Here is a 67936-nt window from a genome sequence, read left to right on the forward strand (position 1 = left end):
CTTGTAATTTAAAATTTGGATACAATAAATTGTATACGTAATTTAGAATATCAAAACATATTATAATTTACATTTATGCTCTTTTTATTAAATGTGATGTGAATTGACAGTTAAAACAATCAAATAGAATATATTGTGATTGAAAAGAGTAATATAATTATTTTATCAACTTTCAACAGCAACTAACAAACAATATCATGTGATTACAATACTTAAGTTAAATCAGTTCAACATAATTCAAACAGGTAAACTCTCAACACTTAAATTCAATGCTTAAACAATTTCAACAATTATAGTCTTTCAGCACTTATTTGCTTAGTTTAACAAACATCCCCTGAGATAATATATAAACATTGAATCAAGGTTAGGTAAATGTTCCGTTTCAATAGAATCAGAACAATGTCAATGTGGCACATTTTGGTTGGAGTTTAAAATACATCGACTCCTAACCAAACCATTTTCTACATGGCACGTAGTTTGTTGAATTTAATCTCCAACTAAAACACGCCAGGTATCGTGGATCGTGACTCATAAACATTTGCAAAGGTATCCTCTTTATTTGTATAGAAATTCAAGAACATTGCAACCTTGCCTGGGCCGATAGACAAAAATCTAATTCAGGTCCACTGACCGAGGTTAAAGTTTAGCCCACCATTTGAAGGACAGTGGACCAATGCACCATTATGATCGGTCATCTCCACCATTGTATTCAAGCTTTCTTCATCATGGTTGGGTCACAAACCCATAAACAAGGAGTAAACAGTTTACATATACTGGTAAGAGAGATTCGTAGAGCACAATAAGGGATTCATGAACCCAACACCCTGATGCACACCATGTGTTCAACATTACATTCGTAGATGGTAACTACAGCCCATAAAACTCATGAAGGGATAGAAACCATAGCACATTCCACTGCAAAATGAGGGGCAAAACAAGTCCCAATTGCATTTGTAACCATACAAAAGAATAGGAAAAAGAAATCACTCAATCAAACACAGTCCGTTTAATCAACCCGCCCGATCGTTTTCGACGGACACTGCACTTCCCCAGTGCTCGGATTCTTCTACTATACAAGTTTACTACACATGTTAGTCACCCACCTATTTACATGAAAACCGTAGAACGATGTGTCAGCACAAATCCAAAACCAAAACCTTCCCGTGACCACTCACCAGTCACTCGCACTAAAACAATGCTCTATCTTCATTTTTCACACACAATGTTAACAAGCGGTTTCCATCTGTTTGCCCACGCCTGGCGTATTGGGATTTTTTCAGATGACATTGTCGTGCTCTTCTTTCCCTAATCATTTTCCAGGCCAGCCCTTGTGTCTTTCTTAACTTTCCATGTATAAATACAATCCATTCTTTTCTTGACATGGACCAGTTAAACCCAAGAAGGGTTCGATAAATAATCAAAAGCTGCCACAAAAGAGGGACAAAGAGCTGAAAATTACCAACTGGTGCTCGTCATTAACCACCGTTACCCCTGATTAAATGAAGCCCTCAAGCTCTCATCCGGTAAAGTCCAAGAGAGAAGGTGCCCGGCAGAATCCCCACTCAATAACTGCTTGAGATTGCTTGTAAGATGAAGGGCCGTAACCGGGTGTTTATGGGACTTAAGTACCTTGTGAAGGACCAATCTGTATTCTGCCGCTTTACCGATTAACCCCACCCCTATTCCGTTGGTAGTAAACTTGCTGCGGCCACTAGCCTCATCAGAGCAATGGACCATGTGCCACACTTTGACAGCCCCACTCTGATGTCCCGTCACGTACCAATTTGTGTCCAGCCAATCCGAGAATATCGCACTTGTAACAGAAAGAATGAAATCGGATGGAAGTTGAGAAGTATTGACCGTAGCAAGGCAGTCACCGTTAATGCTCCAGACAGCTAGAAGAATCCCGGCTGCTGTCACAATCTCTCCAGTCAGATCATTAACATGGACTGCTGAAACTGGAGCCGGGAATTCAGGTAGTTGCTTCACAAAGATCAAGCTACTGAGATCCCATAAAATGACAGTGCAATCATCTGATCCACTCACGATCAGCATATAAGGCTGGCTGACATGGAGGCATGTAATCTTCGTTGTATGAGCACAGAGGGCCCGTTCCAAATGCAGATGACGTACACTCCGGGGTGTGTCCTTACTGATTTGCCAGACAGAAACCACTCCATCGTCAGCCCCAGTAACAAGGATATGACCATCATGGCTAACTCCAGCACACTGAATCTGGTTGCCCCCATGAAGACTCTCATGAGTGGAAAGGAGTTTGTCCTGATCATAACTAATAAATCTCAAGCTTCGGTCTGGAAAGCCCCACGCAACATATTTGTTATATGTTCTAGGTTTAAGCAAGTTATTTGCCCCAGCCACAAGGACCTTCTCATGGAAAGTGACAATTTGAGTTATTGAAGATGATGTCTTGCGGATTTCATGTGGAACAAGATGGTTACAGTGTCGGAGTGGATGAGGGGGAAGCTTCCTCTCAGAACGTCGCTTCACGTGGGGTTTGAGGAATAACTGCTTTGGTGTCTGCCCAAAGTGGTTAATTTGTGCTAGAATGGAGGCTTTCATAGCAGGATCTGTGACAGAGTCTATGTCCACGCTTCCTTCGTATGTGTAATGATAGAAGACATTTACAGCTTCTTCAGCCGCCTGTGCATTATTGAGGATAAATTAAAAAAATATAGCCAGGGCGATGCAATAAAAATAAATAAATAAATAGTTCTTCCATAAGAATCAGCACATAAAAATAAAAAATACAGACCTGCAAATGAGATATGCATGATGAAAAGACAATAAAAAGGAACAAAAGAAAACTTTTTTGTACTAATGAAAACTTTTTTGTACTCACGAAAACTTTTTTGTACTCATCAGGTGTCGGCCCATTATAAGAATACCAAAACATTTATTGCATAGCATGGCGAAGAGACCGATCAATTCATCGGTCCCACTTTAGGATATCTCCTCACTTAAAAGGTAAGGTAATCGCATCATCCAAACCAAATGATCTAAAATATATCAGAAACGGCTCATAACAACATCAATGGAACAGATGGTTCACTCAATTTGGTTGAGTTCGAGCTCATGAGATTGCCTTAGGTAGGATCCTTATAAGGGTGGGTCGCACCTTCAGATGACTTGGTATTAAAAAATACTAAAGAAGGGTGGTGCTAAATGTATTTTACGATATCAAGGATAACCCAGTTGTCTCCAAGCAGATACCAAAGGAAAACGATTTACAATGTTAAAACCCAATAACCTACCTTCCCTCTCTGTTTATATCCGAAGATGAGATCTATCCAGTGATGCAAATTTTCTGAAACATAATCAGATTCCAATGCTTCACGGTGCTTCCTGATGAACTCTCTAGCACTACCTCTGGCCCAAGGGGGAAAAACAACATCATCAACCTGTAAAAAAAAACACACCAAATATGATCTTAGTTAAACAATGTAGATTGTATGGTTTAAAAAGTAATGGAGAATTCTAAAAGAAAACACACATTGATGAACGAAGAATATGATATGAATATTAATTGAGCAATGATATAAGCAGACAAACCTTCTCTCCTGATTGTTTCTCACCCAAGTCGAGATTAAACCGGTTTTCCAGGAACTCAGGCATGTAGAAGAATTCTGGAATCAGTTCCTTCACATCTGATGTGTTACCTTTTCCAGCCGCACTTGACCACGTGTCTTTCACACTATTGAAAAGACGATCAGCATGGTCAAACTGGCCGCCTTGTAACTTTTGGTTCTCTGTACTAAATGGTGGGAGGCGTAAAAGATAGAAGAGAACTATTCCAGCACTGGAATAATGTGAACCATAGTGAAATTTAGGAACATCTGGATCATCCCAGCTTTCGTATCTGAGATAGAATGAGAGGACTGAATCAATTAAGTAACATTGAAAGAAGAAATTTACCAGCGACCGTGCTATTAAAAGGAAAAGCAAAACAGAAAACCAAATTAAATGGAAAGAAAACTTGGAGTGATAAAAGCACAAAATAGGAAAAATTAACCATCCAAGGGTTGGTGAGATGGCCAAGACCACACCTCAGAAAGTGGAGGTCTGGAGTTCAAATCCTCCCTTAGGGGGCCACCCTCAGGGATTTATCCCAGAAATTACCTGGTGAGTGTGAGGAGAGGGGAGGGGAGTGCATGTGCCCCGAGGATTAGTCGGGCGCTCTTAAGAGGCCAAGATACCTCGGTTCCCAAGAAAAGAAAAGAAAAGAAAAAGTACAGAATAGGGAATGGATCAAGAACAACTTCAAGAGAGAATAGCTTTAGAGGTTGGGTAGTCATCTTCTCTCGTACATTAAAGGGCATAAAAGGACCTCTTCAAGTGAATAGGGAATGGAGTGAAAAGCACAGAACAGGGAGTGGATCGAGCACAACTTCAAGAGACTAGCCCATGTTACAACCATGTTAAAGAACAGCTTTAGAGGTTGGGTTGTCATCTTCTCTCATACATTAAAGGGCGTAATTAGCTAAAAATGGTATATTTAAGGTAAAAAAAAGAGAGAATAAACAATAGGAAACTTTACCTGAGAAAAAAAAGAAAAATCAAATTAAATGGAAAGAAGACGAGGTTGGATGCGAATATACAACCTTTTCTTGAATTCTTCCTCCCCCTCTGCTGTTTGGCATCCCATTGGTTTGTCAAGCTTACGAAACGTGTTGGGATCTGCCAAGTCCAGAGTCTCACTATCATAATCTGCAAGAACCCATGGAAATACTGGATATTGGGTGAGATCACTATATCCACGTCCTGCAAGAGTGTTGAGGTGCATGAGGTACTGGAAATTGCTAATTTCTCCATTTTGCCACCTCTTTGAGAAAGACTTGGCCATAATTTTGAAGAGACGACTGCCCTCATTGCTTTCTTGTTTTGACGATCCTGAGATAGTTGTGTCTAACCTGTAGCAGGAATGCACCAAAAAAAAAACTAATGAAAAAAAGTCTTAATTCAAACTTTGAAGGATTTATCAGAAGCAGATGAAAAAGGAATTCAATAAGGAAACTAGTTGTCATAATGAACATCTCATACAATTATACTAATATTAAGCGACTGCCTAAACAACAAGGCTTTTTAGGTTTTGCCGTAAAATTAGTTTTATTCAGAAAACAAAAAAGGGAAAAAACTGCCATTGGATGGAGGCGAAATAAATAGTAGATTTGAAGCAATATAATGTAGATTTAATACAATTTAAAATTTTAAAATCTCTTTAAAGATGTGGACATTTGGAACCCCTTTGTTCATTAATATTTTCTATAATGACAACTTAATCTTTTCATAATTCAAATATTTATAAATAGAGAATATATTAAGAAAAGAGAAAAGGAGGAGGTCGTACAGACCCACCAAGTACTCGGAATCTTACAAACTCTCATTATACAAAAGCTCCCATTTGAACAAAAATTCCTTAAAAAATACCCTCTTAAATTCCTAAAATGCGCCAAAAGAAAATAAGCCCTAATATGCTAAGAACGACCTATGGGCTGATATCTTACTTCCCAATGAAAATGCATTCACTCCTAGATAATCCAACAATAAGCAAAAAAGAGCCAACAAACAACGAAAATCGTTTTCCTGCCAGTAGCACAAGTTTGCCAACTTTAAAAGAGAGAAGAAAAGGACCTAGAGACCATCTATCAAATAAAAGAGACGTGAAGTAGAATGAAATGCCTTGGAAGAAATTGCAATAAATCAAGAGATGACTGACCTATTCACGATTAGCTTCACATCTAAAACAAGAAATCAACAAGAACAAGATCCCAAGCGATGATGTGACTCATAGTCACAATCCTATCCAAAGTTGTCAATCAAATGAAAAATGCCACCCTGGATGAAACTTGGAGCCCCAAAATGGCCAAGACAGTGATGACAGAGCATGAGCTACTAATTGATAGAATGAATTAACCCAAAAAAAAAAAAAAAAGACCAACTCTGCTCACACACTCAACACTCTTGGGCTACAAGAGAGTTTGAAATAGAAAACAAGAGGCCAATAAGGCTAGAGGTAGATTGAACCATCCAATCATTCAAATTCCTCCGAAACTAGAAATCCCAAGAACTTCCTCCCCCAAACTGAATCATAAAATTCCAAACCAGTAAATTCTTCTTGGGAGACAATGTAAGTTAGAGAACTGCAATTTAAGAGAAGAGTTGCCCTCCAGCAATCCTCCCAGAATAAACCATGTCACCCTACCCGTCCTTAAAGATATTGAAATTTGAACTCTCTGATCCCCACATTTCCATCTCCATAACAAGCAATGATTACAAGAATTGAAAGATATCTCTCATTGAGGATTATGCAAACTGTAATCGAAATGCATTGGAGCAATTCTGAGAGTAGAGTTCGGAAATAAGGCTTGATGACAAAGATGACACCTGGAAGTATTTGGATATTCAGAAGGAATATTCATTTTGCGGTAATCACCTCTTGAATAACACTGAACATCCTCTTTCCACATGTAGTTGGACCAAGTTAAATATAGAAAGTAGCCAAAAGTATTATAGAAGTTTATACTCAAGCGATTCACTGAACTTGCAGCTGCAGAACCTTTCTCACTAATAAGATACCTAAAGCCACAAGTCACAGCCCCTCATGTGCCATGAAAAGAAAAGGTTTTTCTGATAGTTTATCCTTTATTCAGAAAAAAAATAAAAATAAAGGGAAAATAAGTGAATTAATGAGGACGTGGCACAATCTCACTCAAATGATACACTGCAATTGCAGCAGCAAAACCTTTCTCACTAATAAGAAGCCTAAAGCCACAAGTACAGCTCCTCATGTTCCATGAAAAGAATTTTCTGATACTTGATCTTTTACCCGGAGAAAATACAGAGAAAAGAAGTGAACTAATGAAGAGGTGGCACATTGTCTATAAATAAATAAACAGCATCATTAGCGACAGTCGAAGGACAAATAGCTTTCAAATACCCTAAAGCCTCAATGGCATAGGGAGGTTTACAAAACATCATGACAGTTCAGGGAGAAATTAAGTTTTATTAAGAGATATCACAAATGCTGTAATAAAAGTTATCAGGAACTCAAAACAAGAGTAACCATGTCATGTATATGCATATGCATGTCCACAGGGAATAAAAATTTGCTAAAAATTTTATGCAGCCTACAGATAGCAAAACTTCTGCCAAGGACGCACATACTCACACAAACACACTCTCCCTTATTATTATTTATAAAAATTTTGAGTTAAATATAGCAAAAATATATAATATTATAATTCATGTGTTCATGTATGTTGGCATTTCAAGCTTCTCAAAGTGCCATGTCATGCACCTAGTACCAGTATTGAACACTAACACATGTGCCCATGTCCTTTCTACAAAGGTTCAGAAGGTAGCTTGTGCTCCAATTTTGATATGGTTAATACTTTCAGATCAGGCAAGTTTTTGTAGGCTAATCACCAATAACAAGAAGATCATCCTAATAAATAAAAAATCAACCCTCAAGTCATCTCCACATTGGCTCACTAACCCTGTAAAAAGCATTGCATGCCAAAAATGTGAAAAAACATTGTTGTGTGCATTGATGTGTGTGTGTAATGTAGAGTTGAGATGCATACATGCTATTCCTTGGGAGATTCATGGAAACCAAATTTTTGAACACTTCCTCCCTCTCTCTTTTGTGGAAAACCAGGAGATCATTACATCCATCCATACTAAATATCTCAACAGCAACAGGACGCAGCTGGTAATCACGTTTCAGAATCTCATGAACGCTACCAAGCTTCCACATACGCCATGGATGAGGCAGATTACCACTAGTACACACTTTCTCCTTTCCCCATGCACCACCATTGTATGCCCATGCTCTTCCCCCAACACATGCCTTAACCATTGCACCCCATGAAGAAGGTGATTTTGACTGGAAATCCATACTGCTAGTCACATCTTTCTTCACACCCAAAGCTTGATCAATCATAGAGAGTTCATCTTCACATTCCTTTTCACATATACATCCAGAGTCGTCAATGTAGAAATTCTCAATAACATATAAACAAAGCTCCCCTATGAGAAATATACCATCATGCTTGTCGAGACCTATGACACGCTCACAGTTGTATCTGAACCTGATCTTTTCATGAGGTTCCAAATAAGGTCTAATTAGATATTCCCCACCATCTTGCATCTCCTTATCGAACTTATCCTCAGCCACTCTCATTTCATCAATTTTGACAGAAGAAGATTGCCTTGGAGAACCAACATCAGACCTCGTATGCATGCTATCTGTTATCGGGACACTAACAGCACTGGACTTGACACCGAATTCAAGAGCAGAATGAAGACTTGCTTCATTTATACTGCTAGCCCTGTCATCATTCCACACAATCCTAGCGGAGGATGTGTCCTCTTCTTTGGCATCATCCATTTCTAAGAAAAACGATTCATCGCAAACACCCCCATCAAAGCCCTTTCTTTTTACACCATCAGATAAAAGACGGAAAAATGAATCAGAATCAGCTTCAGAAGCATCCAGACCATTCTCATTTTTTCCTCTTGATATCTCAGTTTCCCTCATTTCAAACCGTTCATTCAGAACATTCTGAATCGTATCAATTTTCAACTTGCAACGCTCAAGTTTCTTGCGCATTCTATATGGCCCTTCAATGGGACAGAGCTGCCATTCAGGTTCTTCAGTAGTGGTGGATTTCGGCATGGGGAATATTCCACGCTCATGTACAAGCTGTTGGAGATGAGCTTGCCACTCACTCTCAGCATGGAGAACCCACCCGTATTTATCTTGGCGGATAACTCGCAGTTCAGTTGACATGGCATCACGAACCAACTCAAGTGCATATCTACGTTCATTTATCTGCTCCCAGTGTTTTTGGTCCAGCTTTGAAGTATCATGTGATCTTCTCCCCATTTCCTTCCTACGACGATCCTCCATGCCTTTTATCCTCACTCCAGGAAACTTTGAAGATCCAGCAATATACTGCACCCACATGATTGCGGCACACTGCTCCAACACTTTGTTGATCATCTGTTCAGAATTCTGAAGCCATTCAAAAAATACAGATGAACTACCTGTCAAAAGTTTGTCAAAACCACCATGCAGAACATCCAAATGATGCCCTTGGTTTGGTTTAGACACAAGCAATTCCTCTAATGCAGCCCGACGATGCACTAGTAGATGCTTGATGACTTCCCCTGCCATGTTCCGTGCAGTTCGTCTTTGGTCAAGGAGAAGAGTGATTAAATTTATACAAAGACAGCAATTCAGATCGGTGTCAAGATTAATAGGACAAAATATAATCCGTTTGTGAGCAACTAATAACTGTAAGAAAGTGCAGATATCAATCGCTGACTTTTCATTTGATAAGTTCAAAGATAAACTCTTCCTGGGTTCCATTGGTAAGCCTAAGCATGAAAGAAGATCATTCTCTCCAATGGAGACCAAAAAAGATGGCAGGAAACAGTACATTATCATGCGATTTGTATTTTTCAGAAGTGCATGCGTAAATGTATCGAGTTGCTTGTTTCCTCTTTTTATTGATAAAAGACCCTTTCCAGATGGTGCAGCTTCTTCAATTCGACCATCTTTATTAGCCAACTGTAACATGGATAACAAGAACTCCAGAGTTGCCAGAACAGCACCTGGCCTAGGAAAAGCACCCATATATACACGATCCACAATCATCCAACACAATTGATCCATGTTCAGAGACCAGCGAGTCTTATCTAGCTTTTTCTCATCTTCCTCATCATCACGCAAGAGACGTCTTTCAAGAAAGTTCATCAGTCTACTAAGGCACAGACCCTGAAAAATTAACGCACAATCCATATCCACATACAAAGGAACAGTTTCCAAAATGCTCTCTATAACCTGTGTTGCTTTCATCTGCTCTGTCACAATATCAGCAAGAACCTCTGCCATGAAATCCAAAACAGCAATAGCTCCAGCAGAACATGGACCACCCCCATAACCAGAATCATCCATTTCAAGTAAAAGCTTAGGATTAACAGCAAAAACTGTGCTTGCAGCAGATGATCCATGAGAGCTGGATTTCAAATCTTGAGAGGCATCAAATTCATACATAGATACAGAAGATCCCATGGAAGGAGTAGCAACCAATTGAGCTTTTACTTCATTATTGCCTGCGCTGCCAAGCCAAGATGTTAAGGCAATTGTTGGGGACGAAGAGGGAGTGAGTGGAGCTCTAGAAATTGATTTCTCTGATAAAATGGGAGAATTGGGCATGATCAAAGATACAGAACTGAATGACTCGGTAGGGCGAACAGCATCCAGAGACCCATTAACATTAGGAAAATTAAATTCATCAGCACCGGAAGTGACCCTAGACATCTGATCAAAAGTCTGAGCATCAAGGCGGTCTGTTCCTGTGGCCAAGTGACTTAATTCCCTCCCAGATAAGGTAATATTTTCCTCTCCTTTATCATCCACCAAATAATTCTGGGGACCCGGTATATCTTCTGAACTTGTACTTACCTGCCCTTGTGGAAAGCTTCCAATACTTATGGAAGTCTTGGCTGATTGTTCATTTTCATGAGGCAAGCTCGAGAATGTATGCTGAGAACTGTGGGTATCATCAGAATCATTTAAGTTCTTCTCTTCTACTCTTATTGAGAGATTTTTCGCCAACTTTACCGCAGAAGCAGCCCTGCAAGGCACGCAAAATTTGCTCAGAGAAAAAAGCACTAACTAAGTGAATAAGGGCTTAAGAAGTAATCAGATTTTAGGACTTAGGAGAACCTTGGATGCAAAATCCAGCTAACATTCATGGTTCAATGAAAAATCAAATGAAAGGCACACGATAATACATCAACAACCAAAAGGAATATCTGGTCACACCTTACACAAGAAAAGTATAATTCAACACAGCTTTCAAGAAATTCTGCCCGCCTGCAAATAGCAGAGAAAGGAGGGCACATTTTTGCCAAATCAACCATGAATCTCAGGACCGACGTAGCTGCGGCAGGTGCTGCGGCTTCCCCACCCATAAGACGTGCCGCATACGTCTTATGCATTAGAGCTTCGCCCTGAAGCTCTCCTGCCATATCTGTTGTTCCTTCTACAAGCTCCGCCACAAGGCTAGCACCAAACTGTGAAAGGTTTCCAGTTTGGTGGGCGAGCATTGATTGCAAGCTCAACCGATCAAAAGTAGATTTTGCCATTGCAATTATGGACTCCAACAATTCAACAAACTTTAGTTCACCATAATTTCCACTGCTAGGCATTAGGGCATGGAAGTCTAGCATGCGGACTTCTGGTAACCTTGGATAAACAGGTTTGCCAAATATTAGACAGAAGAGGACGTAGTATATTTCTGGGGAATCATAGAAGCTTGGAAGCACACGTGCCAAACCTTGATAACCTCCACCACTGCGAAATTTAATCGAAAATGTGGAAGAAGAAGCAAGACAAACACCAAGAAGAGTCATGATCCATCTCATACTGGTCGGATGAACAGCTTCATCAAGAAAATATGTTATCAACTTGGATGAAACAAGCTTGTGCCACTGCTCAAGCAACTCTTCTGAATTTATGGTCATTTGCAAATCAATAAGCATTTCAAGTAACATATTCCGTACAATAACATGCTTTCCCATCGACTCTCGAGTAATTTGATTGCGTGCTGTCACTTTAGGTGGATCAAATGTCATAATCACAAACTTGACTACTTGTTCCAGTTCAGAACCCAAAAAACCATCCTCTAAAATGACCCCAAGCAACACAACTAATTTCTCCAACACAGGAACTTCCACATCACCCCTTTGCAGAGTGACTAATAAATGTTGGACAAGGTTGATTCGGCGTAGGATGGTGAGGTTATGATTTCTGTACCAATGCATAGATACCAGACGCTCAAGAAATCCAAGTAAAGCAATTTGAATTGAAACAGGAGCCGTCACCCACAACGTCCAGTCCAACAGTACATGCTCAACCATATCACCATTTGACAGAACAATGCAGTTGGAGGTTTCTGCCGGCATATCATTATTTTCAAGCTCTGACATGTGACTGAGTGAATCCTTGTGCACAGAAAAATCATCCATATCTCCATGAGATCCAACAGACGAAAATTCATCAGGAAATTTTGATGAAGTCAGATACTCATAGCCTACATCATTGACGGAACCAACAGGGGAAGTTATAGTTTGAATTTCCTGGGTTTTTTTCGGTTCAAATACTGAAGCCTCGCATGCAGCAATCTGGAAAAATATTTCAAGAGTCTGCATGTCAAACAATGACATCCTACGACGCAGGAAGAGAGCAAGCAAATGGTATCCTCTGCAGGCTTGCATGTCTCGAACACTCTGAGGATTCTGATGAAGTGCACAAGCAAGTAATGATAGTGCCATGTGCAGCATATCCCTGGTTTCAGAAGCCTCGACAAGAGAAAGAACAACAGCCATACCACCAACTGTGTGTATGCTATCCCCAATCACACATTGCCTGCAGATATAAATATCCCCGTGGAGACGACCATAGCGTGGTATGCCTGGAAATCAAAGAATAGGAGCTGTATTAAAAAACTGAACTGTCTTTTTGGTTTAAAAAAAAAGTCAATAAAGAATTTGAGAATATAATTACAGACCCCCAATAGGAGAAGCAGCAGCTGACATTGGATCAACTAAATTAAGCATGGATAATGTCCCAGATGCTCGATAAGCATCGGATGGAGTTCCATCAAATGCAAATATGAGCTTCTTCCCAGAGAGCTGCAAGGAGAGGTTTCCGAGCCTGTCCAAATCCCAAACAATCCCACTTCCATCTGCCTTAGGGGTCCCTTGTTTGTTAACACTGTCAAGCCGTTGCATATTAGATGCCAAAGGCACCTCAGTATCTAATGAATCTAAAATGGCCATACTACCCCCACCACAAGCATGGTTAGGAACAAATTGTAGAAGATCTGTATCTTGGAAGAGACCTTTATATCCTCTACCAAGAATGTACATAAAGTAAATACTGCCTGATGTAAGCACCTCCTCAAAAAGATAGCAGCAACGAAGTCTCCAAGATAGTTCACTAACTTTAGCACAAGAAGCCGGTGTCCCTATGGTTACTTGCAATGACTTTCCCACTGGAGATGGAGAATATCCTAGCTTTCCCGTGTGTCTCAGCTTTCCATTAAGATATACATATGCTACACTAGCTTGAAAAAGTCCAGCCAGAGCATTCGGCTTACTATGAACAACAACAAGATGATGCCACTTTCCTTCCTCCAATTCTAACCCAGAAAAAGATAAGGAGGAGGTGTTGCTGGTTGCAAGAGTTAAAACACCGTCATCCTGAAGATAAAGTTCTGCATAGAGCGTACTTCCATCATCAGCTGCACCAACAGAAAAGATCCGTAGAACATTTCCCCGACTCTGATGCCTACTAGATGTGCTCCGCCTTTTAGAAGGGCCTGTCTTTGAAGGCTGTTCAGGTTCTTTACCTTGAGTTTTCAAAAAATTGCGATACTGAAACCAACAGACAAATGAATAACCAGCAGCAGGAGGCCATGATCTTTCACCTAACGATACTTGGACCGAAGCATGCCCAACCTTACTCATGTCCATCTCCACAAATGGTGCGAGAGAAACATTTTCTAAGGCCATACCTTCCATGTGAATTAATCGCTCCATCATTTCAACAAGAACATGGCCTGAGTTCATCAGCCTCATTTGAAGAATATATCTAACAAGCACTCGGAGCTCCAATGGTGACAACCTGTTATCAGACGTGCTCTTTAGTCCCCATTTGTATAGCAATCCGAAAAAACAACATTTGAAAATGGATAAATATCATTAACTGGGAGACAGAACCATAGTAGGTACCTGTATGCCCCAAGCACTTCCACAATTTGCAATGCATGGGTAAGCAATGGTGATGAGCCAGGAAGAAATGGGTGAATTGTCTCGAGTAGAAGTCCCACACAACCTAAATTACAAGCAAACAGAAAATAATGAGGATTATTTACCAAATTACAAGTAGAGGAAACTGAAGAGTCTTGTGATGTTCTGTATCACACCTACAGAAGTCAGGTTTTCCTGATTTAAGGGCCCGGCACGAGCAAGCTTTTCAATGAAGTTTAGTACTTCTAACTGCACTTTTGGGGTAAAGAGCAACAAAGACCGGATCAGAACCCCAACAGCACCAGCATTATATACGCGTTCCTTACTGGGATTAAATAAACCTGATGCAGCACTTAAAAGAAAATTTGCAGGCCCAGCTTCCATCATTTCAGATGATGAGGCACTCTCTGCTGTCAATGCACATGATGGTGGAAGCACTATTTCAACTGCAAGTTCCAGCATCAATTGGATGACATGCTTTTCACAATCCACACAAAGCAAACCCGACTCAGACAGAAGATCATAAAAGGTCTGGGATGATATGATTGTATGTAATCTTGTTCTGTTTACAGAATTACCACACACTCCAGCTGTCACAACACGCAGTAAAAATGTAAAAACCTTCATGTGAGCCATTAAAGAATGACCATCATCACTCTGAAAACTATGAAGTGTAGTTAATAGAAGGGAAAATCCAGTAGCTTCTCCAAAGACTCTCTGAGCTGAACTATTAGTCCCTAATATACGCCATAAAGTTCCCAGAGTATCACATTTTGCATCACTTTGAAGCTTGTAATGATATCCCGAAACACTTGAAACCATCCCACCTTTTAGAACTTCAACCAGTGCACCTAATTCTTCAGGATGAGTCTGGTACAATTTAGAATCCCATCAGTAATTGGCAGGAAATGATATATTCAGTCTCAAACGACTAATACCAACACATGTATCTAAGTATGTGTGTAAGCACGCAATCCTGCTAATGCATGACAGCATAATTGAGAAAGCCAAAATCATGGCAATCAATTGTAGAACCAAAGGAAATTATTTCGAAATAGTATTCACTAAGTTCTAACCTATCAAGCATGCAGGAGAAAACGTTAATTATGCTCACAAACCTGGGAAACATCTTCAATAATCAAACACGATAATGTCCGGAGCACCCCTGGACGATGAATATCAGATGCCAAAAGTGGAAGAACAACAGTAACTCCATTGGATGATCGGAATGACGATTGATTGGCGTCAGCTTTCTTCAATAAGGAGACCAAACAATCCCATGCAACAGCAATTGTATCTTCAATTTCGAAAAGAGGAAACTTTCCAGAACCAGATTCCAAGAGTTTGGGTGAAGAGATAATAGCATCTTTACTGTCCATGTGTTTCTTGAAGCTGCTTGAACTAGACTTGCTTTCATGTTGTCCAGGGCTTCTACTATCTTGCTCTGAGCCAGACAGAAACTTGTGCTGCTTCAGGTCATCTAATAAAACTTCCATAACACCTACTTCTCGTAAAACTTTCTTATACTGCTGATCGAAGGATAACAGTTTCACAAAAAAGGCAAGAATTGTATGCTTTAATTCAGATGTTATTGGTTGCTGCAATAAGCAGCAAAGAGAAAGCAATTCTTGTTCCGGAACACAATTCACAACAGTTACAGCATATTCTAGAATTTTCAAAATTATCTCCTGCAACGAAGGAGGAAAGCCAGCCATATTTAGGATGAAGAGAGGCACCGTCCGCAACTGTTGGCACAACTTATAGTTCTCAAGATGGCTTGAGAATATCTTAAACATTCTGCTTAATACTTCTGCCTGAAGTTCTATGTTGTTTGCCTTGAGAAAAATATCTTGCAACATCTGGATTGCTTCAAGATCTTTAACTTTAGTATTGTCCTTATCCCAACTTTCATCACCAAGCCTATCAGAAGATGATGTACGACTTCTTCCATGGTTACTAGGCTTCATATGAGTAGATTTAGAGCCTTTACTACCAAATAATCCAGTAGGCTCAGTCGGACCTGTTTGTGCAAGATTAACAAGAGCATCAAGTAACCTAGACAATGATGGAGAAAGTTGTGGCGCTGAGGTGTCCCCTCCTCTTCCTGTGAAATCATGTTCCCCTGCATTATAAGATGTATGGGAACCATCCGAACCAGTAATTTCCTCAGAAGGCTCGGCATGGAAAGACTGACCACCCTGATTTTTCTTTAAGGTGGACAGTGTCAATGCAAACTGGACAAGAAACTGATAACCATGGGCATTATGTATATCATCCCTGAGCCTGATACCACCAGCCTCTATAAATCAAAATGAATTGCTGCCAAATTAGTGGTAATCCAAAACAATCCAACTTTAGTAAAGCTATATGCCTACATTACAGACAGCCAGAACTATTGCAACATTAAATATACAAATTTATGGTGCCAAACACAACCAAGAGAAAGATAGAAATAATTATTGATTCAAGAAAGCAAGAGAGAAAAATAATTGGACACTAACCAGGTCTACATGACAATTCCACACATTCAAGTAGCAAGTCTACAATGCCCATAGTATATGCCGAGTCACCACACTCGGGATTGAAATCCTTGACAGCCATTAAAAGAACTTTCACCTGGACATGATACCAGAAAATCACCAGTAAGATGTATTGGGACACAGGCTCATCGGTCAGTGTACTTTCAAGCCAAAATGTGGACAAATTCATACACATGTACAATAATATGATATTTTAGTTGTATTTAAATTTAAAGGATTTTAAATAAAAAAAATAGTGAGAGCACACCACCAAAATTTCTGCTTCTTTTGTCAAAAATGACTATGGTATGCCACCCTACCAAAAGGATCCACCCTTCCAGTAAATGATCCAAAAGAATGAGTATAAAAAGCTTTCTAGACATAGGACAGTGAACAAATATATGGTTCACATGCCCTCTAGCTTTGCTCTACATCATGCGCTTGGGAAGGAAAAATCCCAAGAAATCTCTTTTCAAAGCTAGTAATATCAAGCTTTTAAATCAAGAGGAAGGATTTTATGGAGTTTGACCCCCTTTGTTGTTTGTTGAGGCATCTGAAAGGAAAGGAATAACAGTATCAAGGTTGTTAAAAGTGCTAGGCGGGGCCTAAGCAGGGCCCAGGCTAAGCAGAAAAAAAAAATTAATGATTCAATAAAGTCAACACAACTAATATATAAGAAAAATGAAAAAAATTTGACCGCAAGTACTGAAGTAATTTGATGCTCCTCACAAATCCTTGCTATTATAATAAAGATAAAGCTGAATAAGTGTTTTTTGACACAAAAATTTGGAAGACCAAAACTGCCCCCACAGTTTCATCCAACTTATTATTATCAAGGTCATCCTTTTCAAAATGAATAAAATTACAATCCCACGACCCTATAACCATGTTAGTTTTTAGTTTTTCCTAGAATAACATAAATATCTTTTTATTATACTAACTTCGAAATAGCCTTAGGTAATTTTAGTCGTGCATAAAACCTAAATTGTTCCATACATGTGCTTTTGCACATGCCACCTACTTGTTTTTTTTAATCTCAGACACACCTCACAAGTTTAGCTAAATATTTGAGAAATCCCATATGGTCTAAAATTTATTAAATACCCTTTAAAACACAACTTATACAAAATTATTTCATAAAAGTATCATTTTAACCCCAGTTTTTGAAACCCTGCTTAAAGCAGGTAAGACCTAGGTGCTTGGATGGTCTAAGCGGGAAGTGTGGGGCTATGCTGGGTCTAGGCAAGGCTTTGACAACAAAGAACAGTATCTTTGCTGGGAATGAGCATCAATCCAGAAAGTCATCATAAGCATCTTAAGGTTCATTTGATTCTGAAGCAAACCATTTGACAAAATTAAGGGCTTCTTTTTGAGGATTTTCATTTTATATCGGATCGTGTAGGTAAGGAGAACTATAGCTTTGGAAGCCTGGAAACCTCCAAGCTCTAACTCAACTAATGATATGGAAATTTTATTTACTGCTACGTAAAAGCATTCTACAATATATGTATGGCAGAATAAAAGTTGCACCAGGACTGCCCAAGAGGACTATTTAACCAACAAATAGTATGATATAAGCAAACCAAAACAAGTTGCTAAAACTAAGAAGAAAATAACAATTTCATAGGACAGCTCATAAATATGATGTAAAATGAAAAAATAAAAGAAAGCTAATGTAGGATAGTGTGCATCCCAAAATTTTCATACCGTTCTTCTATTTTATTTTTTGTCCTTTTTAAGTGCAAGATCTAACAATTTCATCATAATATGTCAGAATTAGAAACAAATTGTGCATTCAAAAAATTAAAATGGCATACCAAATGATGCTTGTGTATATATTTCGCTGTGCTTCCATTATCATTGACCAAAAGAAGACCAAGTATCTGTATTACGTTAGAAAATAATGATTACAAATTTGAAACATTTTTTAGACAAATATATAAATATGAAATATCAGGAACTTGAAATGGAATTATACTTAATTTGGCTCTTTTTCGTTTCATAAAAAGTTATGCATATATGTGATAAAATATCTACCTGCATGGCATGTCGATGAAGCTGAATGGTGTGCAACGGAACAAGACCCGCCCTGAATTGAGAAAAAACTGTCAGGGACCCAGTTGCAACCATCTGAAACAGCAACTGAAGTGAATCATCCTCAATCAAACTTGGTGAAGCTGAAGGATGGCTTGCCAACGCTTTCATAATATGCACTATACTTCCCTCTACCTGAATGATCAAAATTTACAGAAAAATTAGCCAAATTCACAATTTTGTTATCCTTCAGTAACACTCTTCTATATAGAGAGACTGCGGTAATTGTTATACTTAGAAATCTCTAATTGGATGGAGTTCAAATATAAAATTTATTAAAGCTTTTATAGCCACATTGCTTGGAAGAAATGACCTCATAAAAAGTGAATGGAGAAGCTGAATTCATTCAGCCAACTCCAGGTTTTTGGGATAAGGCTTTGATGATGTAGATAGCCACAACACTTGGCCATAATGCCACCAAGATCAGTTTAATGTTTGTTTTCCCTTAAATGATAATCTTAAATGCACTTTTGGTATATTCGATCATATTAAAAGACCAAAGGGTTCATCTAGGGTCACCTCACCTATAGTTGGTTACACTGCGTCCAACATCAATCTGTTGGTGATATGGAATTCAGGGCAGGTTGGTTATAAAGGGTATTTGTTTCCTTCCTAAACAACAAAAAACATAAAAAGATACTGGTTGCCATGGTTTACAAGTTTCCTAAGTAAACACCACGCAAGCTTATCAGTGTTGTGTCCAACACAATTGAAGATTATAATTGTCCAAGTCAATGGCTACACCCAAACCCCAGTATTGGACAGAATAGGCAACGACATTAACATCCAAAAAGGAAATGTCATAATGTAACAAAGCGTTCAACAGGATCACAGTTTTAATTGGTAAAAACTATAACCTAGAAATGAGTAATAGAAAGCCAGCAAAGAATATTTAATGAAAGACTTTTTTTTTTTCAATTTATTTGGATTCAAAAAAGTCTTGAGAAGCCTTATTTCACAAATACAAGTCTTGGAGGTATGGGAGAACTGTATTGCACTCATAGAAAGTAAAACTGGATTTTGTTTTCCTGGTGGCTATTTAAAAAGAAGGAATTTAAAGCTCAGATGGAGAAACATCACACGGACTAGGTGTTTCCTGCCCCCAGTTTGTTGGGAGATGCAAACATAAACAAGACGTCGATAGAGATGATAACGACACGGAAATAATATGGTTATAATTCAGAGAAGTGAACAAAATTATCATTAAAATTTTAACAAAATTAGGATATTTTCCAAGCACTCCTCAAGAGGAAATAATATGGTATAACACAAAACAGCAACTGTAGAACGAAACTTGAAAGCCTGAATAAGTGAATAAATATCTTTATCTTCCGATTCAACTGTGTTTAAAGGCAAACATAATGATTTCTATGACCAAGTCACAGGAATATACCAAAGACAAACTTGGGTCCTAAAATTTACATACAACAGAAAAATTAAATAGTGATCAGAAATCCAACTAGGCATGTGACCTATACTGAGTGCCTGAAATCATAAGCAGAAATCTACCTCGAGCCGGCGAACTTGTCCCACATCCCCATCATAACCTGTCTCCACTAAATTGGATTCTTTTGAGCTGGCTGTCGGTTGCCTTTGACTGGTCCCATCAGGGCACATAAGGGCATTTAAGATATGAATGAGACAGCATAGAATCCCAGAATCCAGTAGAGATTGCTTGTCAATAGGCTGTAAGCAACAAAAACAATCTCAAATTTGAATAAACACGATTATAACATGTGAGAGAGATACTTAAAAGTTACAATAAACAATTACAACCAGCAAAAAAGAAGAGACAAACAATGAGAAACAAAAAATAATAAGAAAATTTAGATGTAGTATGCCTCCATCGGAAAACCAAGTCTTCGTAGCAAACACCAAATGCAGAACACAAATCAAATCAACAGTCAAGGGTTCCGACAAAAAATTTGTAATTATTTAGATTTTCACTTAATTGAGTCTAGATCTATCATTTTATTATTCGGGATTATTTTAAATTATTTATTTTTTAATTTTGAATTGTTTTAGGACTTTATTTTTATGTTTTTAGATTTATTTTCATGTTTTTTTCCTCATGGTCTTAGTATAATATTTAGAGGCAGTTTATTAACTTTAATTTGTCTTTTAAGTTAATTAAAGTTGAAAAATTAAGAAAGAGAAAGTTACAAACAAAAAAATTGGAAATTAAAAAAATTACGAAATTAGGTTATTTATTTGGAATTTTAGTTTGATTAGGATTCTTGGATTTATTTTCTTTATATATAAATTGTATTAGGATTTCTTTTAACGAATAATGATGAATAAAAATAGATTTGAACTTTGATCTTCCCAACAATGGGCGTGGTGTAAGGCCATTTTGGAGTGAGTCTGATTTAACATTCTTTTCTTCTAATCTTTATTATTTTATTTTATTTTCTCTTTAACTTTCTTGAATTCTTGATTCTTGAAAACCTTTTTCCTCAACCCTTAACCTTTTCTCCATTCTCTTAACCTTTAATCCTTACCCTATAATCTTAACCTTTAATCATTTCCTTACCCTACAAAACTTCACCTTTAACCCTTTTCTCTACTCTACAACAATTGCCAAAATTTTCATTTTACTTTTTGGGTTTACCCTATCCTAGCACAAATCTTTAATCCAATCCCAAACCAAAAATCCTCAACCACCCTTTTCCTACTTTTTTCCCCCAACATCCTGCATAAAATTTGATATCAAAGTTAAACCTAGAATGTATAGAGATGGCATCATAAGTCAAAATCAGTTTTGTTTATCTTCTAGGAAGTCATTCAGGGCATTATGCAGTGATGAATATCAGAAAAACTTGATTTCTACAAGTTTTTCTGAGAAGATATTGCAGAATATTGAAAATAAGACTTATTGTGGATATCGGGATTATGACTTCATCGTTTAGTTCAGTCAAGAAAATTTTATCCATGGTGCTGAGTGCAAGGTGGTTCCTCTAAAAGATTGTCATAGTGTGTTGAGTCAATATTGGATCTCACATGTATAAGCTACGTCTGATGCAAAGCGAAATAATATACATATTACTTTAGACAGACAATATCTACTCAAAGTATATCCATGGAAATCAACTCTTGTAGTACCATCAATCCAAGAGCAGATTGAAGAAAAGATAGATCAGATATCAGCTTAAGAAGATGGTGTGCCTACAACTCTAGAATCAACGCATGAACAAAATCATGAAGTGAAAAATACGTCAAAAGAACCTAAGGAAGATATTTTGGAGACAACATCAACAATTTTTGTTTATGATGTAGTTACTCCATCACTACCTGAAACTGACTTAATCATCTCAGACGGGTACAATGAAGACTTTGCCACGATAGAAGATCGCAATTTGAAGTTAATGATTCAACTTCAACACAACATCAAGACACGAGGAAGAATCTTGGCAAAAATGATAAACCAAAAATTGTCATGATCATTCTCAAGTACTTTAAAACTCGAGGACGAATTTTCTCCAACTAGAAGAGAATAATGTGGAACACAAATCAAGTCAAGGGTTCCGACAAAAAATTTGTAATTATATAAGTGTTCACTTAATTGGGTCTAGATTTATTGTTCAGGATTGATTTAGATTAGTTATTTTTTAGTTTTGAGTTGTTTTAGGACTTTATTTTTATATTTTTTAGCTTATTTTCATGTTTTATTGGCTTGTAGTCTTAGTATAATATTTAGGGGCATTTTAATAACTTTAGTTATTCTTTTATTAAAATTTATTACAGTTGAAAAATTAGGAAAGAGAAAGTTACGAAATTAAGTTATTTATTTGGTATTTTAGTTTGATTAGGATTCTTGGATTTATTTTCTTTATATATAGATTGTATTAGGATTTCTTTTAACAAAGAATGACAAATAAAAACAGAGTTTGAGCTTTGATCTTCCCAATAATAGGTGTGGTATGAGACCATTTTGGAGTGAGTCCAATATAACATTCTTTACTTCTAATCTTTATTTTATTCATTTTCTTTAGCTTTCTTGAATTCTTGATTCTTGAAAACCCTTTTCCTCAACCCTTAATCATTTCCCCATTCTCTTAACATTTAGCCATTACCTTATAAATCTTAACTTTTAATCATTACCTTACCTTACAAACCTTAACCTATAACCCTTTTTCTCTACCCTACAATAATTGCAAAAATATTTATTTTACTTTTTAGGTTTATCCTATCCTAGTACAAATCCTTAACCCAATCCCAACCACCATTTTTCTCTTCTTCCCTTGCATCAACACCACTCATGAAATGATTAATAAACTCCCAGTAGAAAATGACTTTCACTCTTTGTCCCTTGAAATTACAATTTACAATTGCACTCTTTCCAACGACGCCAACAAATCACGTAGGGGATAAACCACGAAACAACATAACAAATGGTCACATGGAGGTGAAAAAGTCGTAGTGAACCAGTTCTCAATTAAAGTGGAAATACCAAAAGGTTGAACCCTAAAAAACTCGGAAGCTTATAGAAATCACTCCCAAGCCTTGGAAGGAAGAGGGCAATGGAAGAGAAGATGCTCCATCCTTCATTAATTTTGCATAGAGAACATTCAGAATAGTCATCCCTCTATTTCTAAGATGATTAGCCACCAGGATCTTGTTGAGCATAGCTGTCTAATCCAAACAGCATTAACTGGAAACTAGGTCATAGAAGCATCCTCACATCCCCTATCCAAGGAAGAAATCACCTTGTGGAACAAACACACCAAGGACTGGCCATTCAAAGACCATTCCCAAAATCTTTGAACCTCCCCTAAAGTTTATTTCGGCCTTAGGCAAACAATCCAATAGGGAGCCGGTATCTTCCAACATTCCCAATCATTAAGATTTCTAATAAGATTCAAATTCCATGAAAATCCATTACCATCTCAAATCAAGCAATCTGAAACAACACACTCTTTATTGCTACCAATTGAATAGATAACTGGATAGGCCCCTCAAAGAGGTCTATTCCCACACCAAATATCATCCCAAAATTTCATGTTATTGCCTGAAGCCCAAGGGTGTTAATACAAGTCCCAACAATAAAAAAACAATAAATAGGCAACTAAATAGAGCTATGAATATTAGGGAGTCCCCCTACTTTAGAAAGACAAGCTCTTTTCCAAGAAGCTAGTCTCTTGATAATACCCTAGACTAGAGGATCCCATATGGCCTTAGATCTGTAGCTTTCCCCCAATGGAGGACTAAGGTGCGACATTTAGACTACCCAATCCTACAACCAACATAGACGTGATTGATGGCACTTTGGTAATATATAAAGTTTGGGAAGGATCACTGATTATTCAACATGTTACCTCTTCCCATGTGGAATAACCAAAGCTTTTGGGCTTCTGAAATATGATGATGATCATCAAGGACACGTCGCTAAGCAACCATTTTAAAATATCTAGAAACAACCAAAGACTTGTACCTCAATATAACACATGTAACTGCCAAATGATGTAGTTGGTCTCAGTTTTAAAAAGGACAAAAAAAAGCTGCACTTGCAAACTGAGAGAGAGAGAGAGAGGAAATATGATGATCTAATTATAATTACCACTGTCAAGTTAACAAAGTTTACAGATTATGATGATATAACTCACAAAAGCTCATAGTTAATCAATCTTACCCCAGATACAAGGACTTCCACGGCGTATAACAAATTTGAACCAGGACTGAAGCCATCCTACACAGAGGCATCCATTAACATTACTTAAATAACACTCTATCTCACAGGAAATTGGAAACATCCAGATAAAGGAATCCAAAGGCAAACCTTTGTCACTTCTGAAAAAAATCTTAGGACTTCAATAACTTTCAATGATCTTGTCTTGCTAGCGATTTTCAACTTCTCAATATCTGTTACAAATGCTCTTCCCACAACGAAGGAGAATATGTGTGCTTCAACTAACCTGTGAATTTTCAACACTGTAGAAATTAGTTAACTAAATTTACATACCAATAGGAGTATATCTCACAAGAAGCCATAATGACCAAGTGAAGGTTGATGGTGTAAGCTACCTTGAAATTTCCTCAGTAAAATTAGAAATACCCCAGTCCCCTCCCTTTTAAATATTGCCATACTTAATAGGAAAATTTTAATTTGTCCAACTTTCAGCAGTATGGAAATAGATGGAGCACGTATATTTTAACCAAAATGCTTAAAACGCATGTTATTGAATATTTGGAAAATGGAACACAAATACAGCACCTCCCCAAATGCATCCCCCTCTATATTTCTCCCCTTCTCTCCACAAAAATTTAAGGGTTGATAGATCAATTAGGATTGGAGTTTCAACAGATGATGGCCATAGGGAGCTTGATCAACTTCAATAACAAAATCCAGAGGACCTACATGGTCTTTAGTAATTATATTAGCAATAATGTATCACCAACTCTCTAGGAAGACCCCCCTACAGTTGCCTTGTCAAAGGAAAGGTTCTTCAAATAATCACTCTATTTTATTCAATATATCCATTGTAATCTCGATCCTCTTCATCAATTTGTTAGTTTAGTTTGGTTTATTTGAGAGTAGATTTCTGGAAAATCAACCATTTGGGAAAGTATCTATTGACACGGTTGACTTTCCAGGAGATCTGGTTAGGGTTCTGAAGTTTTAATTGTGACTTTGTTTCCATTTTCCTGGTCTTGGGGTTCTTTGTGATATCGGATCTTCATGTATTTTGATTGTATTTGAAGGGTCATGAGTCATGACAAGCCAACCATTGGTGTTGCAAATGATGCACAAGGCTAGTGGCATTACATCAACAGCTTCATGGATGATGATTTTTAAGTAATTTGAAGAGTAATGTGGTATTAAATATATATATATAGTGCCACCATGATAACCACGTTCAGATTCGGCAATTATACTGCTGGGGGTAAACTAGGTTAATCCAGATAAATCCAGGAAAGTTTTGGAAAAAAATTCAGGTGGATGTGTAGGCCCAAAAAAATCAGATTGGGAGAGGAGGGGGGGGGGGGGGGGGGTAGTTAGAAAAAATTAGCTATAATTCAAAGAAATCCCGATTTAATAAAAAATCGTATGAACATGTATGGGAAGTTTTGGACTTTCCAGGCTAACTGGCCTATTTAATAATGTTTTAAAGGCAAAAAATGCTAGATGAATGGATATAAAGTATAGTATTACCTATATATAAGAATAAAGGTATTTACAACATAGTACCAACATCAAGATATTGAACTTATGAGCACCACTATGAAATTATGGTAAAAAGTGATTGAACAAAGGTTAAGACATATAGATATACTCAATAAAAAGGATCATAATTTCTTTGAAATATCCTGGAAACCTGCAAGTCATCATAATGCCTCTATTTACATGAATAACAAGAATCCTGTCCCAAAAAGAAACAACTTTCACAAATATGTGGGCATAAGAGAAAGTTACGGTTGAGTCAATTAATTGAAGAGAGGAGAATCGCATGCATACATGGTGACTAATTGAGCTAAATTAGCTTTCTGCTTCACTAATCTACAAAAAACATCTACAGCCATGTTCAAGGCCGCTTCTTTTTCCTGCATGGTAGATTTACAAACCGTTAGAACTCGCAATTTCGGTAATAAAAAATAATGGTAGTGATAAATCAATAATTAACTAAATGTTACAAAGAGATAAAACCTTTTCGGAGGTGGACGATCGGAACTCTTCCCAGAATCTCTTGAAATCCAACTCCAATTCATGTCTATCTCTGCTTTAACAATATTTATAAAAAATAAAAAAGTGCCCAATAGCATCAGCATTTATAACACAATACTTACGCACAATAACCCACATTCAAAACTCAACCTACTCCAAAAATACAGGCACACCAAAATAGGGGAAAGCCAACGTTGAAGATTGATGAATATCAATATAGTATATGGAAACACCAATAACAGGAATAAACCAGTGTATGTGATGTCTGAGTAAAAAAATATATGATTGGACTAATGTCATAAAGGAAGAGAGGGTCAAGAACTAAACTATCGGACCAGCATCTGGCGCCTCAGCTCAAATCTTTCTGTGTCTTCTGTCACCTCCTACTTTAAACAGAAGGCAATAATAAAGCAGAAAGTACACAACAAGGACCTTCCGCAACAAACTTAAGATTTCATAGATAATAATTATCATCAGAGAACCTTATTAGCTTAAAAAGGAAGCTGCGATTATGCAGTTATGAGTCTAAAACCGCACTGGGTTTGCAAGAGAATCAATTAGACACGAATGTATCAAAAGAAGTAAATAAACATGATATTCGTAAAAACAACTTATGTTACAATATATATTCTTGAATTCCTGTTGTCTCAAATATTGAAAAATCCCAATTTATTTTGTCAAAAATATTCTGGCTCATATCATGCATGAATGAGGAATTTGTCTGATATTGATCAGAAAAAAGAGGGTAGTGACTACAATAAACAATGGTAAATTCATATAAATGGCTAATAAAAACAGGGCTGGCTAACATGAGTCATAAACACATTTGAGAACAAACGCATATTATCAATAAAAATGATCAACCAAAATTCCATCCAACCAATCAATTAAAAGGAAAATTAAGGATTATGTTTGAAAATTGCACAGGAAGAATATGGAGCATCCAAAATTAACCAACACACAGCTTTAATCAAACAATGTTCTCTTATCATTGATGATTGAATAAATCAAAGCCTTAGATTTGAAACCCTAAAAAAACAAACTAATCTTCAAAAACCATAACAAAAAGAAGGAAATAGGGATAAGGCATCAGGTTGCTCTTGACCCTTCCTTTACCACCCAATACTTTCTTTTCAATACCCTCTCAAAATGTTTGATCTTTAACTAAAATCCTAGGTCATCGAAGAGAATAAAGGTGTAAAAATTGTAGAAAGGAAAGAGAAATAATTGTGTCAGTCGGTAGATTGATTCCCATTGACTGAGTGTGGGCAGGATTCAATTCCATTCGGGCAACCTTCCACCCCTGAAATCCAGCTTCATCTTTTATCCCCACGAAACAAGACGTTTATCTTCTCTCAGGATCGAGCAGCACATATGTGGTTGAATTTCCACCCATCGAAAAGCACTGGTCGCTTCAGTCCTTATTGCGGATTGGACTTCACTAGCCTCACTCAATGTAGACTGGAGAAAGGAAGAGAAGACGAGTTGGGAGAGCAGGGTCAATTGAGTCAGTTACTCTAGGAAATCTTGTCATTTATCTCCCACTTCACTTCATCCGAGATCACAAAATTAGAAAATTTTCATTGGAAGAGGTAAATTTTCTCTTGAAAAGGCAATCCCTCTTCTTAATTATACGGAAAATTGCATATCATAATTTTATTGTGGAAAAAACACATTTTTCTATACGATTGCAATATAATAGGTGTATCACTGTACCTTAACAACTTTTTATTTGTAAGCAGTTGAGTGACATATAACTAGGAAATTGCAAACAGGGAGTACAATAGGAGAATTGGGAAAGAGACATAAGAATAAAAGATAGGAAGAGCCGAAAAGAAAAAATGCATTTCATCATTTTGTCATGGAAATAAAATATATTTTTCATACAAGTGTAATATATGAGCATGTCATACTGTTTTCTTTTTAAAAACCTGCCAATTGGCGTATGAACCAGAAATTGCTAACAAAGGTCAACGAGTGCAATAGGAGAATTGAGAGAGAGATATAGAAGAAACAAAGGAAAACCCTTTTACGGAAGAGAAGGTGTAGAGAGATATAGATAGGTTGCTGCCGATAGGATTTCTCATTTTGTTTGCGTAATTATGTAAAGATTGGTATCCATAAAAAAAAATTATGTAAAGATTGGTTTCTTGTTTTCAATTTCCGTTGGCTATCTAAAAAATGTATATCTGCTGAAAGGCGTCTCCATGAAGCCAATATTGGTGATAAAGTTAAACTCGTTTTAAGGAAACATGGATCCTGATTATAATTATCCATTATTCCTATATTCCATTGTAATTCAAAACCAACACCATGGATCCTAGAAGACATGACCAATGTACTCAGCAATATATCTACAATCCCAAAATCCTAAATTAAAGGTACCCCGATAACCATACACAAATAACATGAACCACAAGGATTTTCTTGAAACCCCTATCTACAATTATACATGTCTTCAATTATCTTTACGGTTAGCACGTAAAGTGATAAAGCTAAGCTAGCAGGTCTTGTAAAATTTGAGCCTCAACATCTCATATGAGGTTTATATATGAAATGAAACCAGCAAGCTGGCACCTTTGATTTTTTATTTTCTACCTATCATTCCTATGTCATGAGCCCGCTACTGTGTCCAGAGTTATAAGTGAATAACACCGTCGAGTATTTTGAGACCTCTATAATACCAGAGAACCTACATCATCAACGACAACCGAGCTCAAGAATGGGCCTTTATTGCTCCAAAATGACATCTTTAAGATAAAATCCACAAACTAAATTCCAAAAGTAATCAATTCTGATTTAGACTTTTTCTCGAGAAACATACGTAATTCAAACCAGTAAAATTCATAAGTCCAAAAGATCGGAAGCGTCAACCCATCTCGAATTATCTATCCATTAATTATACTAAATTATAAATTCTAAAAAACATATCCTTACTTCGTAATCGTCATCAAAACAATAAAAACAACTTGAAAATTTGTGTTTTTGATTCATTAAAATTAAACCGAACCTTGTGGGAGACGATTGAAAGTCAGGTCGTGCCGAAGACGATGAAGATTCTCCAACAGAAGTAGGAGATGGTAATGAACTAGGAGATTGAGATAACCCGACCTTCTCTTTGATGTTCGAGAGCAATGTAACCCATTTCATCTTTTTGCCGAGAAGATTGAAACATACGAAATTGTCATCCGAAGTTTCTCCTCCTCCAGCGTTCCATCCAAAACCCTAGATCGGAGCTTCCAGAGCGATCTAGACTGGAACAAATTCAAATCTCTATCAGACCTCGATTTCTCCAAGAAAAATATTTTTAAAAAAATCTAAAAAAATTAGATCTGACTTGTAGATGAACAGATCGATCGATTAAAAAACTGATCGATCAGGGATCGAGAGCAGCAAAGATCTAATCTTGTTCTCTGCGTGTGATCTATGTTTGCTGCTCTGCTTCTCTCTCTTTTTTTTTTCTCTCTCTCAGCTTCTTTTTTTTTTTTTCTTTTTTTGGCTTTTTTTTCTTACTTTTGCCCTAAAATTGGTTTTGCTGATAAAACGCGGATTTCGGTTGAGAAAGAAAGGCGAAGAAGTGAAGAGCCTCTGTGCCTGTCTTCGGACGGCCTCTCCGGGCCTTGTTTCGCGCTCTATATCTCTTTCTCTCTCTCTCTAAATTCGTATTCCACGTCAGCATGTGATCCACGTCTTTACGATCCGCCACGTGGCGTGATGTGATCAAAGAACCAGACGTGTTGGCCTCTTTCTATCTCGTCTCTCAGTCTGTGAGATTGAATTTTTAAAAAAAAGTTGTGTGAGGACTTTTGAGTTTTAAAAGATTTTCCAAATGCCTTAATTACTGATGTAACCCTAGATTCAACATTAATGACAAACACAAAATGTTGAAAATATGGACTACGTTTTCAAAGTGCTCATCTTCCTAACTTTAAGCATGATCCCACTGACTCCAATCTATGATCCAATGTTGACCCTTTATTTAATTGGGCCAACCAATCTATGTTTGGGTCTCGTAATGAATATGATTGCCCATAAAAATGGGTGGAAAATGAATTTTTCTTAAAAATACAAATTTTCTATGTAAAACTAAGCATTTTTCCCGGACTTCAATTTATGAGGGAAGATGATTTCACATCCAACCGCTGTGATTTTCCATCTCTATTTTTTTTTTTTTTTTTTTTTGATAATCAGATATCCTTGTAAATAGTGGAACGAGCTTGTATTTGGACTTTGCCTAATCCATAGACCATAGTCTTGTCTGAGGATTGATCCTGGGGCACGTGCAATTTCCGCACACGCACACCAAATAAATAAGGGTGCGCTCTTGCAGGTGGCCCCTGAGAAATTAATGGAAGAAAAAAAATACTATTACCCTAACCCCAAAACAAAAAATTAAATGAAAGATATTTTATTTTCTAATAATCATTTTTCCAATGAATACATATTCCCATTAAAATGAATTCCCTATAATCATACAAATTGTTGAAGGAAGCTCTGATGAAAGTTCGTATCGATTAACTTGCTAAATTCTATTGAATTGGGTACGTGAGGTGAATGCATAATCAAATCATCCATTAAGGTTCCGTTGTAGATCTCTGAGTAAATAGCTGGAATTCATTGATGAGTTCTATTAGGTAAAATTATAGATTGGAGATATCTAGAATGTAGCACCTTTAGATTGTTTTAAATCATATATTTTGATGATCATATTTTTCATCTTATAGTTCAAAAGAGACGTGGATTGAGATAATGGAAGCAAATATGGATACACTTGAATTAATTGGGAAAAAAAAAGCATGACTTTTAGACCATGTGGGTAATCAAGTATTCGAACTATTTATTATTTTATTAATCAATTTCCTCAAATAAAAAAGTCCATTTATTTGTTGATTCCCTCTATTAAAAAAAAAAAAAAAAAAAAACTAAGTTCTATAAGATAATTACTATGCCCATACACATGTACGGTGTAATGCCTTCACTTGGACAAAAATAGACCTTATTTGACGATGAGAAAACAGGGCATCGGATGAAACAGTGCTAGGGTGTCGATGGGGACACTAAAAAATTAAATTGAATTACCAGCCAACTAAGGTCATGACTATCAAAATTTATCAAAAACCCAGCCCTTGTTCAACCATTGACATCACAACTAATTAAAGTGGATATGAACATATGGAAATTTAGAAAAAGAGTCGTGGTTTTTTTACTCAAAATGTTTCAATCGGTCTATAGACGGCTAACATGGAAAGCACACAAAATCATAGATCTTTTACTTTGAGATACACAAGGAAAAAAGATCAATAGTTCCGTGTCCTCGCCACATCAATCGAATATTAGGAAGAAAATCATTAACCTTTTAAAAATACAAGACTTTTGGATTGAAACTAACGAAGGACCATCGTTCCTTCAATATGAAACCTCAAATTTCAAATTAAGTCTCCAATGGTGATGAACCGTACAACTATTCAACGAGAAGGCATGAATATGTTACGTGGACAAAAGACCCATTAAAGGGTGGGCCGCGTCAAATAATTATGTACCCCACTTGTCTTTGCAAGTGCCCAATAGAAAGACTCCCTTAATCATGATTTTGAATTTTAAACTACAGTCCCCATAAGTCATCTTAAATTATCTTTAAAAAAAAAGGGTCAAAACGCCTACTGGAAGCAATGTTGCATGAAGCGAACCCATTCAAGATTTGACCCAAAACCTAAGGTTAAAGCAAAAGAGTTACTCAATTTTTAACAAAGACAATTCAACTAAGGTCGTATGGTAGATTAATTCAATCAACTACATGGACTTTTCTTATGGATGGAGTAAAATAGAAGGTAAGGGAAATAAAATCTAAGGTGGTTATCGAAATCGGAGAGTATTTTGTAGACAAACATTTTTCGTGAAATATTAGAAAACACACGATTGATTCAGTAACTTTAGTAAACAAACATTTTTTTTTCTGTACGGCGGGGAAGAGGGGCGGGGGGAATTCCTCTAAAACTATAAGATTTGGTGGTGTGTGTGCCTAATATAAGTCATTGTTAACTGATCCCATATTAGCTTTAGATCATGGTCATCATTGACATTTTACCTCACCTATTTGGGATCAAAATGTGATTTTAAGTTCACCATTCAACCCTATGTTAGTATGTACAAGAGTGCACTTTTATTTGTAAGCACTGGAAGTTGAAATTGTAGAAATTTCATGATTCTATCTTTGATGAGAAATGATAATTTTTCAATGTATGTGTTATTAAGAAAACAAGTGGAATCGAAACAAGAAAATGAATTGAAAAATAAATACAAGATAAGATGTAATCACACAAAGAAAGGCAAAAGTTTTACATGGTTCCCTTAAAATTGAAGTGTGTCCATGGATCACACCGACTCCACTATGAAAAAAAAACTCATAGTAAAGATTACAATCTTTCACCAAACGTGTGACTTGATTTACAGTATCTCTTTATCGATCGATACTATCATGTTTCACAAACCACAACATGTGTTATTGGTAAATCAAAGTCCGAGGATTTTCATACACAAATTAAATGCAAAAATTATTTTTAACCTAGTGGATTAGGTTAGGTGGGGTAATACCTACAACAATTGAAACCATTATGTCGCTCTTGCCCAACAGGCATGGCCCCACTACCAGAGGTCAAAAGGTACATTTGGAAGACATCTAACTAAGCATCTAAACACATCTTAAAATATTGTGAGTTTTCATTTATTAGAGTATTTTCAAATCGAGCATTTAAAAGGTTCTAGCAGCAATCGGCACTCGAGTTATTAGTACCAAGAGGTGCAATTAAAATAATTTATTTGTGCGATATTCACACATAAACTAAAGTACGATTGTCAAATCCACAAATGATGGTTTGGTCCCATTAAGAAATATAGTAAAATAAAAAAATAAAAAAAAATCAACATTAATGGATCGTCTCTACCTTCTTAGACTACTATCTTGGACTTGGAAATAAAAATAGGAAATGGTCCAAATATAAGATGTCGAGACACATTAAATGCCCCCACACTTTATATATGAATTAATGCTACAATTGGAAATGACATTTTCATGATTAATAATCAATGACAAGGATTTGACGACTCTAATCAATGTGAACTACTAGCCTGGCCTATTATAAAAATTTGCAAATCCAACTACTCGAAATCACCAATTACACTGTTTTTTGTATGGTCAAATTGGTAGGGTTCGGGCTGGATCTGAATGTGTCTATATTCAAATCCAAATTTTTTATCTGAATCTGAATTCATATCCAATCTAACTCAGATATCATATTCAAACCCTTTTACTTTCACTTAATCTAGATTCGAGTCAATTTGGATCAAAATTTTTTTGTTATATTTCTTTTCCAATTGCTATAAAATTCTATTCCACCATCATAGTTCTTTATTTATTTTATAAGAATCCATGTTATATTAAAGTGGTAGAAATTTTTTATTTTTTTATTTTTTAACATAAAAAATATAATTTTGAAAGTAATATATGATCAGATATAGAGATGGACCCATATCCGACCCGGATCAAGGATATCTACCCATTATTTTATCTGCATCTACTCCAAGGGTCCAAGCCCCGCTAAGTCCAGATTTCTATCACTTACATTTCGAATAAAATCCGACCCATTTTTTTCCCTGCTTTTTTGGATTGGTTTAAAGAACTAAGGATATATTCGTAATTATAATACATGTTAAGCCCTTACATGTATTTATCGTAAGTGGAAATGTTGTGGACCCCACCATAGTTTCTCCTCTAATTTCGTTATTAAAATTAGACATGTTTGGCTTCATATTTACATAATAACCATCAAACTAATATAGGAAATAAAAAGTATATCTCAGTGCCACTAGATTTGTTTTGTAAGGTTGAAAAGGGTTAAAGAGAGCGTAACAGTGGGACCCACAAATCCCATGTGACCAATCTCCTGGAAAGCATGAGGAGCGGTCCCCACCGTTGGATCGTTCAAATGTGAAAGAGCGCGGGAGATGTGGACTAAAGGCGATCTTGCTGACTTTTGAACACTTCAATGCAGCTAATTACGATCTTTTTCTTTATAAATCTTATATCCTTGGGCAATGATACTGCCAGGTAGTAATTAAAATTTAAAATGCCTTTCTTCTAGATTTTAATACGCCTGACCATATAAAAGTATGATCTCAAATATTATATATTAATTAATTTTATAGGTTTCTAGGGTTCACGCGGTTTTGAGATTTCAGTAATTGGCCGAGAAATGAGTAGAGTTGGAATTTAGTTTATTTGTTAAAAATGTACCACATGATGTGGTGGGCCATCTTTCATAATTAATCAATTTTTTGAGAGTTTATTAATGAGATATTCTTAGGTTACCCATGTCATCTTTGGAGAAGAAGTCGAAGAAATACTACTTTTAAAGAGATAGAATTCTAATTGTATAGCAAAACTTGTAGGATAAGCCTAATCGTGTACTCTTTCGACTGAGTAACGGAGTTGTGCAAAGATTTCTTAAGACTCAAAGACCATGCATTGATTGTAAAGATAGAAGGGAACTCGTTGGAATCGTTTTACATTGACTTTTTACAATACTACACCAGTAATGGTGCACGAAACAATAGATATTCTCTCGTATCTCAATGAAAAGCATTTATGGTTTTGTGCAGAATGGGGAGGTTTGGGCAGGGCTTGGTGGAGTCCTAACCCGGCCTTAAAGAGGTGGGTCTACCTAGACTAGCCCCCTATATTAGTATTGGGCCCAAGTCGACTAAGCCCTAGTCTGGTTCTAATAGACACGAGCTAGGTTTAGACCAAATAAAATGATTAAAATTCATTATTTTTAATGAGAAAAATGTATTTTTCAAATATTTTGTGTGTGTATATGTTGAAGACGATGCAATCAAAGTTGAAATTAATGTCTTATCAACCTATAAAGGTTATAGACGATAGTTAAATTGTGATTAAACAATATATTTTATTTTTATTAGAAAAATATTTTTTTAATTAAATATATTATAAATATTTCTATAAGAAATATTAAGCCTGACGGGATGGGTTGGGCATTATAAGGCCTTAGCCCAACCTGAATTTAATGAGTTGAAAATTATTACGCCGGCCCTACCTTTGTGGGTTCAATATGAAGGCCCTAACCCTTGTCTTGTCATGTCGGGCTAGCAGATCAACGAGGTCAATTAACACCCTCAGTTTTGTGCGCACCTCAGTGTTGTAGGAAGTAAGTTTAGCACTTTTCAACTTGATTATGGGATTGACACATTTGTGAGTAAGTGCGAAGGTTGGTTTAAGCGATCCAAAGGTACCGAGTGGAAGGGTTATTGGATAAAAGATGCATGAAAGACAACAAGTTGATATCATCCAAAGTACTAATCGATGAAAAGATTAGGGTCTTGGTGTCAGATTTATTGTTACACGAGGAAACAATATTACTTTTATTGAAATTTAATCAAATTATCAATCAGAAATTATGATATTTTAAATAATTAGGTGTCAAAATGACCTTAGTCTATTATAGAAGAATAACAAAAAATGACCTAAAAATGCACTATATTCAAGGTCTAAGTTCAAATTAGGAAGTGAGTGTCTTGGTTTGAATCCCGCCCTTAAGAAGAGGTTGAATACCTTAGAAATAATTGATTCAAGAGGTTGAAGAGCTTTAAGATGCCAAATTTTTGGGAGAAAATCAAGTTAGTGGCGCGAGGTTGAAGATGGGGGCATTTAGATAATTTTCTTTCGATCTTTTAAAGCATACCAGGGTCAAATGGTATATCATCAGTTTGAACACACGAGGATATCAAATATTCACCAAAACATGGATGGGTATATCCTAAATCAACCATCCATAAATTGATTGATAATTGATTTAGATTTCAAAAATAATTATTTATGTTTCAAACTAGGGTAATGGATACCATAAATATAAAATCCAATTGGGTCCAAACCATCAGACTCGATCAAATTTAAAATAATAATAATAAATAAAAGGCATGGATCAGCTAAGTAGTAGGGTCTGATTTTATATGGTTAGGAGGCTCAGACTCCCTTAATCCCATTCTGACTTGAACCAGTCAAACTTGGATGGCTCGAGAAATGAAGAAGAAAGTAATTAATAGGGTTGATTTGTTGGCTATAGTCCCACATCACTTGGGTATCATGAATTTGGACCATCTATAAACCTGGGGCAATCATCACCTTCAAGCCGGTTTTGTGAGGGTGAGTTAGGCCCATGGCTTTTTACATGGAATCAGAGCCCGTCCTAACAATAGTTTATATGGAAAATAAATAACATTATTTAACTTTATCTAAATATCTAAATAAACATAATCTAATCTAAGAGCATCTCCAACAATGCTCTTTATAATGAAAAACATATTTTGTAAAAATCTGACAAATGTTAGTTTAGCTAGTTCAAAATTTGTTGGGTGCTCCACCAGGCTCAACAAATCTTTTATTTGTTGAAAATCGACTTAAAACTTAATAAGAGTTGTGACCTCACATTTTGGAATAAAAAAACATGATTCGATGCCACTGACTTTTAAAGAACGAAATTCTAAGAATTTTGAAAAAAGAAATTATTTTTCACCGTTGATTTATAATTTTAAGTTTTAGCAACTTGGTAACCTTCCATTTTAAGATCTTGAATCAAGCTAAAAAATTAAAAGACTTTAAATATATTTTTGTGAATATGAATTTTTTCATAAAATATAGAAAGATGATGTGGTCGTGTCAATGTGATAATCGATGTGGGTCCAACGACCCTTAGAAAAATTTGAAATCATACTAAATTAGTAAGGGAAAAAAAAAAACATATATATATATATATATATATATATATATATATATTTTTTAAGTTTTTATATTATATTTTTAATAATAACGAGTCAAAACCCCTCACTACATGTAGTAAGCATTTGTCTCGATTTGGACCAAAATTTTGTGACTTGACTCTTTAAAATAAAGAGGATGTCAGATTTAAAGAGTCTTTTAGAGTTGCTCTAATCTAACTATATTCTATCTCATTTTTCATCCTAAATTCCTTATTTTTAGAGAAGATTATCACAATAAACCTTATTATAATATAATACTCAAATAAACCATGTTTAACCAGAACTAATTAATTAGAGGTTTGTTTTTAAATATAACAAATAATATTTATCTAACTCATCTAAAAGATCTATATAGGCTAATTCAATCATAAATAGAAAGAAACTACAACATCAATGGGGAATTTTGAACTCAAATGGCATTGTATGCAACTGATTTCCTGAACAGGCGGCGGACGTATGTCACTTGAAGTCCACTTGCACAAACAATAGCCAAGTACTCTGCAATTGTGCAAAAGATTACACGCTTTCGGGTGCTCTCCGTTGCTGCAACAATTAACAAACAAAATTCTAAACATGAAATTATTTAAGAGAGAATTTATCGTAAATGGAGACAAAAATGGAGTTAAGGGTGGTGGGGTATGTCGAAAGGCTAAATGCATACCTTAGTTTCCAAAGGGCATGACTTCACATAACAGAATGACTATTATAATATAATGTTTGATTTATGTCAACAAATGCTACGACGGGGTTACTAATTATATATAGTCCATTTGGTTGGTTTATGATTGTGAAGAGAGGTTGTTTCGTGTGTCAAGATAAGTTCTCTCAATCAACATTTTATATTTTAAGTGAACTTCATTTACGAGCAATTAGAGGTTTAAGGTCTCTATTATAATAGGATGCTTGATTCGTGGTAACTAATGATGGTCCCTTTGGTTGGTTTACGATTGTGAAAAAGAGGTTATTTTGTGGTCAAAATACCTTTTTTAAATCAAACTTTTCTATTTTAAATAAATTCCATTTTCGGGGAATTGTGGGTTTAGGATCTATAGATAACCATATGTTCCATTTAAGTGATCGATTTGTGCATCACAAGCTATCATGTAAGGGTCTTTGAAATCGATTTCAATTGCATTTCATCTACATATTAACTTCAAGGAAAAAAGAGAGAATGACTTACTATGAAGATGTCGAACATCACAAGCTTTGAGGTATTTTTGCTCCGCAGTAACATTCTCCAATGCCTCACTCAAATAAAAAATCCTAGCAGTAATATGGTCCGCATGTTCTGCAACAAACACTCGCAAAAAATTTATAAAAAAAGTGCTCAAAGAACTTGTAAGGTGTGACCTCTTATAATTCCAAGTCCCATAAATTTGTTTTGTAACACTAGTTTGAAGGACACCTAAAGGTTGGTTGAAATTTTTGAAGAAGCATTTGTAAGTCGAACTTGATACCATGATATAGATATAGAATTGAGCTAACCATCTTTTGCAAGGCCATCGATTTCTTTGGGGATATGGCCAACATGTATGTGAAAAGATACGATCTCCATTGTTGAACGGGGACTATGGAAACAAAATTTGTATATTCCGGCTTTTGGAGCCTTTAATTCGAACTTTCTTCCATATGTTTCCTTTAAAGAGTATATTACGTTACCTTCTCGAGAATACACCTGCATGAAACCCAAGAGAAAGTCAAAATAGTTGCAATAAGTCATTTTGAAGCAAGTTAGAAACCTCAAAAATGACGTGTTTTCAATAAATATCCCTAAGAGATCAATTTTTTCTTTTTCTTTTAATCATAATTGTGATCGCAATTTTATCGTTGAACCTCAAAATTTTATTTTCTTCGACCTTCGAATCTCAAGAAGAAGATACAATTTTTAGGGAGGTTGAAGATGATGGGTTTTGGGAAGAAACCCATTTGTATAATCTTCGATTCTCTTTTCAGTTTTTTTCCCCTAATGGAAAAATTTCAAATTTGTCCAAATTGACCGAACTTAGCCCATGTCAAATAATTGCTGAATTTGAACATGATTACTACGATCAATCACACCCCCCCAAAAAAAAAAAAAAATGAACGATTGAAAATTTCCCCATGTGAGATAAAAAAACTGGCATACATTTTCTAGGGTGATCCAATTTTCTAAGAACATTTTTGTTCCAAAAATTGATTTTTTTAGAAAACATCATCTTGACAATAGAAACTCCAGCACAATAGACCCTAGAAATTATGCATTAAAAAAATAAAGATAATGGAGATTCAGACGCTTACTGTAAAATCGATTCTATTTTGTTTAGATGTCCAGGATCCGACCTTATGATCTACGACAAAACTTCCAAAAATAGTGTCGCCTTGGTCAAGCACGTTTTCTTGAATGCATTCCACGTCTTTTACGAAAATAGTAAGAGCATATATATTGTGATGAAAGCTAAAGAGAAAGGCTACAAATGTTATATAAAATTTAGAAGATATGAGACTCTTTCCTTTCTCCATTTGAGCTCTTGTTTTAATATTTTTTTTGCTTAATCTAGTGATGTTTGCTGTTTTATTCTTTTTATCTAATAAAAATGTTTCAGAAGCGAGAAAATTATAACCCAAAGAAGCATTGATTTAAAAGAAAACAACGTTATATATAATTAAATCTCTTGAAACAACATTACAATTAAATTTGTTATAAATTGTGCATTAAACTTGAGAGGCTTGAAATTTTAACTGTAAATCATGCTTCCATGGTGTGAACTTTATGTCTTTAACATCTTATTCGACACCGAGAGGTGACTCGAGCAAGTAATCCAAGTGTCGAGGCTAGTAAATGGACGAGATGGCCGACGTCAATCATCCTTCACATTTACTCACTTGAGATCCAAGATGACTCGTTCAATATTTTGAAGAGTAGGCTCCCTCACTTGAAAGGTCTTGGCCGACATGCACATGTTGGCCAAGTAATGCCTTAGCCCTCTAAAGTCTAGAGATCATTGATTAGATTAGGTTTTTCAAAAAAAAAAAAAAAAATTATTTACGTAATCAATCATTGAACTCCAAAATTTTGAATTCGAAACAATAGTGATTTTTCTTTCCTTTATTTATTTTTTATTTTTTGCCTGTTTGTTTTTGTTCTACAACCATGTGGTATTCGATCATATTTTTAGATACCCGTGGAGGTGCGGATACGGAATTTTCCTTATTAGCTTATTAAAGAAAGAGTTTTATTTTCTCTCTATTCTATTGACCCATGCTTGTTGCCCTCCATTTTCTCTGTACGCACCTCAATTGGTAATAGTTTGATGAGTAAAAAATGAAGGGTATGTTTGTTACATATTCCAACTTCTACTTTAAAATCTCATTCGAGACGTGGAGATGTCAAAATGAGTTTTAAAATAATGATTAAGATATCACCTGATTAATAGGAATTATTTAGACAGAAATCTCTCCTTGGTTTCGTTAATTTTTTTAGCCCTTTATATTCGGGTCATTTTTCATTATTGGGTTGGAGAGCTTCTATTGCCACACCAACTGTTACTAAGAGCACTATTGGTGGCAATAGAATCTCTCGTCAGAAGGTGGTGTGGGAATAGAATCTCTCATACAATTGAGACTTGAGACTCGGGAGGCCTTTCTCGCAAACACGAAAAATGAATGAAACTCTGCGAGTCCTCGAATTCGACAAACTTCCTTCTCCTGTAGATTTTGCAGCTCAGATTGAATCCAAAAATGTTCCTTCGGTAATTAAAACAAATAAAAAAATCTCAAATTTATTTATTTCGTCCCTCTCTCTACTGTATCTAACGCTATTTTTTTTTTTTGAGAAGGTTTTTCATGGATGCATCAAGGACTGGAAAGCTTTCTCCAATTGGAACCCTTCTAATGGAGGTCTCGAATATTTACAGGTTTTCTTTAATTCCGCTCTTCTCTGTTTCTGAGATCGAACATTGATTTTTTTTTTGAGTTGGGGGTGAGGGGGTTTCAGTTCTTAAGATTCTAATTTTATTAGCTGAGGTTGATGGGTAAGCTGAATATCTATCCAAAACCCTAAAGGAGGGTAAACTTAAGCTCTACTTAACTACAATGTTCTTGGTGGATTGGTTGGGAGCCCATACTTCTTGTTTAAAGACCTTTGTAGAATTGAGGGGGGAAGCTAGGCTTCTTCTCCAACTTCAAGCTACTATAACAGAGGGGATCCATGTTCTCATTCCCAAGGACTCAATCTCGAAAGTAATATTTTACAAATTTAAGTGTTTTTCTAAAAATTGAAAAATAAAAATAGGGCTTAGACCCATAGCTCAATTGGTTTGACACATTGCAATACAATTTTGAGGTCTTGGTTTCAAGTCCAGCTTACCCATAAAAAAAAAAAAAAATAAAAAAAAATAATAATAATAATAATAAGTACATGGCCATATCTGAGTGTCATAAGTGTTTTTGAAGGCATTCGCGTGAGGCTTAGGCCTTGAGGCACGCCTTGGGGTAATGCTCATTAGAAATGCCCCAAGACAATAGGAAGAAACATAAAAGTAGCTGAGGCATACCTCTCAGACCGAGAGGCACCCAAAAGGCCTACGTGTAAGTGTGGGGTGCGATCGAGACTTACACCTTTTGGTCGAGGTGTAAGCCTCATTATTTTTTAATAAACCCTAAATTGATTTTGTTTTAAAATCACACCAGAAGTGAATGTATGTTGCAATCACAAAATCCCATTCACTTATGGCGTGATTTTATTACAAAATGGTTTGTGGTGTTTATTCATATCTTTACAGTGCAGTTATATTATGACTCTTTTTAAAACTTATATTAATCATATTTTCTTTTTTATCGGGCTTAGACCCATAGCTCAGTTGGTTTGACACATTGCAAAACAACTTTGAGGTAGTGGGTTCAAGTCTAGTTTACCCACACAAAAATATTTTCTTTTTTATTCCTCTCTCCTCGCCTTCTTCCTATTATTTTCTTTCTTCCCTTCCTCTATTTCTTTGCTCCATGTTATTTTATTTTTATGTTTAATTTTTCAATGAATTTTAATTTATTTTTTAGTTAGAATTTATTTGTAAACTTCCCTATTTAATTCTCAAATTATATTTTCCTTTAATTTTGAAAGATTGAACGCTGTATAAAAGCCTCTACATTGAAGCTAAGATAAACAGACCCATAACTTTGCTTTGGACGTTCCAAGTAAACAACCATCTTACCATTTTGTATGATTTTGTTACTTCAATAAATTTCATGCTGTCATGTGAAGAAGATATATTGTTCCTTTGTATGCCTCCTTGGAGAGCGCCATTTGTTTCAGTTTCTTGATTTTAACTGATTTTATCTCTTCCAAGAAAGATGGCAAGAAAGTTCACCAGTGGTCCCAAGGTGAATTCTGTATCATCCTCTGATTTAGAACACTTTTAGAAATTGCGACACTGATGATGAGATTTGCAATTGGTGGACTAATATATGCTTTTTTGATTATCTACCTCTATATTTATTAGACACTTGCATGGAAATTTCAGGAACAAGCAGGGTCTTCTGTTGTGGAGGCTATGCTGTCCAGATCCCCACCGGTCTTCTATGGTGATCTTAGAAGTCACGAGATGGTAACCACTCATATATACTAGAATTAGGGATTTTCTCTTTGAGTTAGAATTTGGAAGATTGTTGCTTTCCTATTCAGCTTCATTTATTATATTTTGCTCTTTTCTGTTGTAGGTTCCTTTACCATTCTCTTCTTTCATCACTTCTTGCAAAAAACGTCTTCAACATTTAGAGGATGGTCATGGTGCTTGTCTTCGGTCAGAAGTTCATGGACAGACAGGACACACCATCAATGAAGCCGATTTGGCTTCTTTGGATTCTCCTCATCAAGTTTATTTAGCGCAGGTTGATATATGGAAGTGCTTTTAAGTTAGGTTGTTCATCCTGCTTTAATTCTTCAAAAATTTGCTCTCAGTTCTTACAAGGTTATAACTTATGTTTAAATAGAAGATTTTCTCTCAGTTCTTTCAATGAGGTTGAAACTTAAGGTGCAAATGTGGTCAAAGCAATATCTGTAATCTAACCAAGGTTTAAAATCTCGTCTAGAGGCAATGTTTTGGTCAGGAGGAAAACTGAGATTGTCTCTACCAAAATATTTGAGACAATCTGAAACATTCAACATCTCGGGATCAATTTTTGGTTTTGATCTCTGCCGAAATGGAATGTTCAACCGAAACATAACAAAACTTTGAACCATGCACCTAATGTCTGTTGAGTTACAAAATATCAGGCTATGTGTATATTAGCAATTTTTCCTGTGATTTGATATTGCCTGGGATCAAAACCCTGTCTTAACTCTTAAACCTATGAGAAAAAGTGTGAAGGATCAAAGAAGTATGTCTAACGTACCTGCGAGATGCGAATATGTAAGACTAAACTCATTTGTTGAAGTGAAAAAATTCCAATGCATGTGATTTCTTTATCTGTTGAGATGTCCAAAACATTTTATTTTTTATGAATCTATGGGTTTTATTAAAATAAAACCTAAAAAAAGTAAAAAGGAAAAAGTTTCCCCTCAAGACCACATCAAGAAGAAAAAATAGATTAGTGTGACAAATTACTGCCCATATATCAATTCCTCCCAGGTGTTACAAAATGTTCTGCCTTTATGTCTCTGAAGTTGAAACTCCTTCCAAATAAGAGCCTAGTCCACTAGTAAACAGCCCATGGTCTTTCTTACCTTTTTATTTCTCTTCAGAAGTCCTCAGGTTACGTATGACAAATGGCATAGGTTAAAGTCTTCTACAGGATTTCCCCCCACAATCACCAAAGTGTAATATAATCCCATCTTGTTAGAGGATTTTTGGCACTTGTGTATATGTTAGAGTGTGAGGCTGTTGTGTGAAAATGTCTCGCTGGTTCCACAAATATCCAACATATATTCCATATAAAGTATACAAGAGAAAATGAAATATTTCTAAATGCTTCTAATTTTGTCAAAAGACCATTTATATGACAATGCAGATTCTATAAATCAAATTATGACTCATGAATCTCGCCTAAGATCCACCTAACTGGATCTTAGGCCAGGTCTTGAGTCTAGTACTGGAACTCATCACACCCTTTTTGTATGAGCTAGTTGTTCTCTTTAAGACACATTTGGATTTTTAGATTAGTGAATAAGAAAAAAAAAGTGATAAACTATCTATGTTACCTTCTACAGTAATCAGGTAAGGTTTAGATCAAACTGATGATATTAAACACCTTTGAAAACTTTTCTCATTTCAATGACTACTTCAAAAAATGAAAAATATGGATAATGATTTGTGGATGTCAGTTGAAATCTTTTACAAGTGCACATTGCACTATTTAGGCACTTGTCAACAATCTTCTGCATACTTGTTATCTGGGATTCCTTTTTCAGATATTCCTGAGATCTCTTATTATGTTATTTCAACATCAATAGCTATGATACATCATTCACATTATTGAGGACTTTCTACTTGCTGATGCCACAATTTGGGAATGAAATTCAATTACTTGATAATAAATTTCTCATGCAGGTCCCAATTTCAAATATGGAGAATAAAGAGAGGTCTCAATTGGAATCTCTGAAAGAAGACATTCAAATGGTTTGCATAGTTCTTATTATTCTTTCATTCTGGTCATGTTTCATTTAGATTTTAACCATCCACCAAACTTTTAAGGTTAAAACATATGTTGAATTATTCATGATAAGTTTCTATACTTTGGTCTTCAAAGAGAATTAACTAACACTCAAGTAACTGTTGCTGTTACAAATATTATTGTTGCCTTTTTTTAATTGTTGTTTTGTTTTACCTTTGTTTGGTTCATGCAGCCAACAATTTTGGAGACAAAGGCGTTAGCATCTATCAATTTATGGATGAATAATGCTAGATCTAGATCTAGTACTCACTATGATCCACATCATAACCTCTTGTGCATAGTTGCTGGATGCAAACACGGTATTTTACTTATTCTCTTTGAGACTAATAATCTGTGTTTCTCCATTTAAGTATAAGTTTATAAGGTTTATCATTCTTAAGTGCTTCTTGTCATTGTTCTTTCCTTGATAAACAGCGCATAAGTAGATAAATCCGGACTCTTTCATCTGGTGTGTCTCTTGTGGAAACAAGAGTTTGGCTTGGTTTTGCAAGAAAATAGATCAATTACTAGGAATGCTTGAATTGCTTTCGCTAAAAGAATAGATTATGAATGACCTTCAAAAATCATATGGCTCCTAGATTTCCTAAAGTTACTGTGCAATCTAAATGTCAATGCCCACAATGTTAATCATGCTACCCTAGCATAAAACTCCACTTAAAAGCACTTTTAAACTAACTAACAGCTTTTAGACTTTCTTAAAATCCTTTCCCAATTGTAAGGAAAATAAAAAAAATCGGAGCAGCATCAAAGAGAAGAAAAAAAAAACAGAGTTAGCAATACTTTCATAGATGTTAAGCCTATTCATATTTGGCCATACTTTATGTGATTCTTGTCCGAATTTCAAACTTGGGCTTGTACTTACTTACTGTGCTTGATTGAGGTTTTTAGACCCTTTCTGACGCAAAGCCTTCTGGTCTTTTTCTCAAAGATGGAATTTTCATGAAGCCAAAAAGTTGAGCACTATTAATATCACTATTGTTCCATGCTTCTATCCTTCTAGTGAATTTAGACCTTGGCCATTGAAATCCCTATAAGGCTTCCATTCGAAAGGAACCTATTTTGGATGAGCTTTACTGATTTGTCTCCTAAGATAGGTAAATGTAGCTATTTCCTTGTCTGTTCTCATTAGTCATTATTATATATGGTCGGGGGCTCTTGGAAACTCCTTGTTACAAAAACAGAATGGTAGTTTAAGGTTATTTTTTGCCAACAAATTATTGAGGTCATGCACTCACGCATACATGCCTAATGGTTCTGCATTGAGTACGTTAGGTCTGGTATCTTATTTTTTTGGCTTCCAAGTCTGAATTTTGCTGAACTTTATGTAAGAACATTGTCTTTATTGATTAATATTTGGTGCATCTCAGTTGTTTTATGGCCCCCTTCTGCGAGTCCCCTGTTATACCCTATGCCTATATATGGTGAGGCTTCAAACCACAGGTATGCTACTTCTTTAACCATCTGGAAAATTGTAAAAGCTCATTTACTTATCTTTATTGTTGGTTTGTTGAACTTCTGTGAATAACTTTTAAAATTCCTATTATTAATGCTGTGTTCATATTCTTTATTTTGATTCTTCCCTTTTTATTATGGTAGTTCTGTAGATTTAGAAAACCCTGATTTTTCAATTCATTCAAGAGCAAAGCACTCAATGGAATACTCCCAAAAAGTGATTCTTCATGCTGGTGATGCACTTTTCATCCCTGAAGGCTGGTAAGAAAATAGTTTCCTTGCAGTTCAACTTCTTTTGCATATCGCATTTCAATTTTTTGTTGAATTTTCCTGTAATTTCTCGTTTTGCTTACTGGCTTGGTAATATTGTATTATTGCTACTTTATTAAAGCCATACCTTTGATTCTAGCTTATCTTTAGGCTGTGAATTTCATATAAGGAATGCTCATATTACTGTCTGCCACAGGTTCCACCAAGTGGACAGTGATGATTTGACCATCGCTGTTAACTTTTGGTGGCAATCCAGCGTGATGTCTAGCATGCCAGAACACATGGATTCATATTATCTACGCAGAACATTAAGAAGGTTGTGGTTGTTTATCTTTCCATCAAAATGTTTCCTTTAAGCAATTATGGTTTTCTTTCTCTGTTTTAAGACTTGAGAATTTGTGAGATTTTATTTAGAGAACTGACTATTTTTTTTTTTTTTTTTACTTTTCATGTTTCAATTCCTCGTCAAATGATTGATCTATATAAAAGATTGGTAGACATGGAAATGGTACACATCCTCTCAGTAGATCCACTCTTTACTCTAAAATACCGCTTGATACTACTTGTAGAGAAGATAAATGAATTATTTGAAATTGGATTATGTTTATCTTTAAAATATGAAAAATGAACTTTTTCTTTCTGATATCTGCTTATTTCTAATTTTGATTCGTGAAATTAATCTTCTTTTGGCCACTGGGAATCTTTTTATTTTGGTATTTATAGAATTATACTTATGTAAATATAAAAAAACTCAATTGCATTTTTTAAAGGGTTTTGTTATGTTTGCCCCAAGGGCACATGTTAAGATGCATTTAGGACACCTTGGAAATAAGCATTTGAGGTCATTTTTGAAGGCCACTGGGAATCTTCTGGATAAACTTGGTGGCACCAGTAATTTATAACAGTAAATATGATATCATCATAATCTAAGCCTTATCTCCTCAATAAGGCACCTGACACAAACTGCCTGGCAGAAGTGAGTCGGGCATATTGAATTTCTCTTTTAGATGGGCCCAGGTATGATTTTCTCCATGATGTGTATCTATATTGAAACTATCAAACATAGATTATTATATTTTTTATATGATGATGTAATATAAATCTAAGCACCATAAGTTACGTTTGCTCTTTTGAAAATAGGACAGAATCAAATGCTACATGGGACTGCAGTTGGCAGTTGGAATTCTGAAAAGCTTACAAGTGGGCAGATTGCTATTTGTCAAGCAGGTTAGTGATCTGTTACATGCTTATTGTTTCGGTTGAACACTTTTTAATACTTGAAGTGCACAGCATACATGGTGGTGCTGAAATATCCATGTTAAATTTCTAATGGGTTATATTGTTTGTAAAGATAACTCGGCACCTTTTTACAATTTTTATTGGCAGTAAAGCAACAAAAAAAAGGGGCAGTCTTTTATCTTCAAAATGGGTATATCTGTTAAAGAGATTTGAGTCCAGAATCTTGTGTTTTCTTTTCCAGGCCACCATGCCAACAGCGAGGATTCAAAAGGAAATAATGAAAAGCACAAGATTATGTTGCACCAGCTGGAACCCTTTACCCTCCAAGCTCTTCATGGGCTTATTTCTTTAGTTCATGATGGGGTAAGTGTTGCTGGTCCTAGCCAACCAGTGCAATCCACTTTGATGAATGATTCAGCAGTTGATGTCAAAGGTGAATGCAAAAGGGTTGTGACAACCAATATGTTTCGCTTGGAAGATGATCCAGTTGCCAAAATCTTTCGGACCCTTGAACCACTTAAACTTCAGAAGGTTTTACTGGCCATGGTGGTAGGTTTACTCTCTTTTGAAGTCCATCACATTTTAAGTAGTACAGTTTTGTGTGTTGTTTGTGATGGGATCATTTTTGCTACATTAGTTTCATTGTTATTGATAGGTGGATAATAATGAATGTAAAGGATTTAAATAGAATTCAATAGAGAAACAACATGATTCATGTTGCCAACCCCATATGGTGGTGAGAAAAAATGATGATGGTTTCATTCTTATAGAGAATAGTTGTTGAAATATGAATGGGTGCTTTTGTATATTCTTATTGTTAATTTAATCAATCACTAGCAGGAGAACATCTATATAATAAAACAAAACGGTGGGTCCCACTCTATGTCTCAAGATTTATACCCATAAAGAACGTATCTCGAGGATATGTTTTATCTATTTATCTTTTCTCCTCTTCATCTTTCCAAAAATACCCCTAATTTTATTCACCTTCTTCTTCTACCCTTTTCCCCTATATAACAAAATACAATGGTGGGTCCCACTCTCTTTGTCTTGAGATTTATACCCATAAAGAATGTATCTCTAGGATGTGTTTTAACTTTTACCTTTTCCTTTCTTCATCTTTCCAAAAATACCCCTACCTTTATTCTCTTTCTTCTTCTACCCTTTTCCAATATTACTTTCAATCTTTATTGTCTTTCCTCTTCTCCCCCCTCTTAATAGTACCTCTTAAACTTTTATTTTTCCTCTTTTATCCCCTTAACCCCATCGAATGGTGAATATTTTCAATACTTAAAAGAGTCCAAATTTAGTTTTCTGCTCATTAGAGTGGCCAATCAAGTAGCTGTTGAAAAAGAAAAACCTTGGCACCATGCATGGAGTCAAACTTTTGAGATTATTTCTGAGCTTCAATTCCCTTCACCTATTTTTAGGGTTTTATTTATGTAGTAATCATAAATCCTTTTCCATTAATTAAATTCTTAACTTAAACTGCTTGTATGTTTACCTATTCAAATAAAATTATTTGTGTATTAAACTATTGTTTGAAAAGTGAGATTCTTCTCTTGTTTGGTCACATTAAAAATCTCATTAACTTGAAATGTACCTTTTCATCCTTATTTTGGATATGATCTACTGATTGATGTCTCGCTTTCTGGTGCTCTTTTCAGCATAACTTCCCAAGAACATTGGAGGCTCTAATCCTGCACATGCTTTCACCTGTGGGGGCAGAAGTCCTTACACAAAAATTTGAAGAGATGGATCGAAATACCATGAAAGAAGACCGGTACATATGAAGTCCACCTTACAATTTTTTGGTTTTCTAGTGAATATCAGATATATTTCATAAATTTGAATTGAGCTCATCATCCTTGCAGGAATGAGTTCTACCAAGAATTTTACGGTGTATTTGATGATCAATTTGCTGCAATGGATGCAATTTTGAATGGCAAAGAGTCATTTGCACACCAGGTGATTCTATGCTCATTTGTTGAACAATCAGCCTTCAGCCAAATATTTCTATGCTTATTTGGTGGTTATGCTTTTCTTGTATTTTGTTACTTTTTTCTTCTCTTTCACTCTATTATCTTTAGGTAGGTCGCCTCAACCTTCTTTTGTTGCACTTCTTTTTCTTGTTAATGAGATTTATACTTTCTTAAAAATAAAAATTCCTAGAGAACAAGGTTTCCTCAACTTTCTTATATAGATGATAGATGATTAACTTCCTAGTTTTCCGACCCATAGCTGTAGCTCGGGTGTATATTATTTTACATGGGTAAGTTTGACTTGAACCAATGACCTCAAAGTTGCATTGCAATTGGTCAACCAACAGAGCTCTGGGTCCAAGCTCCCAATTTTTTTTGCAAAAAAGATAACAATGAAATAACTCTGCTGGGTATAACCCTAAGTATTCAAAACAGTCTAAGAACTTAATACACATTTTTTTGTTGTTGTAATTTCTCATTGTACAGATTGATATGTAAGTGCTGCTTTGGATTTCTTTGTTTTGCAGGCTTTTAGAAATGTATTGAATCAGTACCTAGGAGTAAATTTTGGTGGTTCCGGACCTCAGATTAAATGAGATACCATGGAGGTGCTTTCCTTGCCAAGGGACAGGTTTCATAGCGCTGGCAATGCCAAAAGTGTGTTTGACATACAGTTTCGATTCACAATTTTCGGTTACATAACACAAATAAATATTTTTTTAAATTTTTATATTACTATTGATATTGAAAAAGGATATGGTTTTGAATGTAATTCATATATTTATTTGGACAGGCAACTATTCCAAGAGCAAAAAACCTCAAAATCATGAATAATAATAACTCATAAGATAATTCTAGAGAATTATATTTAAAACCGAATACCGGATTATATAAACTCCACCCAACAGAAAATGAAACAACAAATCAAGATCGACATCACAGAAAAATCTATCTACTCAATCGCGATCCTATTTTTTTTAATTTGTGAAATACTTGTTATATAATTTATTAGTTGGTGAATTTTTTTAGTGAATTGTTGGGTAGAACTGCTGAGTGGAATAATTTCTCATTCATTGTTATATGCCAATTATTTGAGCAAGTAAAGTCATTGTTGTGATTCCCATGAAGGTTGGTTTGGTCAATGGATTTGAGGACGGTGGACCTACAAACAGTAAGTAATACTGATCGATGACTTCTAACCATTGGATTAAAAAATAAATTCATCATGGGCTTGAAAACCCAATGTTCTTCACTAATGGGTATTCCAAACGATGAGAATCCCCTAAACATTCAGGATGAGTTTTAGGCCCACTAGAGGATGGGAAAAAAAAAAAAACTTAAAAAGGACATCATGTGATGTGTGGGGTCTGTTATTATCATTGCAGTGACTCTACTAAAATTCTTAAGGAGGTTGGTGGAGAGAGAGAGAGAGAGAGGGTTTGTTGGTGTACTTAGTAATGTGAGGGAAAAGAGAAAAGCAAAACTTTAGTAATTATTAGGTGAGGAACTTTGGAAGAAAGAAGTAAAAGAAGGGAGAGTGAGTGATGAGATGAGATGAGATGAGATTCCCATGATGTTATCCAAAACTCTTGTAAGAAGTAAAAGTAAGAGAGTGAGAGAAGCTTTTGTATTTTTGTAGTTTTGTCTGCATGTGCAGCAGAGAGATTTAAAAGGGCAGTCTTTTTTTAGGAGGCAAATGGTATGTATTGTACCTTAACCCTGCAACTACTCCATAGATACTTTCTAAAAGCTTGGATATCTCATAAATACTACACTTCCTTTCAGTAATCCCAATGCCCATCTCTCTCTCTCTCTCTCTTTTGCTTTATCTTTGAAATCTTATCTGCAAAAGATTTCATCTCTCTCTCTCATCACTTTAATTGTGGAGGATATTCAATTTGAGTACTTTTTAAGTTTATGATTTAATGAGATTTGGTCGTTTTTCTAATATTTAATTAGATAAAAAAAAATGATTCCATGAGTTACAAATTTAATATACTAAAGTCCAATGTCTAAAGTCTAAAGTACACTACCCCTTTGGACCAATCTATGTATTGATGTGTGCCACCTAACTCTTAGATAGTTTTACCTGATATTGACTTGTAGAATAACCATCACCATCCGATCAATCGACCTTTTTTTTTTTTTTTTTTTTTTCCTTTTTTATATTTATTGATATAGAGATCAATTAGATAATTTTATTGGTAGAATTATAGCTTATTTATGAGTGTAAAGATGATTTTTATCATGATGTATTATGTTCATGCCTTGGATTCTATTGGTGACATTATTTGGACAGAATGGATTGTATGTCTAGAACGCGACTTTGTGCGTTTGTCCATTAGAGGCAATTTTATAACTTTTATCCTAGGGACAATTTTATCTTTCTACGAACAATAAATTCATGGTGAATTTGTTTTATAATTTCTATATATGATTCGATTTTCAATTTTACTGAGAGGAAGTGAGATTTTTATTCCTGTGTTCATGGAAACACTAATGAGATTTCATCATTACCCGTTGACATAGGCAATCCTGCCAAATCACATAAAATGTGTGTATTTTTTTTTGTTGTTTTTTGAACTTCATTTTGACTTGCATTCTTCATTGTCGGCGTTCTCACGACATTTTTTATCGTTAGGGTATCTCTCTCTCTTCAAGAGGTTGTAGATGAGGATATTTCTGTCATTTTAATTAGTTTCTCATAGAAAACCATAGTCAAACGGGATATCATCAGTTTGAAAAGTTAGGGTATCTCAAATATTTTCCAAAACTCAAAGGCGTATATCCAAATTATCCAAAATTGTATGTTGTTCCATCTATAGCTATTTATTGAAAAATCTAATAGGTACTCATCTAAAAGGTGACAAGGCAGCTATAAGAAATTAAGAAGTAAGATCATAAGATTAAGAGAGATGGGTTTAAGAAAAATCAAAGTTGTGGCCCACCAATCCAACGGTTCTCATTGACGAATGGGCTTGAGCTCAATGAAACAGGGACCACCATATAATTTCCAAATTATAGGGAGAGAGATTTGAAAAGGCTGCGTGTAGGGGTCGTGCACGGAATTTAAGAAAGTTTAACCAAGAAAAAGACAACTGAGGATTATTATTCAAAGTTCTTCAGAATCTTTCATAGTCGTTGACATTTTTGTTCTTTTTACTCCTTTTTCTTTATTTATTTCTTCTTTTTATCCCCTCTTTTTTTTTGTTTCACAATTAAGACCCGGACCACAAAAACCCAGAGGGACACATACAGACATTGACTTACCGACCTTTAACTCACGCTTAGAAAGGTTTTATAGGGCCCTTATACCCATCCCTCTTTGAAAAAGCTTATATTATTTTCTTAGTATTTGAAAAAAATACAAAAATTAGGAAGATATATATATATATATATATATAAATTGATCCATAGATTATCAAATCGGGTCATTATTGGATTTGGTCCTTTTCGAAACCCAAATCTTTGATCTGGATTCAAATTAGTTTTCGGATAAGAATGGATCATATTTTGATTCTGATTGGATCCATTGATAGTCCTTTGTAATCTTTACATATGTGCTCACAAGAATATCATATTTTAAATCTGACCCTACCCAATTTGAAAAACTTAGTGTCTAGATAATGTCCGAGGATATATCTGATCAAGCAAAACCTGATGTGATGAACCTAAATCAAAACCCAAATGGATCAAATTTGGATCCAAATGTTGAGATTGATCCAATGTTAAGACCCATGTGCATTATTTCATTTTTACATTCCCAAGTGGATAAATTGTGCCAAAACCTTTTCTGATCATCATATCATACTTATATGTAAAGAATTAATAATATACCTATGGCCCGATGTTGGGATACGTGTCTTATGTTTAAACCTCGATATCATAATCTGGTTGGGCCAATAAATTTGATATTTTAGGTGGCAGCTTTAGAGGCAAAAATCTGCAAGCTACCTCGAGGGTCCGTCTCTAATTCCTTTAGTGCTAATGATTTTCTGACTTGAAAATTTTCACTCGATTTGTATTCGGCTGACTTGGCAACCATTGATTGTTTTCCTTGTGTATCTTGAAGAAAAAGATCTTTTAATTTTTTTTTATTTTTTATTTTTACCTTTGTTAGCAAATTAAGATTGTGTTCTTGGGAGATCGAATGGGTCTTCCCTCGATTCAAAAAATTGTACTGGCCTAAACTCTTTTTTTTTTCGTGTTTAATATATTCACTTTCTTGATTAGGCCCCCCCCTCTCTAGAAAAAACCTCGACATCTGCAAGAAACTTCAATCTTCATTTGTCCTTGATTTGAGTTCTCTGAGTGCCAAGGGTACATGCAAGCTGCAATCCAACTTTGAAACTTGAATCGAGATCCCAACTTCCTGACTCATATCTCGAGGTGACATGTGTAATATTTTCGTGGGATGCCAATTTATTCCCATAATTACTTAAAATCACCGATCATGTGATCATGTGCGGTGACTACCATTATAACATCTTATTGCCATGATTTAGTGATGTGGCATCTGACATGGATGCCATGGTAACTAAGTAGACATTCCAGGATTTGTCTTCTAATATGCCAAGAATTTTATTTACTCTTCAAAATTACTAAACTCTATGTAAGTTTAAAATTTGATAGTCATGTTTATTTGAAAGAGAGATGTTTCTTTCCTTTTTTTTTTTTTAATTCTTTTATTTTCAAATATTTCTATTTAAAAATCTTTGAAATTCCGTGGCTGCAATTGACCATGAAATCACATGGTAGGATAGACCTATGATGTTGACGTGGCTAATCCAAAGGGTTACTCCATACTTCTACTCTTACTTGTGATCATCAACATGTAAGTTCTGTTTTTTTGGATTCACTCTACCATGAAACGTTACTATCATGATACAAAATAGTCAATTTTACATCATCAACCATATATATGTTGAAAATCAATTAAAAAAATGATTTAATTAAATAATTAAAAAAAAAAAAATCAATTTGAAGTTTTGAAGCCAATTCTTTTGCAAGGATTAAAATACAAAATTGGACTATTTTGTTTTTTTGCTATATGGTGTGGCCCATACACATTGACGATTGTTTTTACAAAGTGAAGATCATATTGATATAAAATAAAATGTACAATTACCAGACGCACACGACATTGACGATTCTTTGTACAACGATTGACTAGTATTAATTACTTGTGGGCGTCACAAGAATGATTACAAATAGGGAGTAAGATTTACGTACGAGCACACACATCCCTCGTGTTGGTTGCATCAATTATTATTCATAAATAATTATCATGTGGTGAACTCTTTCGATCTAGTGATAAATAATTTTTTCATCTACCCCTTGTTGATCATCACATTATTAATCATACCAATATATGATTTCTAACAATTTTCATTAAGGGCGTCTTAAAGTTCTAATCATTCTCTTACCCACCATTATCAATCATGATAAGAAAAATAAAGAGTCCGACTAGCCTTAAACACGATTCGATGCTTCAGGGTTGGACAAGACAAAATTCTATGAATTAAAAGTTTTTTCACACTTGAATTTCAATTTTAAGTTTGGAAGTTATGTGGAAGTTCAGTAGCCATATATTTTCCAAACCTTGAATTAAGATCGAAAGAAATTGTTTTTTTTTTTTTTTCAATCCGAGTTTTCCGAAGAAACTTAGAGGGATGTAATGTTGGATTGTTGATGTGGTAATCCATTTAGGAAAATGTTTCTCAAAAGTAAATGGTAGGATTGAATGGTTAGAAAGCATCAATCAAGCTGATTTTTGGTGTGAAAATTGATTAAGGAGGGGATCAAAAGTTCATGAGGTCCAGCATAAAGATCATGCAAGGTGGCATTATGTGAGATCATGAACACTAGGGAGTGATATTTATGAACAACACCTCATGTTTTCAGAATATTCCAAACTTGAAATATCTTTGTAAAGCCATCACTGTCGACTGGCTTTGGGTTCAGGGATACTTACATCAATCCCAAAAATTACAGACATGACCCTCCACCGACATGCTTAGCTCATCTCGTACTTACCACCAGTATCTTTGCTTTGATTTGCAACTAGAGAATAATAATTATATATGGGGCTCTTTTGTCATTGTTTTTACATAAGAGGGTCATTTTCGTCATTAAATCACATGACTTTGACAGATAGAATCATGCATACATGGACGTATGCAGTCTCTCTCATGAACGTCGTGTTAATAAACAAACGTTTTTGCTAGTGTACAACGAGGTTGGACGCTTGTAGTCCAACAGATAGTTGAGATGGGAAGAGAAATGCAAGATTTTCTTAAGTATCTATTTCCACTGAGAATCCCTAGGAAATATCTTCCTATCTTAGCCATTCGTTGGACATTATTATAATTTTCTAATAAAATATTATGGCAATGGCAAACGACCACACGTTCATATTCATGCATGGATGAATGTGTTTATGAACTTGATGATACATGCATGACATGGCAACATACATGTGCATATATATATATATAAGTAACAGAGAGCATGAAAATATGTGGTTCACATTGTAGTGGGACCCACTTACTCAAATTTGTTATGAAAAATGTGGAAGTAAATCTACTTAAAAAGCAATAATATGAGTCTTGAACCTTCACGGGTGCATGTTTATTAAAAAGATGCCTTCACGGGTTCACAAATTGACAAGACTTGTTTGTACTATTCTAATTGATAAATTATGTATGTATGTATGCATGCATGCATGTATAAATCAAAATTCAGATAATTATACATACAAGAATATAATCATAGAAAGATAATAAAGATAAAGATGGGTTATGAGAATATGAAACAGTCTCAATTATTTTTACGAGGAAATTAGAGAGACCAATTTGAGCAGTTAAAACATGAATATATGAAGTTTTCACAAGCAATAATTACAAAATCCGTGTGTGCGTGTGTGTGTTTGTTTGTTTGTGTATGTTTCTATTTTTTTTTTCCTTTGTAAAACCCATTTGAGCAGTTAAAACATGAATATGTTAGGTTTTCACAAGCAATAATTATCAATATCTGTGTGTATGTGTATGTGTATGTGTCTTTCTATATTATTTTTCTAAATTTTTCTTTGTAAAACCCAACTCATTCTACACAATATTGCAAGCAATGACATGTTCTCTTCTGTATATGATAGAAGAGGGCATATCTTAAGATATATATAATGAAAGAAACCCACACCCATTTTTAGCTGCAAATCTTATAACTAAGCTTAAGCTTCATTATAAATGGTTCATGAAAATCATAATATGAGAATTATTAGCAAACAATATTAAAAGAAACCCTAACCGATACTTAGCTTACCTGCAAATCTTAAAAACAAGCTTAAGCTCCATTATAATGTTTCATGAAAATCCAAATGGTCTCACTACTGTCTGTACCTTACCTTTGACGATAAAACAAAGAAAAACCAAAACAAAAATGGAAAAAAACCTATTCAAATGGTGATGCTGTTTAGTAAGTAAATAAACCTATGATGGCAGTATAGTAATTTATGGAAAAAAGTTGTTTTCAGCGAAATTACTCTTTTAACCTTCTCCAGAGCTCATCTCTTAGCATTCTCCTCCTGCACCTCCTCCCCAGTTCTCAGAAAACCCAAAACTGGTGGGCTTCATCATTGAGTGGTCACGATCATAAGTAGGGAAATCAACGGCTCCAGTGAAGGACATTAGATCTCTCACATTATCATGGCTACCACCAGACTGATCTCCTGCTGCAAGACCCAGAAAGTTTCTCGTCAGACGGTCATTGTTTTGCCACGTAGCAAAGTTTCCTGAGTTGAATCCCATGTAGTCCTGCGAGATTCCATTGCCCATGTGACTCATTGTTCCCAACCCGTCCATCCCCAACTGAGTCATAGAAGAGCCCATGTGACCCAATGATTCAGTTTGTGTGCCACTACCACTACCAGTAAAGGGTGCTGGTGCAGCAACATTTGCTGCTTGTTGAAGCAGCGAAGTTGCTGAATAATGAGCTGCGTTAATGGTGTTGGAGTTCATATGGGGGTCTTGAAGGTATGGTGATGGCATTGTCATCAATGGTTTGGGTGGTTGTTGTTGTTGTGGTGATGGTTCTTGGAAGAATAAAGAGGAGATAGATGGGATCTGATGATGAGTTTCAGGCTTGATTTGATGGGTGCTTGATGAAGGATTAGGGTTTTGAGGTGGGTCCCATGATGTGAGTGAGATATGGGGAGATGGGTTTTGGAAGAGTTGGTGGTGTTGTTCTTGGGTTGCGAATGGGAAGAGCGAAGATTGGTTTTGTGGTTGGAGATGGAGAGAGTGATCTGTTGTTGGGTTTGCTGGATTTAATGGGTTGGTAGATATTCTTGCTCTCTCTTCAGCCAAAGCATCACAAAAGGCTCTGTGAGTGATGAAGCTGTCCTTCCTGTACAATGCAGATGTAGAGATTTTAGAAACCAACTTAACTAAGTGAGCACTTTGTAGTTAAGACTGAAGTCTGTCTAATAAGCATACAAGAGAGTTTGGATGTAAGGAGAATTTTTTGTATTTTTGTATTTTTGCTTTTTGTTTTTTGTTTTTTTGTTTTGTTTGATCGAAAATACAAAGTGTACTAAGGACCCATGTACCATTGGTAGAAGACAAAGGTATGGAAAGCTAATGAAATTAGGAGAAAGGTTTTGAGCAAAATATTAGAACTAAGATAGTTGAATTGGCAATGGTTTAAGAAGAAAGGGAATTTTAAAATGGAGAGAGAGAGAGAGAGAGAGAGAGAGAGATGCATGCAAATGGGTATAGGAATGGGACTACAGATTTAAAACTTAAAAAATTGGGATAATAAAATGAAAAGAGTCTTCGGCAGTCACGCATGAAAAATAGGTATGAAATTCAAAGTCCACAGCACACATACACAAAACATCCATAAATGAAGGAAAATGAAATCTACTCTCCATGTCAGATATTTATGTAGATTTGTCAGTATTCTTTAAAAATATATCGTTAAGAGTTGCAAAGGCTTATGCAAGTAAAATAGTAAATACTGTGATGTATCATGAGAAGTAAATTAATCAAAGATTCCATTAATCACAAACACACAAAAAAGAGAAATGGGAGCCAAAAAGAGAAATATTTACTTATTTTACCTTTTTTTTTTCTTAGACAGAGCAAAGATTCATTATTTCTTTTAAGACTACAGACATTCTATTCATTGCAAATTACCACAAATGAAGAAAAAAATAAAAATCATTAAATAAAAAAAACTCTTTCATAAAAAATGGATTAAAGTTCAATCAACCAATGGGGTTACATAATGATCATGTTTTTCAGGAACATTGGCATTAATTAATTTTTCCTTTCATTAAGACCTCCAAAAACCTAAGAACTTCTTGACCACAAGACTCAAAACTAACCATTAAAAACCAGACAAGTGAATTAAATGAAAACTTATATAGATTTTTTTGTTATCTTTTCCTTTTGTCTTTCTTGGATTCAGGCATATCAGATTTGGACTATAGAGATATTTTCTCTCTTTTAGTTTGTCTTTCCCATCTATCTATCACTGGTAACATCCACTCGTATTTAATGGTGTCCACTTCCATACAACCTGCCAATGCATTTAAATTCCAAAAATATTCCATGGAAGCTTACCACTCTTGTGTAAGAACAGCTCCAAAACAAAGCCTATTGAAACAAACATAAAAAATCTCCTAAAGATGTATATTATACATTTAGAGTTCCCACTTTGTGAACAAAATACCAACACTACCAAATTTCAGGCTCATTAGAAGTGAAGAACTATGAGACATAATGTAAAACAACACAAATAAAGATGGTTAGATTGGAACTTTGAGGGTGGACAAATAGCCAGACAAATAGATATATATTATATCTCAAAGGACATATAAGAGCAAATTAAGAGGAGCATTGAATAAAGGTACATGATCCAATGCATCTCATGCACTTTTTTAGAGTGCATACATATCTAATTATCTCTTCTTAATAATCTAAGATTCTCTATAACAACATTTTAATTGAAAAAGGAGAAGAAGAAGAGAGTTAAAATGAAATTATTACCTTGTAAAAAGGGTTCCACATCCACATCTGTATTCTCGAGTTCCACAGATTTTTCCATGTGCCTTCCAATCAGATTGTACAGCATACCTCTTTGTACATTTCTCACACTTCCATATCTTCTCCCCATGTTTTCTAGAAAAGTGTTTTTTAATTCCTGTAGGAAAAAAAATTTTCATTGAAATTCTAGATAGGATTACATTAGTCCTAGAGGGTATATAGAGATTCAAATTTCAAAAGAGACCACAGATATGGAAGGATAATTAATCAATCTAATCTAATTCCTATTGTAATAATTAATTAGATTCACCGATAATGATACGGTGTATCTCATTCACCATAATACAATACACCTTGATTCTTTAACAATACCTGTTAGATCACCCAACGCCCTTGAAGGGTGGTGGTGGATGCATGACGTTTCAGGACAAACATAGACTTTCTTCCTTATTTCTTGAGTTGATCTTTGCTTGAGCTTCCATGGGAGGTTGTGGCCTCTTCTATGAAGCTGCAAGTTCTGATCCCGCTGGAATCCCTTATTGCAAACCTCACAAATAAATCTATTAGTAGCCATTAAAGATTTTGGAGATAAAGCTATAACTTCGGCCTCTGGGTCTGAAACCATCAAAAGAAACAAACACATATATGATATAAGTAAAGATCAAAATGAATCTAACCCAACAAAAAAAACAATAGAAAAAACGTTAGAGAGAAACAAAGAGATGAGGGAAAAAATTACCTGGATTTCCAGGCAGATTTCTTTTCTTTCTAATCTTGGGTGGCTCCTGTGGAGACATGGTTGAGTAAAGATTGCTCAAGGCACTTAAATCTTGAGCTCGATTACTGGAAGAAGCACTTGCTTCCTCAGATAGAGAAGTTGAATTGGAGATTGATGCAGGCAACATATCTGTAAAGATAACTTTCACAAAAGAAAATCAAAATGTTCCGATCTCTTTGTTTATTTGATTTCTTCCACTACTTCACCGTTCTCTCTCTAAGAAATGAAGAACACCTACAACTACAACACAAGAAAGCAATAGAGATAGAAAGAAACCAGTTTGGGATAGAACAAAACACAAAACTGCCAAATAAGAAACTTCTCGCTCTTTCTCAAACAAACAAACCTATCAAGTCTACCATGCAATTAAACAAGGCAAAATCAGACAATAAAAATGATTTTTTCCCAAAATTTCCACTACCCATTAATCTCTCTCAGAGTTCCTATCTGTGAAAATGAAGAGTGAGACAAAATAACCAATTTCATAAACTGGGTATTGGAGAAACTGTGTTTTTATTTGAGAAGATGTGATGATTGTAGTTGCAGACCAGGTTGAAAGAGTGAAAAATTAGAGGAAAAAAAATCTATATGAGAAAAAGACTAGAAAATTGAAAATTCTACAAAGGAGAGAGAGAGAGAGAGAGAGAGAGAGAGAGAGAGAGAGAGAGAGAGAGAGAGAGAGAGAGAGAGAGAGAGAGAGAGAGAGAGAGAGAGAGAGAGAAGTGGATGAGGATTACCAAGCAAAGACCAGGAATCGCAGCCAAAAATTCTCTTGATTCAGCAAATTTTCATGGATTTTTTTTATGGAGTTTTTTCTCCAAGTCTGACGTTGGCACTTTCTGTCTTTTCTTTTGGACCTGTGCTATAAAACACCCAAACCCTAAAAGAACCTGGTTTTGTTTACAAAGAAGGCTTAGAAGAGAAGCTTAGAAAGCTTGGACTAGTAAAAGGCTAGATCAAAGAGAAGAGGCTCTCCTCACAAATTTTTAAGTCATTTACTCTCTCTTTCTGTCAATTTAATACAAAATAGTAGTGACCTCAGTCCCACTGTTTAAAACCCAAACCCAAGGAGGATTTCCTTTTCTGGTTTTCTTTTAATTAGGTCCTTGGATAATGAGGCATATTTGAAACGCCTCCCTATTGTTAAACAGATTTTAGTTGCCACCTTTGACCTTGACTAGCCAAACTTCAAATGACTTCTCATTTATTTTCTTTTCCTTTTGATCATTCTTTGGTCTTTAGTCTTTGGTGTGTTTACTTAGTAAACTGGCAAGTCCAAAGTCAGTTTGATTGGTGATTTCTAACCGTTGAATTCTTGGGCATTTTTTTGTTTGTGGGTCCACCAAGGGATGGTTCAACCTTAATCAATCAATGGGCGAAGAACAATATGCCACGTAAACCATGCATAGGGTAAGGCCCACCACCCTATCAACTTTGACTAGGTCAACCTGATTTTTTTGATTTTTCGGAGGTGTTTCAAATATAGTTCATTCTTCGAGGTGGTGTAACTATTTTCTATTCTCTTTTATATCCCTTTGTTGTCATTCTCTTCTACCTTAGTCTATAGTTATTAAAGTACAAAAGCAAAACCCCACCGTCGAGAATTTTGATGGCCTCTTTTACCCCTTTTTTTTATTATTCCTAACCCAGACCTAAAGTCAGTGGGAAAGAGTGACTAAACTGCCTATTCTACCCCTATAAATTTTGAAGACTTCTGCATGACTTTCTTGGAATTAGACAAAAAGGTAGGGGTAAAAATGTTATGTGCTGGATTCTCTTTCTAGAGGGCATGCGTGCCCTTAACGTGGCAGCCCTTTAGTCTTAACGGCCAGAGGACAACCATGCAACCCTAATCCATTGAACAAGGTTCATGGCCCCCATCCAATTTTTTTTTTTTTTTTTAGCCCCAAATCAAGCCCTCATTAAATATGGCCAAATATTTTCCTCTTTTGATCCTTGGAATCCAATGTGAGTTTGTTCTAATCCACACAAGAGTACCAATGGGTCGGGTCGGGGTTTGGCTTTTTGATTTGACCCGGCCGCTCGGTGGGACCCACATTGGCATCCTAATCTGCATTAGAGGGTTGGTAGGCAAATTCACTCCTTTTCGAGTACAAATTTGTTATTCTAATATGTAGCCATTTAGCTGTTAAAATCAATCATGAAGAGACGTGTGGCAACATCTTTTTTATTTACATCATAGTATACACCTGATACTCGAGGAATTACGAATCATACGATTGATGTTCTCGGTGGGACTACATTTGGTATAGGAAGTTGTTTAGCCTTGTTTGTGGCCTGTAGCACTTTAGACGTTACTCAAATGGTAGTAGGTGAGGGCGATGTTTCTAAAGTTTGTTTGTCAGACCTTAGTCATGAGACGCGTTAGCATCGTTGGCAAGGCAGGGTGCATCATGCACGTGCACAAGATACTCTTTACATAATTACAAAAAGAATTAACTGTCTCATTAATAATAATAATAATAAAAGATTTTAAGAAAAAAAAAGATTTTTAAAATTTAATGAATTATTAAAGCGTTATAATAGGATAGCGGTGGGGTTGGTGAAAAGTAAAATTCAGTAACACCCCTTGCAAAATTGGTGATATGAGGCTTACCCCCTTGACCAAAAGTCAGTGTTTTTTTTTTTTTTTGGAAGATTAAAGGGGCCCCTCTATGCCCAGAGGCTTCCTTATATACATTTTCCCTAAGACGACTTGAGAGATCCCTATACTCAAAGAGAATTCTACCTGTCGTGGGAAGGAAAGAGGCTAAAAAATATGCTGCTTGGTTGCATTATCTAAAATAGAACTTGAACTTAATTTGATGGAAAGATGAAGCTTTAGCTCTTATGGCTTTGACCAACCTCTCTTCCCTCCATGGAATAACGTACTTCCCCTTGATGCACTCAATTGCCACCTTAAAATCTGATTTCAGTTGCAGATGCTGGATATTCTCTTCTGCTACTATTATCATGCCCTTTAGGATTGCTTGAAGCTCGTGGAAAAGGACAGACTTTCTTTACGTATGCTCATATAGGGCCCTGACTGTAATGCCATTGCTATATCTGATCATGACTCTTTCTCCTCCAACATCCCCTCCTAGGGATCCATATGTATTCAAGACATGGAATTCCTCTACGGGTTTGTCCCATTTGTACTTCACAAGGGTTCTAACCTCAAACTTCGACGAGAGGCTCCATAAAGTCATGAAGTTCCTTGAGTAGGCATTATCTTTGACGTTGGCTAGCAAGCCTTGGAATCTCATCTAGACATCTTTAACAATTAAGGACTCTAGTAGCTCTAGAGGGTTGTAGCTGTTCTGGAAAAGTCTTCTACATCTTTCAGCCCACAAGTGGTATATGAAGGCGTTGAAGGCAAGATTTTTCATGATGGTTATCATAGATTTACCTCTAAAGTTGATGCTTGCCTATTTTACTTCTTCTCTCTAGTCTCTGTTCGAGTGACTAATACATGATCTCTTTAAGATCTTCTGCTAGAGCTTAAAGGAGAACTCACACCCTAAAAACAAATGATCTTCATCTTCTGTCGAGTTTCTGTAAAAATAACAACATGATGTCTAGATGATACCTTTCTCCTTCATCCTATCTTGGGTCTTAAGGCCCTTGCTAAGACATAGTTAAGAGGTAGCATTGTGCCATTTGATATTGTTTGGGAACCACACCAAGCTATGCCACCTGACTTGAGGAGAAGGAGGTTTAATGCTTTTATAGACTGACTTCATGGTGAACATACCTTTGGGGTCAGGGGTCCCATATAACTTTGTCTTTCTCAGTGCAATCCAATTCCAAGGCACTGATCTACTGTTATATCCTCCTAGAGAGGCCGCAAGGTGGTAAGGCATGTGTCATCGCTTATTCAAGATCAAGCTGTTGACCTTAGCTTTTTTGTGCAAGTTGTTATCATAAGGGTTGTGCTGTAAAGTATTTAGAATTACCCCCTATCCAACCATGGGTCCTGCCAAATAAATGTATCGTCGCCATCACCAACTTGTGTACAATCCAGTCTCGGACAGTCTCCTTTAGTTGAAGAATTTTCCTCCACATCCAAGAGGCATCGTTGTGTTTTATGGGCAATGTCCAGAAAATTTTCCTTTTAATCATGTTTTTCTTGATCTACTCCATCCAAATTATTCTCTTGTTTGATGCGATATCCCATATCTTCCTAGCTATACCCTCCTTGTTTTGAATCTCCAACTCACAGAATCCTATTCCTCCTCTTTCTTATCTCTTGTTATCTTCTTCCAATTGATGTAGTGCATCTTATTGCTCATGTTCAGACTAGCCCACAAGAATCTCGCGCAAATACTTTTGATCCCTTTCAACACTTTCTTAGGCAGCATCAACACATTAGACCAATAGACCTGCATGCTGCTGATCACCAACTTGATAAGCTCCATCCACCCAATTAAGGATAGAAATCTCACCTTCCAAGTCTTTATCTTGCTTGTGATCTTAGTGATAAGGGTTGGCAATCAGCTAACTTTAGTTTTGAAGAAATGAGGGGCAATCCGAGATATTTAACAGGGAGAGAGGCTTCACTAATTTGCAGTATATTGTTGATTTTAATTTTGTCACTAGTACTTATCCCTACACAATAGATGCTATTTTTCTGAAGGTTTATATTCACTCCCATTGTGTTACTAAACCACTTAAGAGCTTTCCTGTTGGTTATTGTTGATTTGGGGGTGTCTTTGAAGAAGAGCATGAAGTCGTCTAAAAAATCAAGTAACTAATTTTCAGGGCTTTGCACTTTTTCATAAGCTCTATGTTTTCTTTTTAGGTGAGGTCCTCAAGCTTGGCTGTCAGCAACTCTATTACTAGAATGAATAAGGGGAGATTGGATTTCCCTGGTGGATTCCTTTTCTACCTTAGAAATAGCCTTTCAACCCTCCATTTATTGTGACTGAGTACATAGGCGTGGACATGCATCCCCATATCCATGCAATGAAGTTGTTGGGGGAAATTCATCATTTCAAGGTAGTAGATAATCGCCTCCCAAGCCACTGAGTCATAGGTTTTTTTCAAATCCACTTTGGCCACACAATTGGGAAGCCCCCTATCTCTATGAAAGTTTCTAACAAGCTCATGAAAAAGCATTATGTTATCTTTTATAGATCTTCCTTGGATGAAAGTTGATTGGAAGGGACTGACTAGCTTGTTCAGAGTCCTTTGAGCTTGTTAGCTAGAATCTTCGAGATACATTTGTATAACACGTTGCAGCAAGCTATGGGTTTGAACTCATTTATGGTGGTGGGTCTTTCAATTTTTGAGATGAGAGTTAAAATAATAGCATTCACTTCTCTCACCAGCTTGCCCTTTTGAAAATAGAATTGTATAACAACCATAATATCACTTTTGATGATATTTCATGTTTTATGGAAGAAGGTAGTCGTATACCCACCTGGGCCCGAGGCTTTGTCCCTATTGATGGAGTATATAACTCTAATGATTTCCTCTTCACTCACAGGAAGGAGTAGCTCATTGGTTAAGAGCGACTCATATTGGTTTTAGATTTGGCCGCATACAGGTTTTTATAGAATCTAAGGATTTTTGCTTCCAACCCCTCTTCATTCTCTACCTTGTTCCACTCCTGTCTTGCAGTGAGGTGATTTTGTTCCTAAATCTTCTAGCCAACCAAGATTTGTGGAAGAAATGAGTGTTAAAGTCTCCCACCTTGAGCTAGTTGACTCTAGACTGCTGCTGTCTCCTCTCTTTTTGCAACTTCATAGTAGTTTTTAGCAACTCTTTTCTTTTTTCTGCCAATATATATTTTTGGACCTTTTGAAGATGTTGGAATGTTTGCATAGATTTTTTCTTTTCATCTCCAAAGAGGTTGGTGCTCTAGGCATTTATGACTGTCTTTAGTCTTTTTAACTTGAGAACCACCTTGTACATTAGGTTCCCTCTCATAGGACCTTCCCAGCTGTTTCTTACCACACCCAAGAACGAGTTGTCCTCTGCCCAAAAATTGAAAATTTTAAAGGGCCTTAGCTTTTTGACATCAATACCACCCAAGGTAACAACCATAAAGTAGTGATTTGAGGTCCCTAGAGGAAGAAAATCAACCTCGGAGTTGTTAAAAGCCTCTATCCAGTTAATATTGGTGAGCACCTTATCTAACTTGGAAAAAATTCTTCTATTATCCTGCTTGTTGCACCAAGTAAGCTAGCAACCCCTTGCTTTAGGGTCCATAAGGCTAGTCTTTTGAAGACACTTCTTAAGATCCTCGACATAAGTATTTGTGACTCTTCTACCTTCTATCTTCTCCCATTGGGAAGTAATGGCATTGAAATCCCCCATAACTATCTAAGGGAGATCAGTGTGGGTTGCTATGCATTCTAACTCCTTCCAAGCCCACTTCCTTTCAAGTCTAGCTTTCAGCCCATAAATCATAGTCATGAGGAATTGGTGCCACTCCTTATGGCTCCCTTTCATAGTAATCAACTAGTCTAATTCATAAATCAGCTCCAACTTGACCATACTGATGTTCCAACCGATCGATATGCTTCCCTTCAAGGCATTGGCGTAGTTATCTTCCATTTTCTAATTAGGTTACATATTTCTCGTAGTGCTAGCTTTATTGATTTCCCTTACTATTGTTTTCATGATCCCTATAATATCTATTTGGTTCTTCTTAATGAATCTCCTAACCTCTTGTTGTTTCAGAGGGTCGTTCATCCCTCTAATGTTCCAGGCAACGCATTTTATTGAGAAATCTGTGTCAGCCCCTTCCTTCTTTTCATCATGTGCCTTTCCATGGTAATATTGTTCCTTCATGGCTCTCATTGTCTCCTTGATGTGCAACAGAGATGGGAGTACGTTGGTTTGCTTCATTGAAAATTCGTCCACCTTCAATTTATTGAAATCTTTACTACCCCACTTATGAATTTCAACACTCGTGTTGTCTTCCTCATCCTGAATCGCTAGAAATCTATTGGAGGGAGTATTGGACTTGGAGTTGGGGATTTTAATTTTTCTTTTGTTGCTGTCTCTCTTAACTTGGGATTTTCTTTCCCCATGAGCCCTCTCATCAACCCCTCATCTCCCAGGAGTCTTGTTGCTAGTTTCCCCTTGCTTCTTAGTGTGAATCCTTGTATGTGTTAGCTCTTCCCACTCCAATCTTTGTTTGGGATAGATTAACATCATTTTTCCTAGTTTGACCTTTCTCATTTTAATTATCTCTTTGGCTTGTATTAATTTGGGCAAAGCTAATTTTCCTGTTGTGCTTGTTGGGGATAGTAGTCTAGTCCTCCTTTTATCTTTTCTCGTCTTCTGTGTCTGTCGAACTTCCCTTCTCAGTTGTTGTGCCTGAAGTACTCTCTATCTTGGTTTTCGTATGAGTGCAATGTCCTTCTATGTGGCCAAAGGTACATCAGGAAAGGCACCTAGGTGGCATCCAATCATATTTAATGAAAACCTCAGCTTAAGCCTCATCCTTCACTTCCACATAGATCTTGCTGGGAAGATCCGTTGCAGCATTTATTTCCACACAGACACTAGCATAAGACAGCCTCATGAGGCCTTCAGTAACACTGTCCATAAACATGGGTTTTCCA

General features: G+C 35.9%; 4 protein-coding genes across 10 annotated transcripts; 1 reads left to right on the plus strand and 3 right to left on the minus strand.

Annotated features, from left to right (window-relative positions):
- Positions 1 to 790: 790 nt before the first annotated feature.
- LOC147402232 (protein SPIRRIG-like) lies at positions 791 to 29764 on the minus strand. Of its 3 annotated transcripts, none has more exons than XM_086443811.1 (20): positions 29629 to 29764; positions 29126 to 29369; positions 26098 to 26167; positions 25909 to 25994; positions 24232 to 24367; positions 24085 to 24141; positions 19965 to 20141; positions 18399 to 18590; positions 18179 to 18244; positions 16344 to 16458; positions 14961 to 16141; positions 14019 to 14712; positions 13825 to 13927; positions 12600 to 13717; positions 10853 to 12503; positions 7602 to 10661; positions 4620 to 4928; positions 3571 to 3877; positions 3273 to 3419; positions 791 to 2661 (listed from the first exon to the last, which is right to left on the minus strand). In XM_086443811.1, exons 2-20 carry the CDS (start codon positions 29263 to 29265, stop codon positions 1486 to 1488), a joined length of 10785 nt encoding a protein of 3594 aa, XP_086299937.1. In that variant the 5' UTR covers positions 29266 to 29369; positions 29629 to 29764; the 3' UTR covers positions 791 to 1485. The 3 variants fall into 3 exon arrangements, with proteins under 3 accessions (XP_086299937.1, XP_086299936.1, XP_086299938.1); XM_086443810.1 differs by having other exon boundaries at positions 29453 to 29747; XM_086443812.1 differs by lacking the exons at positions 25909 to 25994; positions 26098 to 26167; positions 29126 to 29369; positions 29629 to 29764 and having other exon boundaries at positions 24085 to 24130; positions 24232 to 24326.
- Positions 29765 to 37354: 7590 nt separating this feature from the next.
- On the minus strand, positions 37355 to 39444 carry LOC147402233 (transmembrane emp24 domain-containing protein p24beta3-like). Its single transcript, XM_086444485.1, has 4 exons — positions 39223 to 39444; positions 38431 to 38620; positions 38126 to 38233; positions 37355 to 37488 (listed from the first exon to the last, which is right to left on the minus strand). The coding sequence occupies exons 1-4, from the start codon at positions 39442 to 39444 to the stop codon at positions 37355 to 37357; spliced, it is 654 nt and encodes a 217-aa protein (XP_086300611.1).
- A 1074-nt stretch (positions 39445 to 40518) lies between these two features.
- LOC147402234 (2-oxoglutarate (2OG) and Fe(II)-dependent oxygenase superfamily protein) lies at positions 40519 to 50332 on the plus strand. 2 transcript variants are annotated; one of them, XM_086443813.1, is made up of 15 exons: positions 40519 to 40673; positions 40761 to 40838; positions 42444 to 42527; positions 42640 to 42810; positions 44469 to 44537; positions 44765 to 44891; positions 45960 to 46032; positions 46189 to 46305; positions 46511 to 46630; positions 46804 to 46822; positions 47460 to 47541; positions 47795 to 48102; positions 49221 to 49336; positions 49428 to 49521; positions 50063 to 50332. In XM_086443813.1, the coding sequence occupies exons 1-15, from the start codon at positions 40584 to 40586 to the stop codon at positions 50129 to 50131; spliced, it is 1617 nt and encodes a 538-aa protein (XP_086299939.1). In that variant the 5' UTR covers positions 40519 to 40583; the 3' UTR covers positions 50132 to 50332. The 2 variants fall into 2 exon arrangements, with proteins under 2 accessions (XP_086299939.1, XP_086299940.1); XM_086443814.1 differs by having other exon boundaries at positions 40531 to 40673; positions 40761 to 40821.
- A 6532-nt stretch (positions 50333 to 56864) lies between these two features.
- On the minus strand, positions 56865 to 61371 carry LOC147402235 (protein indeterminate-domain 12-like). Of its 4 annotated transcripts, none has more exons than XM_086443818.1 (5): positions 61097 to 61371; positions 60321 to 60488; positions 59954 to 60196; positions 59585 to 59738; positions 56865 to 57938 (listed from the first exon to the last, which is right to left on the minus strand). In XM_086443818.1, the coding sequence occupies exons 2-5, from the start codon at positions 60484 to 60486 to the stop codon at positions 57104 to 57106; spliced, it is 1398 nt and encodes a 465-aa protein (XP_086299944.1). In that variant the 5' UTR covers positions 60487 to 60488; positions 61097 to 61371; the 3' UTR covers positions 56865 to 57103. The 4 variants fall into 4 exon arrangements, with proteins under 4 accessions (XP_086299944.1, XP_086299943.1, XP_086299942.1 ...); XM_086443817.1 differs by having other exon boundaries at positions 60321 to 60593; XM_086443816.1 differs by having other exon boundaries at positions 60321 to 60599; positions 61097 to 61370.
- Positions 61372 to 67936: the final 6565 nt, after the last annotated feature.

The sequence above is a fragment of the Akebia trifoliata genome, chromosome 5 (genome assembly GCF_017979445.1).
Source record: "Akebia trifoliata isolate Shusen 1 chromosome 5, ASM1797944v1, whole genome shotgun sequence".
Taxonomy (NCBI): domain Eukaryota; kingdom Viridiplantae; phylum Streptophyta; class Magnoliopsida; order Ranunculales; family Lardizabalaceae; genus Akebia; species Akebia trifoliata.

What these genes read in the sequence shown, in the direction of transcription:
- LOC147402233 (XM_086444485.1), bottom strand. Translation starts at nt 39,444, where the DNA reads ATGGAGAAAGGAAAGAGTCTCATATCTTCTAAATTTTATATAACATTT. An exon ending in CGATGGCCTTGCAAAAGATG is followed by an intron (nt 38,234 to 38,430) that starts GTTAGCTCAATT and finishes TGTTTGTTGCAG; the next exon opens with AACATGCGGACCATATTACT. An exon ending in TGATGTTCGACATCTTCATA is followed by an intron (nt 37,489 to 38,125) that starts GTAAGTCATTCT and finishes TAATTGTTGCAG; the next exon opens with CAACGGAGAGCACCCGAAAG.
- LOC147402234 (XM_086443813.1), top strand. Translation starts at nt 40,584, where the DNA reads ATGAATGAAACTCTGCGAGTCCTCGAATTCGACAAACTTCCTTCTCCT. An exon ending in ATCAAGTTTATTTAGCGCAG is followed by an intron (nt 42,811 to 44,468) that starts GTTGATATATGG and finishes TTTCTCATGCAG; the next exon opens with GTCCCAATTTCAAATATGGA. An exon ending in GATTGCTATTTGTCAAGCAG is followed by an intron (nt 47,542 to 47,794) that starts GTTAGTGATCTG and finishes TTTCTTTTCCAG; the next exon opens with GCCACCATGCCAACAGCGAG.
- LOC147402235 (XM_086443818.1), bottom strand. Translation starts at nt 60,486, where the DNA reads ATGTTGCCTGCATCAATCTCCAATTCAACTTCTCTATCTGAGGAAGCA. An exon ending in GGCGTTGGGTGATCTAACAG is followed by an intron (nt 59,739 to 59,953) that starts GTATTGTTAAAG and finishes TTTTTCCTACAG; the next exon opens with GAATTAAAAAACACTTTTCT. An exon ending in TGTGGAACCCTTTTTACAAG is followed by an intron (nt 57,939 to 59,584) that starts GTAATAATTTCA and finishes TGCATTGTACAG; the next exon opens with GAAGGACAGCTTCATCACTC.
- LOC147402232 (XM_086443811.1), bottom strand. Translation starts at nt 29,265, where the DNA reads ATGAAATGGGTTACATTGCTCTCGAACATCAAAGAGAAGGTCGGGTTA. An exon ending in TTTCAATCGTCTCCCACAAG is followed by an intron (nt 26,168 to 29,125) that starts GTTCGGTTTAAT and finishes TTGTTAAAGCAG; the next exon opens with AGATAGACATGAATTGGAGT. An exon ending in AATCTCCCAAGGAATAGCAT is followed by an intron (nt 4,929 to 7,601) that starts GTATGCATCTCA and finishes TTCCTGCTACAG; the next exon opens with GTTAGACACAACTATCTCAG.